At 40.1% G+C, this 72,089-nt stretch overlaps 1 protein-coding gene across 2 annotated transcripts; it reads left to right on the top strand.

Annotated features, from left to right (window-relative positions):
* Nucleotides 1-13,995: 13,995 nt before the first annotated feature.
* On the top strand, nucleotides 13,996-58,274 carry GTPBP4 (GTP binding protein 4). 2 transcript variants are annotated; one of them, XM_049881656.1, is made up of 17 exons: nucleotides 13,996-14,137; nucleotides 16,586-16,756; nucleotides 21,461-21,564; nucleotides 21,652-21,788; nucleotides 23,861-23,961; nucleotides 25,356-25,448; nucleotides 38,084-38,275; nucleotides 38,352-38,417; nucleotides 41,188-41,277; nucleotides 43,519-43,629; nucleotides 45,877-45,954; nucleotides 46,355-46,406; nucleotides 46,960-47,060; nucleotides 48,671-48,868; nucleotides 50,405-50,470; nucleotides 52,561-52,704; nucleotides 57,428-58,274. In XM_049881656.1, the coding sequence occupies exons 1-17, from the start codon at nucleotides 14,090-14,092 to the stop codon at nucleotides 57,578-57,580; spliced, it is 1,905 nt and encodes a 634-aa protein (XP_049737613.1). In that variant the 5' UTR covers nucleotides 13,996-14,089; the 3' UTR covers nucleotides 57,581-58,274. The 2 variants fall into 2 exon arrangements, with proteins under 2 accessions (XP_049737613.1, XP_049737614.1); XM_049881657.1 differs by lacking the exon at nucleotides 45,877-45,954.
* Nucleotides 58,275-72,089: the final 13,815 nt, after the last annotated feature.

Genomic DNA, 72,089 nt, shown 5'->3' with positions numbered 1-72,089 from the left:
TTTATGTTTGCTTACTGGGTTGTAGTTTCTTGTTTTGTTTTGTTTTGATATGCCCATATAGGGTGCTTGTGTGAGCTAGTTTGATTATTGGTACCTTTGATGGTCTAACACCCTATCATCAGGTAGTTTGAGTTGTTCGTAGGTATGTGAGCCCAGGAGTCCATTTACTTTTCTTGTATGGACTCAGCCCAGGTGTCCAGGTAGTCAGTCACCAAGTGTGCGGTACAGACTCTCTCCTACAATCCTAGATGGGCAGGGGTGGTTGGTTTAGGCACAAGTATCTGGCTGCAGTAGGGCATCATGTGCTGAACAAGGCATGGGGCTGACAGCTGCTCGAGTGTATGTGAGGAAAGTATGTCCCTGTTCCCTAGAGTGTGTAGGTGGGTGGGCTTTACAGCCAGACTATGGGTACCCAATGCTGTTGGCTGTAAGGACTGGGAGGTACACTTATTCATGGACCCCTGTTGTGGTTGGCTAGGTGTCATGGGTGGAACCAACAGTCCTCAGGCCCCTGATGTGGGTGGGTGAGGACCCTGTTTCATAGGCAGAGTGGTATCAAATGTCATGAACCTGTCTTTTCACCATATAGTTGGAACAGTGTGTAGTTAGACTTGAGGTATATACCCTGTTGTACTGTGCTAATGAAGTCCTATGCTTTTGAAATGGGCCCACACAAGCCTATACAGGGATGAAAGGCATTCAAAACATGTAGACCCCTTATGCCTGTGCCTAGGCAAAGGAATTGTTCTGCCCTGAGTTCCCAGCTTTGGGAAGCTGGCAGATTATTTTTTCCCTGTTTATTAATTTTTTTATCTCTCCAAGGCCAGAAGAATGGCTCTGGGCACATGATGGGTCCTACTTCTGTAGCGGGGGATGAGGCAATCTCTGAAGCCAGTTCAGATCTAGGTTACAGCAGGAAGGGGGCACATAAGTGGGAGTGCGGTTTTTCCAAAAGGGGTGTTTTTTGATTGGTGTAGTAGGTTAGACACATGTACTTATCTTTTGCTGACTGAGCACCGCTTTTCACTAATTCTGCAGGCATGAGTAGACTCTCCACTGCTCTGTCTCTCCCGATGTGGAAAATGCATCCTGTACACCACTGTTTGCCTCACTGCTAATGCCAGCTGATCCCAGCCTGCAGGGTGCTGGCTCCCACTGGGTCAGGTCTGGCTACTCCTTGCTGCTTCTGAACCATCTCTCCCTCCCCCCACCACTCAGTTAGATTCTTCAATTTGCCTTTGATGTTTAACCAACCCAGTGCCGTCGAGTCGATTCTGACTCATAGCGACCCTATAGGATGATGTTTAAAAAAAAAAAAAGTTTTTTTTTTTAGGGCTCCTATATTGCCACATATAATCCATTCACTCGTTTTTTGGGGCCTTTGTTGTAAGAGGGACCACAGGAAGCATCCTATTACTCTGCCATCTTGCCCCCCAACCACATTCCAATTATTAATGGATGTTGTAGCTGTTTCTTCTCATTTTGAGTCAAGCCACATCCACAAATGAAAGTCCCCAAAGCTTAACTCTACCCACATCATTAAGGTCTACTCCACTTTGAGGAGGCAGCTCTTTCCCAGTCATCTTTTGAGTGCCTTCCAACCTGAGGGGGATCATCTTCTGACACTACATCAGATGATGTTCAGCTGCTTTTTTTAAGGTTTCATCTGGCTAGTTTTTTTTTCAAAAGTAGATTGCCAGGTCCTTTTTCCTAGTCTGTCTTAGTCCAGAAGCTCAGCTGAAACATGTCCACTAAGGGTGACTTTGGTGGTATTTGAAATACTGATGGCAAAGCTTCTAGTATCACAGCAACACACAAACCACCACAGTACAACAAACTGACAGACACGTGGTGGATAGTGTACATACAGAATCCAAAAGACTCCTCAAGGAAACTACTGAAACTAATAGATTCAGGAGAGTAGCAGAATACAAGATAAATATACAAAAATCTGTTGGATTCCTATGCATCAATAAAGAGAATTACAAAAGGGAAATCAGGAAAGCAATACCATTAATAATAGCTCCTAAAAAATAAAGTACTTAGAAATAAATCTAACCAGGGACATAAAAGACCTATGCAAAGAAAACTACAAAACACTACTGCAAGAAACAAAAACAGAGGTACATAAATGGAAAAACATACCATGCTCATGGATAGGTGGACTCAACATTGTGAAAACGTCAGTTCTACCCAAAGCGATCTACAAATACAATGCAATCCTGATCCAAATACCAGCAGTAGTCTTTAACAAGATGGAAAACCTAATCACTAACTTAATATGGAAAGGAAAGAGGCCCCAGATAAGTAAAGCATTACTGAAGAAGAACAAAGTAGGAGGCCTCGCACTACCTGACCTCTGAACCTAGTATACAGCTCCAACCAACAACAACCAACACATTACTCTCGAGTTTGTTCATAGTGTCTTTGTAATCTAGTGCAGCTATAACAGAAATACCACAAGTGGATGGCTTTAACAAAGAGAAGTTTACTTTCTCACAGTAAAGTAGGCTAAAAGTCCACATTCAGGGTGTCAGCTCCGGGGGAAGCCTTTCTCTCTCTGTCAGCCTTCTCATCAATCTTCCCCCAGACTAGGAGCTTCTCTGCACAGGAACCCTGGGTCCAAAGGGCACACTCCGCTCCTGGCACTGCTCTCTCGGTGGTATGAGGTCCCCCTGTCTCTCTACTCACTCCTTTCTTTTATATCTCGAGAGATTTCCTCAAGACACAATCCAATCTTATAGACTGAGTCCTACCTCACTAACACAACTGCCGCCCATCCTCCCTCATCAACATCATAGACGGAGGTTTACAGTTTACAGGAAAATCACACAATACCAGGAATCATGGCCCAGCCAAACTGATACATACATTTTTGGGGGGACATAATTCAATCCATGAATCACAGTGACCCTATAGGCCATAACAGAATTCCTCCATAGAGTTTCCAAGGAGCAGCTGATAGATTCCAATCGCTGAGCTTTGGTTAGCAGCCAAGTTCTTAACCACTGTGCCACCAGGGTTCCACACAGCAAAAGTAGTCAAAACAGCCTGGTACTGGTACAACAACAGACACATTGACCACTGGAACAGAATCGAGAACCCAGATGTAAATCCATTCACTTATGGTTACCTGATATTTGACAAAGGCCCAAAATCCATTAAATGGGGGAAAAGACAGTCTTTTTAACAAATGGTGCTGGCAAAATTGGATGTCTATCTGTAAAAAAATGGAATAGGGCCCATATCTCACACCATACACAAAAGCCTATTCAAAATGCATCAAAGATGTGAATATAAAACCAAAAACTATAAAGATCAAGGAAGGAAAAATAAGGACAATGCTAGGGGCCCTAAGATGTGGCATAAGTAGGATACAAACCACAACTGACAATACACAAACAAGAAGATAAGCTAGATAACTGGGATCTTCTAAAAATTAAATAGTTATGCTCATTAAAAGGCTTTACCAAAAGAATAAAAAGAGAGCATACACACTGGGAAAAAATTTTTGACTATGACATAGCTCACAAAGTTCTAATCTCTAAAATCTATAGGAAAATCTAACACCTCTACAACAAAAAGACAACCCAATTAAAAATGAGCTAAGGATATAAGCAGACATTTCACCAATGGAGACATTCAGGTGGCTAACAGACACATTAGGAAATGCTCATGATTATTAGCCATTAGAGAAATGCAAATCGAAACTACAATGAGATACCATCTCACCCCGACACTACTAGCATGAATCTTGAAAACAGAAAATAACAAATGTTAGAGAGGGTACAGGGAGATTGGAATGCAGAATTTTGGAAAACGATATGGTGTTGTTTCCTTAAAAAGCTAGAAATAGAAATACCATATGATCCAGTAACCCCACTCCTAGGAAAGTGTCCTAGAGAAATAAGAGCCGTCAAAAGAATAGACATAAGCACACCCATGTTCACTGCAGCATTATTTACAATATTAAAAAGATGGAAACAACCTAAGTGCCCATCAACAGATGAATGGATAAACGAACTATGGTACATACTCACAATGTAATTCCATGCAACGATAAAGAACAATAATGAATCTGAGAAACATCTTACAACACAGATGAAACTGGAGGGCATTATGCTGAGTGAAATAAGTCAATCACAAAAGGACAAATACTGTATGAGACCACTATTATAAAAACTCATGAAAAGGCTTTCACACAGAAAGAAAGAACCTTTGATGGTTACAAGGGAGGGGAGGAGTGGGGAGGGAAAAACACTAAGTAGACAATAAATAGGTGGTAACTTTGTTGAAGGGTAAGACAGTACACAATACTGGGGAAGTCAGCACAACTTGACCAAGGCAAGATCACGGAAGTTTCATACACACATCCAAACTCCCTGAGGGAGTGGATAACTGGGTTAAGGGCTGGGGACCATGTTCTTGGGGAACATCTAGCTCAGTGGGCACAACACAGTTTATAAAGAAAGTGTTCTACATTCTACTTTGGTGAGTAGTGTCTGGAGTCTTAAAAGCTTGTGAGTGGCCATCTAAGATACTCTACTGGTCCCACCCTGTCTGGAGCAAGGGAGAATGAAGAAAACAAGGGAAAGATTAGCCCAAAGGACTAATGGACCACAACTACCACAGTCTCAAGCAGACTAAATCCAGCACAACTAGATGATGCCTGGCTACCACCACTGACTGCTCTGACAGGGATCACAATAGAGGGTCCCAGACAGAGCTGGAGAAAAATGTAGAACAAAATTCAAACTCACAAAAAAGACCAGACTTACTTGTCTGAGAGAAACTAGAGAAAACCTGAGAGTATGACCCCTGGACACCCTTTTAACTCAGTAATGAAGTCACTCCCAAGGTTCACCTTTCAGGCAAAGATTAGACAGGCCTATAAAACAACAACAGCACACATAGTTCAACCACGTTTACGAGACTAAATAGGCACACCAGCCTGGGGGCAAGGAAAAGAAGGCATGACAGGACAGGAAAACTGGACAAATGGAAATAGGGAGCCCAAGGTTGAGACGGGGAGAGTGTTGACATGTCATGGGGTTGGCAGCCAATATTACAAAACAAAATGTGTATTATTCCATGAGAAACTAATTTGCTCTGTAAACTTTCACCTAAAGTACAATAAAAAAAAGTTAAAAAAAAGAAATTTTACTTGTAGGTATTTAGAATGATTTGGAAACTGATCACATAAACATACAAAAATGGATTCCAAACCTTTAACTGTCACAAGTCTTCTCTAAGAAAAGAGATTGCAAGATTTTCATTAAGCCTAAAGGTCCTTCGGAGTACTGTAAAGTGGAATGTTTTTGACAGGGCGTTAATATAATAGCATATTTCACATATTGGTGTTGAAATTAACACATGGAAAACATTCTTTATCAAACAAGTGGTGACAGGAGCATGGTTGGTAGTTTATCAGTATAGGCAGAAATTGTCCTGCCTGTCTTTCATGTTCTAATAATAACAGCATGTTCTTACAGCAGGAATCCTACCCGTGTACACATACAATTAGTGGCTTAGTGAAAACTCATGTGCATTGGTATTATTTACAGCACATGTTCCCAAATCAATCTAATCCATCATGCACCTGCATACCTGAATATCAAAAAAGGTAATCATTTTTAAGGAGGTCAAGAACAAAGTCATTCTTGGAAAGCAGTGTAACCTGGAAAAGTGGTTTTGGTGCTCAAAACTCCTGGATTTAATTTCAACTTGCTCCACTGTTGTTAGGTGCCAGCTGTGTGTTACTGAGTAAGTCACTTAACCTCTCCAAAACCAGTTTTCTCATCTGTAAAGCAGAGATAATTATATCCATCTCATTGAGCTATTGGGAGAAGTAAAATAGCTATCTAGCATGAAGTTGAGGTTCTCTGCATTTCGATTATTATTTAAGGTTCAATGAGAATTTAATGAATAAGACAAAAATTTAGGGAACATTATTGTAAATAAGCATTAAATAAGTACATAAATAATATTCCCACTCATATAATCTTTTTGCACACTTACTATATATACAGGATGTGTGATAAGCACTGAAATTTATTAACTTATCTTCACATTAACTCCATTCTACTGGCATTATTATTATCCCTATGTGCAGGTTAAAAAACTGAGGCTTCTGGAAGTTGAGAAATTTGCCAAGATCACAAGGGGTGGCATTAGACCTCAAAAATGGAACCCACACTCTTAAACCACTCCATAGCTCTGGAGAGAATGTTAGGACTGCTACTTTTGAGGGTGACCCTAATATCAGCACTATCTTCTGTTTTGTTGTTGTTGGGTGCTGTCAAGTCAGTTCCAACTCACAGAGACCTTATAGGTTGGAGTAAAACCACCCCATAGGGTTTCCAAGGAGCAGCAAGTGGATTTGAACTGCTAACCTTTTGGTTAGCAGTCGAGCTCTTAACCACTACGCCAAGCCCAGGGTTATGATTTCTTCCTCTATAAAGTCAAGATAGTATCTGTCCCTTAGCTCTTTCTACATTTTTTAATTTTATTGTGGTAAAATACATACAACAAAAAGTTTGTCATTTTAATCATTTTTAAGCAAACAACTCAGTGACAATTACATTCATCATGTAGTGCTACCATCACCACTAGCCATTCCCAAAAGTTTTACATCACCCCAAACAGACACTCAGAACCCCTCTACAATAACTCCCATTCCAGGTCCCTTAGCTATGTTTTAAGATTCAATAAGATTTAAAAAATTCTGTAGACAGGTACTGTATAAAGTTAGTAATTACATTAAAAAAATTCATTTACTAAGTAATGCCATTAAGAGGAAATTCCCCTTGAGTTTCAGGTGTCATATATATTAAAGGAAAATCATGATGAGTAAATCTTTCACCCCTATATGATAAAGCTCTCTCTCTCTCTTTTTTTTTTTTTACAACCAATCATCTCAACAACTAAACAAACACATAATACATAGATACCAGTTGTGGGGGTCCAGCTTGCCTTGCCTAGAACCAACCATTGAGGCCTCATTGCATTCACACCAGGAGACATAGGTCAGAGTCTGGAATAAAAACAGACATGCATGGCATGAGTCTGGAGCAGTGCTAACAGGCAACTGGAGGCTAATGAAATGCCATCTAATCTGATCTGTGGGCTCCACGTCTGGCAGTTTTTATTTTAAAACAAAATGCGCTGGACAAAAAATGAAATGCGCTGGGTTGGCAGTGTAGTTTACTGACTGTAAGCTCATTTGAGTAGTTTGCCTCACAGGCATCTGGGAACGTTGCCCCAGACTCTCAAGGGGAGAGGATTCCAAGTGCAACAGTCCCAGGGGACCAACTCTGGGGGAGGCCTTGGCTGTCATTAAGGCAGAGGGCCAGAGATAGCTTTCTCCCCTGTGGTACACGCTGGGGTTCTCATCTATTTCAGGGTTGTGTGCCGGGGATTCTATAGTGTAGTGAGCTCAGTAGGGCTGCCTGAGTAGTACAGAAGTCAATGATCTAAATGTTTCAGCACCAACTGTACCAGGAACTTACTCCAGCCAGCTTTCAATCGAATTCTACAGTCATTTTTTAAAAAATAATTTTATTTATTTTGTTCTTGTTGTTGAAAATATACACAGCAAAACATACACCAATTCAACAGTTTCTACATGTTCAGTTTAGTGACACTGATTATATCCTTCAAGCTGTGCAACCATTCTCACCCTCTTTTTCTGAGTTGTTCTTCCTTTATTAACATAAACTTACCGGCTCCTGAGATTCCTATCTAGTCTTTTGAGTTGCTACTGTCAATTTGATCCATATAGATAGTTCCTAAAAAAGCATAAAGCTCAAGGCAGACCTTTTTTTTTTTTTTTTACTAGTTAAGCTAAACTATTGCAGGGGTTTTAAGAATGCTCAGGACAATATAACACCCTGTGAGGAATGGCAAGAAGTATGAGATGCAGTCCTTGCTCTCAAATAGTTGACTATCTCTTTGGAAAATAAGACAAAAACAAAAGGAATATCTAGATAAGAATACAAAGCAGCACACGATTTGTATTAAATGAGTGGACCAGAGCAGAATTCCTGTGGGGACTCAGAGAAACGGCAGATCAATGCATGCTCTACTGTCTTAACGCCTTCTAATATCTGACAGCTAGCCTAGGCGTAGATGACTAATCCCCACACAAAGCCTCCCTTTAAGCAAGAAATTCAGGCACAATCCCCTGGCACACAGTCTGCGGCAAGATGTACTTTTCATCAATCAGAGAACTACAGCAACGACAACAAAAAAAGGAAATAGAGAAGATCAATCTGACAGAATAAAAAGGTCTGAAAAACAAGCCCTTTTACCCTGAAGTGCTCTGACAGTCAGAAGTTACCAGAAAGAGTTGCACAGTACCCTCATGAGCACCCTTGCCTATAACAAAGGCTTATCTTTTTTCTGTCACAAAGGCACACACTCCTGGAGGAGTCCTGGTAACTGGGTACTTCCAGGATGTGGTCAAAGTCAGCCCAAGAACTGGAGCTCTGCCTTCGCTGCAAGTGCCTTTTTCCAACTCTCCTCAGAAAGGGTCCTGACAACTCGATTCCCCCAGAAGAGGAGACCCCACAGTGTGTTCATGACAGAGACAGCTTCCTGTTAGTGGTCTGGAATGCACATTCGCCACCAAGAAGCCACACACAGGAAAGGCAAAGGATGAGCAGAATAGGGAAGAAGGTTGGCTCTCGTCAGCATACAGGTGGTACAGGATACTTGGTATCTCAGCATTGATATTAGAGCTCTGGGCCCACAAGGACTCATGGTGCTTGTGTACTCATGGACATGTCTTTGTGGATGCACAATTTTAAAAATAGAGTTGGCAAGTGGTCTTGTTTTCCCATACCCCCTTTTTCAATTTCACAACCACAGATACAAATGAAAAGACGATATTTTCTATGTCTCTTTTTTCAAGTGATAGTTCTTATACCTTGAAAAGCTATCAAATAATTCAGATTCTGCATGACTAAGGGATGACTTGATGGTCACACGTAGGAACTAAGAATCCCCAATAAGAAATCTGGTGTTTAATATACGTTACGGCAATGCAGAGATCATTACTTTGTGCTGACCCAGCAAATGTGACTACAAAACTTTATTAACGATAGTTATTATCTTATGTCACACTTTATACCATATAATCTTGTTTAGCCACCATAAACAATCCTTTGGGAGTTGGCATTATTTCGTGAACTTTGCAAAAGAGGAAGCCAAGGCTCTGAGGAGTTAAGTTACTTACCTGTGTTCCTGTTGCTTGTAAGTTGCACAGCTGGAGGGTGAACTTGGGGCCTCTGCCTCTTCACCATGGTGCAGACTGTTTGCAGAGATTATTAAGTTTTAGGCAAATATTATTTCAAATTCTTGAGATTGTATGGTCTTACATGAATAATGGTTTTAGATAACATCAAACACCTGTCAGTTTTTCATTGCTAGGATTTGTAAAATCCTCTCACATTTATTCTCTGATATGAATGCTAATCTTCACCTGGAATGCCCTTCTTTGTTCTTTTTTGAGTGGTTCCTATTCTGTTCGAGATGAACAAGTAGACTTTACTGTGTAAAGCCAAGAAAATCACATATATTGACATTTTCCGTTGTTCTTATTATCATTAAAAAAATTCTGTCCCTTCCCCATTCTGTCTCTGAATGATCATATTTATGGGGCAGCTGAAGGTCAGCTGAAGAGTCTAGTCCTATTTGCCAAAGCCTGTATCACTTGGGGGAAGAAACAAGCCCTATAATCTTAGTTTGTATCTCTAGAATAGACAAATCACTACATCATAAAGCTGTTGGGAGTATTTTTGACATACTAAAAAGTAAAACACTTTGTAAACATTGAAGTGTTCTACAAATCTAAGATCTCATATGATTATTGTCTAAAGAGTTACAGAAAGGATGGTGTCCAGTCTGAAGTGACATTAAAATGAGTCATCCCCAGGACTGAACAAGTTTATTTAAATAATGAATTAAAAGGAGAAGGAGGAGGGAGTTGGCTGTATGAGAGTGAGAGAAATGCTGGTGACTGAAGAAAAGGCAGATAAGTATGAGGATAGCTTTGTTGATCTTAGAAATGGTGCACAAAACTACTGTATAGGTTAGCAAACAATTATAGACAAAGAATCCTAAGTATCCTGGATGCTTACTTATAGTGAAGCGCCACAGATTTCAGTAGGCATATCAATAAGGACACCAGAGGCATGTTTACTATCTTGCTGATGAACAAATATGGACAATACACTTAACACAACAGATAAGTGAATCACAATTCAAAATTATCTTAAATATTGGAATGCTGGGAATTTATGAGAGACACTTTCATGTGATGATGATAGGATTTGTTAAGAGGGTATGTTACCGAACCTGGGAAGGTGGGTGGGACTTGCCAATTATCTGGACACCGGTCTTTGAGAAAGTAACTGGGGTTAAGTTCCTCAGATCCTGTTCCCCAAGCTACAGAGAAACCGCTGCCATTGAGTCTATTCCTACAGTGACCTTATAGGACAGAACTGCCCCATAGGGTTTCCAAGGAGTGCCTGGTGGATTCAAACTTCCGACCATTTGGTTAGCAGCCATAGATCTTAACCACTATGCCACCTGGGTTTCCAAGGTATGGGGAAGCTAGCTTATAAGGGATTTGGGCAGCAAAATGGCCGCCATGCAGGCATACTAGACCAAACCAAACCCAGTGCCGTTGAGTCAATTCTGACTCATAGCAACCTTATAGGACAGAGTAGAATTGCCCCATAGAGTTTCCAAGGAGCACTGGTGGATTTGAACTGCTGACCCTTTGGTTAGCAGCCGTAGCACTTAACCACTATGCTGTCAGGGTTTTTGCAGGCATACTAGGGAGGGAAAATTCTAGAAGGCAGCCAGGAAACAGGAGGTGACATGGCTCTGACTGAAGCTCTTGCTTCAGAAAATAGTCCAGGTGATGATTTTCCTTCTGATTTGTTCCTCCTCTTGCTGCGTCCTCCATTGTGGTCAACTATCAGTCACGGCTGGCCCTTCTGTACATGTAGCGCAGGCCAAATCTGGCTTAGACTAGTTTAAGGACTAATGGAAATTTACTGGCATTCTTAGGGTCAGGTTACAGATAAATCCACCCAGCAGCTCCTTGGGAGAAAGATGTGGCAATCTGCTTCCATAAAGATTAGCCCTGGAAACCCTATGGGGCAGTTCTACTCTGTCCTATAGGGTTGCTATAAATCAGAATCAACTGGACAGCAGTGGCTTTGTTTTTGTTTTTTTTGTTGTTGTTACGAGGAACTGAGAAGCAGGAATCCAAGATGATTGAGAAGCAGTATACAGTACTAATGGTTAAAACAAGGATGCTGAGCCTGGCCACCTAGGTTCAAACCTGAGCTCTGCCACACATTAGCTGTATGACCATGGACTAGTTACTAGCTTTGCTGTGCCTTTCATTTCCCCATCCACTGCATAGGGTTGTCATAGTAATTAAATGAATTAAAATATGGTCAGCTGCTTTGAATAGCGCTTGGCACATAGTCAGCCATATATAAAGTTTAACATGAAATTTGACTGTAGATAACTGAGAGAGTGGTTGTGCAATTAATGGAAATTAGAGTAGTAAGTGTCCACATTGCTCCTCCCTTAACGCTTTCCTCAGTCTGACTGCAAAGGGTTGTGGCTCCCACCTGTTTGCTTCAGGTCTCCCAATCTTCCTGTGCAACTAGTTGCAGCCTTTTGCCTTAGATAAGGTTTTTACTTCCCTGCTTCTTCTCCTTTGAGTTTAACACTTCCTTTGGACTGTCTTCCTTTGGTTTACTGGCCTCACCCTTGTCACTGGAGGCTATAACCGTTGCTCACTTGTTATGTAACAACCTGGACCCAAGGTTGGCCAGGTCTCCAAGAGACCGAAGAAAGAGTCTAGAACCAGCAATCACGACATATGGTTTATTTGAGGAGCTTACTTAGAGGACAGTTGGTCCAGGGTGGCAGCTGGGCCAGTTTAGTGCTCCACAACTGTCTAGCAGGGGACACAAGCTTATATACCATTCCAGCTGGGACCAAGGCTTATTGTTTTTCCTCCCAAGTCCTTGGGCAGTCAGCGTTCCCAAGGACTTCTTGTCCAGGCCCAGATGTTTTTCTTCTTGTTGCTAAGGCGTTCCTCAGCTTTGGCTACCTGCCCAGTCACACCGCTCCCAGCCCTGTACCTTAGCCCAAGTCCATTCCGAGTTCATCCCCAGCATGCTTCGGGGAAGAGCAAAGCTGACTCCATTAGGAGAGGATGCATATAACGGGATAGCTTTACCCTGCACCACTGTTGCACACTCTAACCTGAAGACCAGCTTTGCTCTTAACTCCCATGCCCATTCCTGGAGTCTTGGGAATGTCAGGATCATGAATTTCCCTTGTGAACAGGACAGCGAGAATGGATTTAATTGTTAGGCAAGAGAAGACAATGATTTTAATTTTCTAGATATGCTGTTTGAGATATCTCAGATCACCCAGATGGAAGCATCTCACTGTTGGAAACGTAGGATGGGAGTTGAGCAAGAAATCAGGCTAAAGGTAACTATTTCATCAGTGTCACCCATATATACCATATATTTCACCCAGTGAAATCTATTATAACAAGTGAGCTCTCTAAGTGACCCCCTCTAGAAAGGAAGAGTAAAGGGTGGAGAACAAGCTTTTGAGGAATATCTAGTCAAGGAGAGGAGGTAAGAAAGTAAGTTAGCAAAGAAAACAGAATCATAGCTCTTAAGGAAGAACCAGAATAATATGGCCAACAACTGTGTTTGAGTATCAAGGCTGTAGGATAATGGGACATCTCCAACTCCTTTACTTTTTTTGATATGTTGTTTCATGCAAATGTATTCTGTTCTCCCATTAAAGGAGTTCTGCTTCCCTATTAAATGTTTTAATAAAATGTTAATAAACCTTTTGTCATCGAGTCGATTCCAACTCATAGTGACCCTAGAGCACAGAGTAGAACTGCCCCATAGGGTTTCGAAGGAGTGCCTGGTGGACTCCAACTGCCGCCCTTTCAGCCTTTCGGTTAGCAGCAGAACTCTTAACTACCACGCCACTAGGGTTTCCAAAATGTTACTGCTTTTAAAAAATTAAGACAGCAGTATACGCTGCTGAAAAAAAAAAAATTCCAACAATATGAAGTGTAGAAACCAAATGTACGTACACTCTATTTATAAACCTTAAAGCACTACGTATTTTATCCCGCTTTTCTTCTTCTCTTTGCATTTCTACCTCCCTCCTTCCCTCTCTTATTCACTGTGACCAAATAAAAAACAAACAAACAAACAAACCCGTTGCCATGGAGTGGATTTCGACCCAGAGCGACTCTATACGACAGAGTAGAACTGCCCCCAAAGAGTTTCCAAGGAGCACCTGATGGATTAGAACTGCTGACCCTTTGGTTAGCAGCTGTAGCACTTAACTACTACGCCATGACTAATAAAATGACTAATAAGCCTTAATAAATGGCTGGCGAATGACGAACTGGTCAATGAAAGAACAGCCCTTGTAAGGTTCAAGCCTTTTTAAAGTAAGGATCCGATCAGAGTGGGCAGGGCTTTGGGAGGGGCTCCTGTTCCCGGGATGACTGAACCCAGCAGCTTGCAGGGACCTTTCCGCACAGTTGGGCTAGATGCTGGGGAGACCGAGGGTGAGTAAACTCTACAGGTGAGCCCTGAACTGTGGGGGCCTCACACCACCCTGGATGTTATGCCGAGGCTGCCGGCCAGGGCATCTCGCGGCCACCTCAAATACCTTGAACGACTTCCTTCAACTACCGCAGGGATTTAATGTCTGTGGCCCTCTCCGCTTGCAACCCTGTCTCGGACCCCTCCCACCCATCTCGGAGATGATTTCCAGAGCAATGCAGCATGGCCTCCAAGCCCCGCGGGGGCGCGGTGCGAAAGGAAAGCGCGTAGGACAAGGACAGCGCCCAACGCCCGAGCCGCCACATGGCTACACCCTCCGGAAGTGACGCACCCTCCCCACACGTGGTCGCGTGCTTGACGGCGGAAGCCCCACCCCTCCCGACGGGCTGCCGTTTTCTCCTGAAGTTCTGTCCGCGTGAGTGTGGTAGTGTATATACCTCGGTGCAAAAATGGCGCATTACAACTTCAAGAAGATAATGGTGGTTCCGTCCGCCAAGGTAAACGGCTCGCCCGCTGCCATGGCGCCCCGATCTTTCTGTGGAAGGTCCTTCTGTCTTTGTCGGTTTTCTCTCTGGCCGGCTCGCTGGAGAGGAGTCGGTGCGGTGACACGTGCGCGGCAGGGCGAGGGGTGAGCGGGGCCCGGGGAGCCCGCGGTGAGACTCGGCCCGGTATTTCTGAGTCTGCGCCCCGCGGGCCCCTCGGGCCCCTCGGGATAAAGCTTGTTGACCCTGGACCGGCGGTGTCCGTCCTCTGGGAGGAGGCGGGACCTGTCGGCGACTTGGCTGGTTTCTTCTGTGCTTGGTGTTTGGAGAGGAGCTCACTTCTTTTCCGCTTGTCATCTCCCACAGCTAGGCCAGATTCTCTCGAGATTAGGGTCCCCCTCCGTTTTGGGGTCCCATTCACCTGGAAGAAACCGTTGTTAGTTGATTAGGTAGGGTGGCGTTAAGTGGTGTTTCAAATATTCGAGGAAGGAAACTCAAGCCATGGCCTACAACCGGACGAAATGGCCTTTTGATTGAGATTCAGCATAGTTTTCCCCTCTCAGTAAGTTTTGGACCGTTGCTCACATGGCTTATGGCTTTTTAAATTTTTAAATCATACTCTCACTACTGGATTTGGGAAACGCTTGTTTTTCCTGACGTAGCGGGGTAAACATGGCCAGGCTAAATTTGTTTAGTATTGGATTTAGTAAGAATGAGTCTAAAAAGCGTTGGGTATTGGTACTTTTCAAAAGTAGAGCTTTTGTGTAGTGAATGTTCAATATTATTTGTGATTTCATGGACGAAAGCGTTCACCGTGAAAGATTTGTTCCTTATGCGCATTGCTGAGTACCGCACATAAGGACAGATTTATAGGAGTTGCTGACGCTGTTAAACTGCAGTGTGAATATACACTCTTTTCCGGGTCACAGCAGCAGAGTTAGTTAGATTTGGAAAGCTTTGTTAAGAATAGTATTTTAGATTCACAACACAGTGAATTGTCTCATTATTTTTGTTTATAACTTTTTTTTGATAATTCATGGCAAATCTCTTGCTAGGTTGTGATACTTGAGTGTAGGGGTTACGTTTTGTTTGTATTTTAGAGTCATGTTATTTTCTCAGCGATCTCTCCAGTTTGTTAAATGAATTCTTCACCTCTTTGAAAGCATGTTAAGTGCACAGAGTTTTTGCTTATTAGGGAATAGAGCTCTTTGAATCATATGAATTTCGTTCAGATAATTGAGGTACGTAGAGAGCTTTAAAATATGTCAGTAGCACAGCATCTATCTTCTGTTATCTAGAGAACAGATGAGCATATTTATGTTTAAAGATGAGTGATAGTAATCCTTGGGTGGTTGGAATTAAGAAATAGCATTGGAAAATATGGAATAAAATTCATTATAGGAGCTATTTAGTGAGTATCTGTTGTGTGTCAGGTATTGTGGTTACAAAAATAAATAAGATGCAGTACCTACCTTTTTGAAAGTAGTTTTCTAGAGATATGTAAAAGTACTTATAACCATACTAGAAAGATGAAAATTGTTTTAATGAGGGAATATACACGAATTTGGAAGAATAGAAGAGTGCAGTTAGTTATGGTGGGTGAGAAAGTCATAGAAAACTTTTATGAAGTAGGTAACTTTTGAACTAGCCCTTTAAAGGATCAGGTGACCCTACTAGGTGGAGAAGGTTGTAGAGAAAATCTTATACATAGACACAGTTGTATGTCCCTCACAGTACTTATTATTGTAATTGCCTCACTGGACCCTGAGTTACTTACTTAAGGGAAGGTCTGTGTTTCATTATTTCGTCTTTAGCACCCAAGTGTCCTTGTCATCCCTTGTAGTAAACCATCGGTATTGTTGAATCAATGGAAGTGTTCAGTGAAAAATGAAGTTATTATGTATGGCTAGATACATGGGGTTTAGGAAGAGAAAAGAGAGGAAGCATGGGGACAGAGTCCTTATTGCAGAAACGTAGGAATTGATTACACTGAGGACTTGACGTAAAAATCTTTTATATTCTTAAATAGCTACCATGCGTATTCTTAGGACTGGAATCTTCAGAAATCAGAAACTGAGTTTTAGTTTTACTCGTTTTATATACTTTCAAAGTCAAAGATAGGCATATTAGAACTAGAACTGTAGGATTTTTTTTTTCCTATTTATGCTTGAACTGTTTGACTAAGTTTCAAAGCGTCTTAGGTATTTGGAAGTTAAAATAACATCAAGAAAGTATGGGATAAAATTAATTTCAATAGCCATTTGGTAAGTGTTTCTTAAGGGCCAAAAACTAGATATGAAGATATATAAAGTTATATATAAAACATTAAAGATTTAGTTAGTAGTAAATGTTCGTTGTTTAATATATATGGTATTGCTCATTATTAGTCTTTTAAAATTTGAAGTAAGTGCATGAAAAGTACATGTTTTTGGTACAACTATGTCTTATTTTCTTTAATTGCAGGACTTTATTGATCTGACATTATCAAAGACTCAACGGAAGACTCCAACAGTTATTCATAAACATTACCAGATTCATCGCATTAGGCATTTTTACATGAGGAAAGTCAAATTTACCCAACAGAATTACCATGACAGACTCTCTCAGATTTTGACAGATTTCCCCAAACTGGATGTAAGTGCCTCTGGGGGAAATTTTTAAAAATGTACGGTTATCTGTGTGTGCTACAACAAATGTGGTTTTGCAAAACCTACAGATAATCAGTGTTTAACCGGTTTTGTCTACTCATTTGAGAGAAAGTGACAGAAACAAGGTGTAACAGACTTGCCAAAGTAGGTGTTAAAGCTAAGAACGGGATCCAGGCTTTTTGATTTCTTGTTTTTTTATCCCAACCAAGTCCCAGGCCCAAGGCTGTCTTCTCAAGCTTTCTTTACAACTTCCAGACTTGAAGGAACCAACTCAAGTTATTTGAAAGCTATGGATTATAAATTCAGAAGCTTAGAATCCTGTCAGCTCACTAGCCTTTAAGCTTCTGCTCGTCTGGGGTTTATCTTCTTTTCCATCTTTCTGAGGCTGCTTTTTCCTGTGTCTCAACTTGAGTCAGTTATCTAAGGTTTGTGATCTTTTTGCTTGTCATCAGCAAATGATGGTCAGCTCAGCACTGACTGTTTTCTTCACGTGGGGAGCTTTGATTTCTGTATTAAGCCCCCCCCCCCAAAAAAAGCAGAACTCAATGTATATTAACTATGCTACATATTACAGTTTGCTCTTTATTTAGCCTTAGAAAAACAAGAGGAGAAACTCTTTGGCAAAGTCTATCAACAAAGTTTTAAAAGACCCCTGTGTTGTGATCACATGGTTGCAAGGTTCTTAGGGGTTGTGAAATATGATGGCATCAACAATATGTTGTTGAGCCTAAATTTGCCATTACCCTATAATGGACTCTGAAGGTAGGTAAAGGCATAGAGAAATATTTTTTCTTTAAATATTTAAAAAGATAATAAAGACTTGTTTGAAAATGAACTGTTTTAAAAAGTTTTTAAACTTTCATAAAGTGTTTAAAAAGTAAAAATTCTTACTAGAGGGTAGTCACTTTATATCCGTATCTGGAGCTTGACACAGTGTCCTTGATAGATGCTTCTTGAATGAATGCATAATTTCTTGGGGGAAGGCAGGTACTGGGAAATACCTGGGGATGATGAAGGAGGTGAGAAGGAGATTAAGAACATAAACAGTGAATTCGGTATTAGAAAACACTTGATCTTAGAAAAAAAAAAAAAAGGTTCTTATATCTGTAAGAAGTTTCGTTTTTTTCATCCTTGGTATTCTTTTTTATATATTAGAGGTGAGAGAATTCGAATTATGAACATTCTATTTGTTTTGTTTTTAAACTAGAGTTAATCATCTGAGAACAGTTGCAGAGTAGAGAGTTAGATTGTGGTATCATTCACTGAATGACCGTTATGTGTCAGGAACTGTTCTAGGCAGAAGGAATGCAGCAGTGAACAAAAAGGCCCGATTCTTGTTCTAATGCTGAATACAGATAGTAAACAGGAAAATACATAGTGTATTGGTGAGAAAAATCAAACAGTAAGGGGAATAGGGAGTGCCAGTACAGTAGAATTATTGTTTCTTTGATCAGGTGACCCTGGAGCAGAGACCTGAAAGAAGTGAGACTGCTTCTGTGGCTATCTGGGGAAAGAGCGCTATATGCAAAGAAGAAGCTAGTGCAAAAGTCGTGAGGTCAAGAGTATGATATCTTTGAGGAATAAGGAGACCCAGGATTCTGAGGCATAGTATGTGAGAGATAAAATACTAGGAGATGGGTTCAGAAAGGTAGTGGGGTGAGGCAAATTTTGTAGGACTTTGAGTTTTATTCTTAAGGAAGCCATTAGAGGGTTTGGAGCATAACAGCGACCTGACATGCTTTAAGTTACCTTTTTAAAGGATGACTGGCTGCAGTGTTTTGAGTAGACTGTAGGAGGATAGACATTAGAAGGTGAATACATTAAACTTGGTGAGAGATTGTGATAGTGGTGAAGGTTTTTAGAAATGGTTGACTTCAGGATATCATTTGAAGGTAGAGCTGACAGGATTAGCTTATAGATGTGGGATGTGAGAGAAAGAAGAACGGAGAAAGATTTCGAGGTTTTGGACCTTCGCACCTAGGACAGTGGAGTTGCCAGGTACCAAGGTGGGGAAGGCTGAAGGAGGAGCAGGTTTGAGGAGGAGAAATAAAAAATTTGGTTTGTGCATGTTAATTGCGACATGTGTATAAGACATCCAGATAGAAATGCCAGATAATCTGAAGCTCAAGAAAGAGATCTGGCTTGGAGACATTAATGTGGAAATAAATAAGATGTAGATATTAAAAAATTTATATGAGGAAGTGAGCATAGAAGGAAAATTGCTTTGTGTAATTCTACGCTGAGTGGGAATGTGAGAAGAAACCAGCAAAGGAGTTTGAGAAGTGGTCAGTTAAGCAGGAGGGTCACGTAGATTAGAGTCCTGGAAGCCAGTTGAATAAAATGTTTTAAGAAGGATAGAGGGACTACCTTTCCAGTGCTGCTTAGAGAACTAGTAAGATAAAACATGAGAATTGGTAATCGGGAAGGTCTTTGGTGATTTTTTTCTTTTAAATGTTACTGTGTTTTAGGTGAAAATTTAGAGCACAGATTAGTTTTTCATTCAAGAATGTTATACAGAAATCGTTTTGTGACCTTAAGCTGCAGTCCCTACAATGTGTCAGCACTCTCCTTTCACTTTCCACAACCCACTTTCCCTGGGTTCTTAGTGTCCGTTCATCCAGTTTTCCGGTCCCTTCTGCCTTCGTGTCTTTGTTTTTGGGCAGGTGTTGCCCATTTGGTCTCGTATGCTTGATTGAACTCAGAAGCACATGTATAGGGCTGTCTAATCTTTGGCTGAGAGGTGGACTTTGGGAGTGGCTTCAGTTCTGAGTTAGCAGGGTGTTGTGAGGGTTCATCCAGTCTCTGTCAGACTGGTAAGTCTGATCTTTTTTTGCGAATTTGAATTTTGCTCTACATTTTCTCCCGCTGCTAGAGACCCTCTATTGTGATCCTTGTCAGAGCAGTCGGTGGTGGTAGCCGGGCACCATTAGTTCTGGGCTCTTGCTGGTGGAGGGTGTGGTTCATGTGGTCCATTAGTCCTTAGGACTTATATTTCCCTCATATCTTTTGGCTTTCTTCTGTACCCTTTGCTCTGAAAGTACTGGCTGGGACCAATAGATTTATATTAGGTGGCCACTCACAAGCTTTTAAGATCCCAGATGAAACTCACCAAAGTAGGATGTAGAACATTTTCTTTATGAACTGTGTTATGCCAGTTGACGTCGATATCCCCCGAGGTTATGGTCCTCAGCCCTCAGCCCCAGTAACTTGGTCCTTCAAGGTGTTTGGATGTGTCTGGGAAGCTTCTGGAAACACTGGTGGCATAGTGGTTAAGAGTTTGGTTGCTAATCGAAAGGTTGGCAATTCGAAGCTATCAGGTGTTCCTTGGAAACCCTATGGGGCAGTTCTGCTCTGTCCTGTAGGGTCGCTATGAGTCGGAATCGACTCCATGGCAATGGGTCTGGTTTTGTTTTGGTTTAGGAAGCTTCTGTGACTTTGCCGTGTTCAAGTTGTGCTAACCTCCCTTTTACTGTGTGTTGTCTTTCCCTTCACCAGTTAACACGCCTGCCATCTAGTTGGTGATTTCCCATCCCCACACCTCCCCTTGCCATCAAAGATTGTTTTTTTTCTGCGTGTAGACCTTTTCTTGGGTTTTTATAATAGAGGCCTTATATAATATTTATCCTTTGTAGATTGATTGATTTCACTCAGCATAACGCCCTCCAGATTCATTCATGTTGTGAGATGTTTTGAGGATTCATCATTGTTCTTTATCGTTGCATAGTATTCCATTGTGTGTATGTACCATAATTTGTTTATCCATCCATCTGTTGATGGGCGCTTAGGTTGTTTCCATCTTTTTGCTATTGTGAACAATGCTACAATGAACTTGGGTGTGTGTATGCCTGTGTGATGGCTCTTGAGTCGCTAGGATATATTCCTAGGAGTTGGATTACTGGATCCTGTGGTATTTCTAGATTTCTAACTTTTCAAGGAGACATCATACTGTTTTCCATAGTAGTTGTACCATTTTACATTCCTACCAGTAGTGCATAAAAGTTCTGGTCTCCCTGCAACCTCTCCAATGTTTGTCATTTTCTGTTTTTTTTTTTTTTAATTTGTGCCTGTAATGTCAGGGTGAGATGGTATCTCACTATAGTTTTGATTCGCATTTCTCTAATGGCTGTTAATCATGAGCATTTCCTCGTGTGTCTGCCAGCTGTCTAAATGTCTTTGGTGAAGTGTCCATATTTTTGCCCGTTTTTAAATCAGATTGGTCATTGATGATTTTGATAAGATTTTATGATGGAGTTGCAGAGACAAAATTTTAATTGGAGTTGGCTTAGGAGAGTGGGAGGGAGAAAAAAAGACAGTGTGGATAGCCCTTTTCATAAAACTTGCCAAGAAAGGGAGCGAAGAAGTGCAGCAGTAATTAGAAGAAGAATGAGTTAAAAAGATTTTTAAATTTTTTTTAAATTTGAGAAATGACATGTTTATAGGCTGGTGAGAATCACTGGGTAGAGATGGAAGAATTAAAAATGGAAAAAGAGAGAGCAGGATTCCCGGAACTAAGTTCTTGAGTAGTAAAGGGTGGGATCTAGTGCGTAAGTCCTGGTAACCAAGAGAATGAGGACTGGGGACAGGGGGAAAGGTGGGCCATATTTTCTTAGGAAATTACTCTTCACGTATTATTTACATACAGGGATGAGGAACTGTTGGGCCAGAATGACAGCTTTGTTTTTTATTATAGGATATCCATCCATTTTATGCTGATTTGATGAATATTCTATATGACAAGGATCATTACAAGTTGGCTCTAGGACAAATAAATATTGCCAAAAACTTAGTGGACAAGTAAGGCATTTTCTTAATATAGTATCTTTTAAGTAATTGTTGAAAGTGAAAAAAAAAAAAAACCAAGTATTTTTTAATTTTTTTAAGTGTTGCTAAAGATTATGTGCGACTTATGAAATACGGAGATTCCCTGTACCGCTGCAAACAGCTGAAACGTGCTGCCCTCGGGCGAATGTGTACTATTATCAAAAGACAGAAACAGAGCTTGGAGTACTTGGAACAAGGTATTTGTTATTCATGAGCAAAAATGGGCTTTTAGTATCTTTTGGTAAGATAGTTGATCTTTGCTTAGAAATTTTTTTTTTTTCGTTTAAAATATTTTATTGTAAAATACAACATAAAATTTGCCATTTTAACCATTTTTAAATAAAAATATACAATTTAATTTGGCAGTTCCTCAAATGTACAATTCGTTGAGACTAATCACATTCACAATGTTGAACAGCTATCACCACTATCCATTTTCAAAACTTTTTCGTTACCGCAAACAAAAACTCTGTACCTATCAAGCAGTAACACCCCATTCTCTTCTCTCCCAGCTCCTAGTAACCCTACTTTCTACAAATGTGCCTATTCTCGATTTTACATGAGTGGGACCATACAATATTTGATTTTTTGTGTCTGGCTTATTTCACTTAGCCCTGTGTTTTCAAGGTTCATCCATGTCGTAGCATATATCAGAACTTCGTTTCTTTTTACGGCTGAGTAATATTCCATTGGTACCACATTTTTTTAATCTGTTCAGGGCACTTGGGCTATTTCCACCTTTTGGTTACTGTGATGAATGCTGTATATACATATCTGTCCCTATTTTCAGTCCTTTTGTGTATATACCTAGGAGTGGAGGAAAACTTTTTTTTTGAAATGTTCATTTTTGTTATTTGTTGCTTTAGGGATATGTTGTTTTAGAGATGTTGAAATCATTTTTTCCCAGTGTTCTTATTCTAATAGGCTAGTTTTTATTGAAAAAGTAATTAGCACTTATAATGCTTACAAATTAATAGCAGTATTGAGAAAAATGGAAACCTGGTGGTGTGGTTAAGAGCTTGGCTGCTAACAAAAAGGTTGGCAGTTAAAACCCACCATCTGCTCCTTGGAAACCCTATAGGACAGTTCTGTTCTGACCTGTAGGGTCACTATGAGTCGGAATCAACTTGAGTGCAATGGGTTTTCAGGTTTTATTGAGAAAAATTGTGCTTTTCATATTTATTAGGTAAGTCATAGATATTGTAAATTATGAGAAAATACCAAAATATATAAAATGATTGATAGTTCCACTTATTATTTGATTTTATTTTCTTTAAAAAATGATGTGTTAGGATCGAGCTGCTTTGCTTCTGTAGAGCAAATATGGGGTCACTATGAGTTGGAATCAACTCCACAGCAGTGGTTCTTATTATTTTTTACTTTATTTAATAGGACAGTTTCTGAATTAAAGTAGTAGGATTTGTAACAACAAAGAAAAACAACACAGTCAGAAAGTGGGCACGGGGCATGAATAGACGTTTCTTCAAAGAAGATATTCAAATAGCCAATAAGTACGTGAAAAGATGCCGCACGTCATAGTCATCAGGGGGTGCAAATCAAAAGCACAGCGATACCACTTCGTATCCACTGGGATGGAAAATAACAAGTGTTGGTGAGGATGTGGAGAAATTGGAACCTTGTCCGTTGCTGGTGGGAATGTAAAGCAGTGTAGCTGCTGTAGAAAACAGTTTGGCAGTTCCTCAAAAAGTTAAACAGAATTACCATTTGACCCTGCATTTCCACTCCTTTGTATATACCCAAAAGACGCTAAAGCAAGGACTCACATATGTTTGTACACCAGTATTGCAGCATTATTCAGAAGGCCTACCTTTGACCTATCAAATCAGAATACTGGGTTGGCAGGTACTAGGAAAAAAAACCCTGGGGTTGCATTGATTAAGTGCTTGGCTGCTAACCAGATGGTTGGTGGTTCAAACCCACCAGCAGCTCTGCTGGAGAAACAAACCACCTGATCTGCTCCTGTAAAGATTTCAACCTAGGAAGCGCTATGGGGCATTCCTGCTCTGTCCTACAGGGTCACTGTGTGTTGGAATCTACTCGATGCCACAGAACAACAATAAGGGCTTAGTAATATGATTTCCTTGGTACAGCCAGATTTGAGAAACACTATTCTGATGGGGTGAGAGTTAATATAACCATGGGCCTGGGGTATAATTAAGTCAAAAGAAAAATTTCAAGCAAATCTTACACTTTAATTCTCTAAAGTTTTCTTACAAAATTAAACACATTTACTTTAAATTTTTTGTAGTACGTCAGCATTTATCCCGTTTGCCAACCATTGATCCAAATACCAGAACTCTGCTATTGTGTGGGTACCCAAATGTTGGAAAATCCAGCTTCATCAATAAGGTTGGTCTTTTTTTTTTTTTAATTATAAAGCTGATGATCTGATTATTTTAGGTGAAAGTGCTACTGTATTCTGGGTGTTAGGGATTTAGGTGACTTTGGTAGTATTTTTAGCCAACTGTGTTATCCTAGTCTACAGCAGTATTAAACTCCTGAAAATACTTGATTTCCTCCTAGACAGGATTGGCTCTTTGAACCTAGATTTATATTGCGGTTACAGAAACCATTTTATTTTTCTTTTATTTGATTCTTGTATACGTCATATACGTTTCTAAGGCATTTAAGGTATTTAAATAAATTTTTGTTACAAAATGGAGAGCTTTTCAAAGGATGTGTTATCTCAGCATATTCTGGGAATGGCATGGCCCGAGGAGTTATCCATTACATTATACTTACCGAATTGGATTTTCCCAGTCTCTAAAGATGTTTCTTGGTTGTCACCTTCGTTGCTGTATCAGCTTTCACATAGACTATTGAGTCTGCTGTAGCGGTAAGCTGCTGAGTCGCTGGTTACCTCAGGGAGTTTATTAATTGTGGAGAAATTGGAACCCAATCCATAAATTCAGCAATTTAGTGCTTCAGGACAATTTAGCAGAGCCGAAGGGACCTGAAAAGAATAGATAGAGATTTAAAATGTGGGCTTATAACCAACTTAAGTGCAGGTGCCAAAAAAAATGTTAAATGTGTTACGGCTTACTTGGTGCCAAGAAGACTTGTTTTTAGACAGATTTATGGGTTTTTATGTATCCAAGAGTTGCCATGACGTGGTGACAAGCCAAAAGTCTGCAGTGTCAGTCTTTTTAAACACATTTTCAAGTAATGTTTAAGCATACTGTGGACCTACCATGGCAGGATAGTGCTCTGTGATCTAATATGGTAGCCACTGGCTGCTGTGGGTTTTTAAATTTTAATTAATTAAAGTTAAAATAAATAATTCAGTTCCTCAGTCCCACTAACAGCATATCAGAGTTCATTAGCAACATGTAGCTAGTGGAGACTGTTTTGGACAGTGCAGATATGGGACATCTTCATAGAAAATTCTATCTGACATTGCTGTGATACTGGGATACAAACTGGGAGAACTAGGAGAGAAGAGATTTGGGGCTTCAGTTAAATAATGGATACCCTCCAAATGCTGAGCTCTCCCTGGGCTTTCTACTGTCTGATTCAGGTTCTTCCTCTTTGGGACAGGTGGTGTGAGGGAAACAGAGCTAATCTACCTAGAAAAGTTTGGTAACTCCTTTGTATGCAGTTTAATTGTACAAGGCCTCTTTTGTTCAGTTGTTCTTTCTACCAAAACAAAAAGCAAGTCTTGATAACACATAGGTGTTTGTGAGGGAAACAAAAAGTGTAAAACGTCTTGTGATTGTTGAAATTTTTGATTGTTCTGTTTTAAGGTGACAAGAGCTGATGTGGATGTTCAGCCCTATGCCTTTACGACTAAGTCATTGTTTGTCGGGCACATGGATTATAAGTATCTTCGTTGGCAGGTAGGTGAGAGTTCTTATCTTTAAAGATGGAACAAATGCCTTTTTTTTTTTAATTAGTAGAATTCCTTTTGATGATGTCTGAAGCCATCTGTCTGTTTAATACTGTGCTTAGTATAGTGTCAACTGTGAGCTCTATCCTCTAGAGAGGGTTCTACAGAGATGGGGAAAATGTTTTTGGAGTCACCAAGAACTTGAAATTTTTCTCTCTGAAGAAAACTTATCTGAGCTTCAGGATTACATAAAGGCAATTCTCTTTTCTCTGATGTCATTTGAGGGGAGCAGCAAGCTAACAGCATGGCTTTCTGTGTTACGCTGGTTATGGTGCCTTTTTTTACTGAAAGGAAGAACTCTGTCATCGTTCATACTATTAGAAATAGCACACACTATTTAAATACATGAAGCAATCTGTTTTCACAATGGAATTTTAGTTTTGTAAATTAGGAATTAAGTCTTATTTGTTGTTGAGGATTTACATAGCAAAATGTACACCAATTGAACAATTTCTTCATGTACCATTTAGTCATATTGGTTATATTCTTCCAGTTGTGCAGCCATTCTCACTCTCCTTTTCTGAGTAGTTCCTTCCCCGTTAATGTAAACTCACTACCCCCTAAGGGTCCCGTCTAATCTTTTCACTTGTTGTTAGCGATTTTATCCCGTTTAAATAGTTTATAGTTTTTAAAAGAGCATAATGCTCAAAGCAGACACTTTTTACTCGTTAAGCAAAAGTATTGTTTGATTTTAGGGCTTCAGAGGATATTTTTGAGTTAAGGTTTAAAGATACTCTCAGGGCGGTAGTTCCGGTGGTTCATCCAGCCTCCATGGCTCCAGAAAGTCTGGAGTCCACGAGAATTTGAAACTCTGTGTTTTCCCCTTTTAATCAGGATTCTTCTGCGGAAAATTTGATCAAAATGTTCGGTAATGGTAGCTAGGCACCATCCAGTTCTTCAGGTCTCATGGCAAAGGAGGCGGTTGTTCATGAAGGCCATTAGCCCCACATGCCATTTCCTCTTCCTATTCCTGACTCTCCTTTCTTTGTTGATCAAGGAGAAGGGAGACCAATTGTTGAGCCTTTGATGGCTGCTTGCAGGCTTTTAAGACCCCAGGCACTATTCAGTGAACTCGGAGGTAGAACAGAAGCACTAAACACATCATTAAGCTAATTAACTGGTATGGCCCATAAAACCATGACCCTAAAGGTCCAAACCAAGGAACCAAATCCCATGAAGTTTTTTGTTGTACATAAGCAGCCTCAGCAGCTATTTCTTTTTTTTTTTTTTTTTTTTGTCATTGTCATTGAAAATGTATCTATCACACAACTTTTGCCAATTCAGGTTTTTATAGTGGTATAGCAATTACGGTAATTGACTGTACAGTTCCACCCTGAGTGTGATTTTTCCATCACCATAAACCAACAGTCAGTACTTCATAAGCCATAACCCCCCCTTTCCCCTTCCCTCCCACCCCTGGTAACCACTAACAAACTTTGGTCTCTATACAGTTGCCTTTTCTTGGGAGTGGCTTCAGTTAACAAGGTGTCTGGGGGGCCATAGTCTCAGGTGTTCCTCCAGTCTCTGTCAGACCAGTAAGTCTGGTCTTTTTTCTTTGGTAAACTTGAATTTTGTTCTACATTTTTTCCTTACTCTGTTGGGGACCCTCTGTGGTGATCACTGTCAGAGTGGTCGGGTACCATCTAGTTGCTCTGGGCTCAGGCTGGTAGAAGCTGTGATTGATGTGGTTCATTTGCCTTTTGGACTAATATTTTCCTTGTGTCTTTGATTTTCTTCATTCTCGTTTGCTTCGGACAAATGGGAACAATACATGTATTTTAGATGGCCACTTGCAAGCTTTTAAGACCCAGATGCTACTCACTAAAGCAGGATGTAAAACATTTTCTTTATGAACTATGTTATGCCATTTGACCTAGATGTCCCCAAAGGTCATGTTCCCCAGCCCTCAGACCCAGTATCTCAGTCCCTTCAGAGTGTTTGGCAAATTTTGCTGAAGATTATTCGAAAGCAGTTACAGCAGTACGTCGACAAGGAACTGCCAGAAATTCAAGCCAGATTCAGAAAAGAGTGTGGAACAAGGGACATCACTGCTAATGTCAGATGGATCTTGGCTGAAAGCAGAGACTACCAGAAGGATGTTTACCTGTGTTTTATTGACTGTGCAAAGGCATTTGATTGTGTGGATCATAACAAATTATGGATAACATTGCAAAGAATGGGAATTCCAGAACATTAAATTGCATTCATGAGGAATCTATACATAGACTAAGGGGCAGACTTTCAAACAGAACAAGGGGATACTGCGTGGTTTAAATCAGGAGAGGTGTGCATCAGGGTTGTATGCTTTCACCATACTTACTCAGTCTGTACACTGAGCAAATAATCCAAGAAGCTGGACTGTATATAAACATGGCATCAGGATTAAGATTGATTAACAGCCTGTCCTATGCAAATGACACAACCTTGCTTGCTGAAAGTGAAGAGGACTTCATGCAATTACTGATGAAGCTCAAAGATTACAGCCTTCAGTATGGATTATACCTCAACCTGAAGAAAATAGAAATTCTCACAACTGGACCAGTAAGCAACATCATGATGAACGGATGATGTCTTGGAAGAAGTACACCCAGAATGCTCCTCAGAAGTGGTGATGGTGAGACTTGGTCTCACATTGTTTGGATGTGTATCAGGAGGGACCAGTTCCTGGAGAAGGATGTCTTGCTTTGTAAAGTAGAGGGTCAGCAAAAGAGAAGAAGCCCCTTCGTGAGAAGGATTGACACAGTGGCTACAACAATGGGCTCAAGCATAGCAACGATTATGAGGATGGTGCAGGACTGGGCAATGTTTTGTTCTGTTGTACACGAGGTGGTTATGTGTTAGAACTGACTGGATAGCACCTAACCTAACAACAACAGGAAGCTTATATGACGTTGCCTTGGTCAAGTTGTGCTGACTTCCCCAATATTGTATGTTACCGTTCCCTTTTCCAAAGTTAACACTTGTCTGCCATCTAGTGATTTTCCCTCTTCACTCTTTCACTCCCTTATAACCATCAAAAGATTGTGTTTTTCTGTGTGATCTCATACAGTGTTTGTCCTTTGGTGATTGACTTATTACATTCAGCATAATGTTTTCCAGATTCATCTGCATTGTGAGATATTTCCAGATTCATCATCGTTCTTTATCTTTGTGTAGTAGTCCATTGTGTGTATGTACTGTAATTTGTTTATCCATTCACCTGTTGATGGGCACTTAGGTTGTTTCCATATTGTCGCTGATGCGAATAATACTGCAGTGAACATGGATGTGCGTATGTCTGTTCGTGTGATGGCTGTTACATCTCTAGGATATATTCCTAGGAGTGGAATTACTTAATTGTATGGTGTTTCTATTTCCAGCTTTTTAAGGAGATGGCATATTGTTTTCCATAGTGGTTGTACCATTTTACGTTCCCACCAGCAGTGCATACGAGTTCCAATCTACCTGCAGCCTTTCCAACATTTGTTATTATTATTTTTTTTTGATTAGTGCCAGTAATGGGGTGAGAGGGTATCCCATAGCAGGTTTGATTTACATTTCTCTCATGACTGATGATTGGGAGTATTACCGCATGTGTCTATTAGCTGCCCGAATGTGTTCTTTGGTGAAGTTTCTGTTCATCTCCTTTGCCCATTTTTTAATTGGATTATTTGTCTTTTCGTTGCTGAGGTGTTCAAGCATTCATAGATTTAAGAGATTATACCCTTGACGGATGTATCGTAGCCAAAAATTTTTTCTCAATATGTAGGTTCTCTTTTTACTGTTTTGGTGAAGTCTTTTGATGAAAATAAGTGTTTAAGTTTTAAGATTTCCGTGTTACTTATTTTACCTTCTGGTGTTTGTGCATTATTAGTTAGGGTTTGCGTACTATTTATGCCATGTATTAAGGCCCCTAGTGTTGTTCCTTTTTTTTTTTTGTTCCATGATCTTTATAGTTTTTGGTTTTACATTTGTGTCTTTGATACATTTTGAGTTAGTTTTTGTGTATGATGTGAGGTATGGGTCCTGTTTCATTTTTTTACAGAGAGACATCCAGTTTTGCCAGCATCGTTTGTTAAAAAGATCTCATAGTGGTTTTGATTTGCATCTGTTTGATGGCAGATGACGCTGAGCATCTCTTTATGTGCCTGGTGGCCATTTGAATGTCCCCTTCAGTGAAACGATCTTTTCATATCCTTTGCCCATTTTATGACTAAGTTGTCTTTTCATTGTTAAGTTGTCAAAGCTTTATATACATTTTGGTTATTAGATTCTTGTCAGATATATGGTTTCTGAAGACATTCTTCCAGTTGGTAGCTTGTCTTTTTTTTTGTAGGCCCTTTTGATGAACAGAATTTTTTTTCTTTTTTCATTGTGCTTAAGTGAAAGTTTACAATTCAAGTCAGTTTCTCATACAGAAACTTAAACGAACGTTGCTATATGACCGTAGTTGCTCTCCCGGTGATGTGACAGCACACTCCTCCTCTCCATCCTGTATTTCCCATGTCCATTCAACCAGCTCCTGTCCCCCTCTGTCTTCTCATCTCCCCTCCAGACAGGAGCTTCCCACATAGTCTCATGTATCTACTTGACCTAAGAAGCACACTCCTCACCAGAATCATTTTATGTCTTATAGTCCAGTCTGATCTTTGAAGAATTGGCTTCGGGAATGGTTTTAGTTTTGGGCTTACAGAGAGTCCAGGGCCATGTCCTCTGGGGTCCCTCCAGTCTCACTCAGACTGTTAAGTCTGGCCTTTTTACTAGAATTTGAGTTCTGCATCCCACTTTCTCCTCCTCCATCAGGGATTTTCTGTTTGTGTTCCCTGTCAGGGGAGTCATTGGTGGTAACCAGGCACCATCTAGGTCTTCCAGTCTCAGGCTGATGCAGCCTCTGGTTTACGTGGCCCTTTCTGTCTCTTGGGCTCGTATTTTCCATGTGTCTTTGGTGTTCTTCATTCTCCTTTGCTCTGAGTAGGTAGAGACCAATTGATGCATCTTAGATGGCCACTTGCTAGCTTTTAAGACCCCAGATGCCACTCACCAAAGTGGGATACAGAACATCTTCTTAATGCTTTGTTACGTCAGTTGACCTAGATGTCCCCTGAAACCATGGTGCCCAGACCCCCGCATCTGCTGCTCTGTCCCTTGAAGTGTATGGTGTATTCAGGAAACTTCTTAGCTTTTGGTTTAGTCCAGTTGTGCTGACTACCCCTGTATTGTGTGTTGTCCTTGCCTTCACCTAAAACAATTCTGGTCTATTATCTACTTAGTGAATACCCCCCTTTCTCTCTCCCCATCCTTGTAACCATCAAAGAATGTTTTCTTCTGTGTTTAAAGCTTTTCATGAGTTCTTGTAATAGTGGTCTCACACAACAATATTTGTCCTTTTGTGACTGACTAATTTCACCCAGCATAATACCTACCAGATTTATCCATGTCATGAGATGGTTCACAGATTATTGTTGTTCTTTGTCGCATAGTCTTCCATCGTGTGAATATACTGTAATTTGTTTATCCATTCATCTGTTGATGGGAACCTTGGTTGTTTCCATCTTTTTGCTATTTTGAACAATGCTGCAGTGAACATGGGTGTGCAGATATCTAATCGTTTGAGGGCTCTTATTTCTGTTAGATATATTCCAAGGAGTGGAATTGCTGGATCATATGGTAGTTCTGTTTCTAGCTTTCTAAGGAAGTGCCAAATCGATTTCCAAAGTGGTTGTACCATTTTGCATTTCCACCAGCAGCGTGTAAGTGTTCTAGTCTATCCACAACCTCTCCAACTTTTATTATTTTGTGTTTTTTGGATTAATGCTGACTTTGTTGGGGTAAGATAGTATATCTCATTGTAGCTTTGATTTGCATTTCTGTAATGGCTAATGACTGAGCATTTCCTCATGTATCTGTTAGCCACCTGAATGTCTTCTTTTGTGAAGTGTCTGTTCATATCCTTTGCCCATATTTTAACTGTGTTATTTGTCTTTTTGTTGTTGAGGTTTTATAGTATCTTGTAGATTTTAGAGATTGGACACTGATCGGATTTAGCGTAGTCAAAAATTTTTATGAGCCTGTAGGTTGTCCTTTACTCTTTTGGCGAAGTCTTTGGATGAGCATGTTTGATTTTTAGGAACACATAGTTATCTAGCTTCTCTTCTGGTGTTTGTGTATTGTTAGTAATGTTTTATATACTGTTTATGCCCTGTATTAGGGCTCCTAGCGTTGTCCCTATTTTTTCATCCATGATCTTTATCATTTTAGATCATATATTTAGGTCTTTGATCCATTTTGAGTTTTTGTGCATGATGTGAGGGTCTTGTTTCATTTTTTTCCAGACGAATATCCAGTTATTCCAGAACCATTTGTTAAAGAGACTGTCTTTTCCCCATTTAACTGACTTTGGGCCTTTGTCACGTATCAGCCGCTCATAAGTGGATGAATTTATGTCTGCATTCTCAATTCTGTTGCAATGGTCTATGTATCTGTTGTACCAGTACCAGGCTGTCTTGACTACTGTGGTGGTATAATAGGTTCTAAAATCAGGTAATGTGAGGCCTCCCACTTTGTTATTTTTCAGTAATGCTTTAGTTATGTGGGGCCTCTTCCCTTTCCACATGAAGTTGGTGATTTGTTTCTCCAACTCATTAAAAAATGCTGTTGGAATTTGGATCGGGATTGCATTATATCTGTAGATCACTCTGGGTAGAATAGACTTTTTCACAATGTTGTGTCTTCCTATCCATGAGCGAGTTATAAAACTTGTTTTTCCACTTAACGTATGTCTCTTTTGGTTTCTTGCAGTAGTGTCTTGTAGTTTTCTTTTATACCTCTGGTTAGATTTATTCCTAAGTATTTTATCTTTTTGGGAGCTATTGTAAATGGTATTGATTTGGTGATTTCCTCTTCGAAGCTTGGTTTTTTGGTGAGAGGAATCCAACTGATTTTTGTATGTTTATCTTGTGTACTTTGCTGAAATCTTCTGTTAGTTCCAGTAGTTCTATGTAGCTTCTTTGGGGTTTCTGTGTAAAAGATCATGTCATCTGCAAATAGACATACTTTTACTTCTTCCTTAGTAGTTTGTATGCCCTTTATTTCTTTTTCTAGCCTAATTACTCTGGCCAGGACCTCCAGCACAGTGTTGAATAAGAGTGGTGATAAAGGGCATCCTTGTCTGGTTCCCAGTCTCAAGGAGAATGCTTTCAGACTCTCTCCGTTTCGGATGATGTTGGCTGTTGGCTTTGTATAAATGTCTTTTATTATGTTGAATTTCCTTTCTATTCCTATTTTTTTTTGTGTGAGTTTTTATCATGAATGAGTGTTGGACTTTGTCAAATGCCTTTTCTACATCAATTGATAAGATCACGTGGTTCTTGTTTTATTTATGTAATGGATTACATTCATTGTTTTTCTGATGTTAAACCATCCCTGCATACTTGGTATGAATCCCACTTGGTCATGGTGAATTCTTTTTTTGATAAATGTTGTTGAATTGTGTTGTCCGGAATTTTGTTGAGGATTTTCACAAATAAGTTCATGAGGGATATTGGTGTATGATTTTCTTTTTGTGTGGTATCTTTACCTGAATTTGGTTTCAGGGTTATGCCTGCTTCATCGAATGATTTTGGGGGTATTCCATCCTTTTTTGTGCTCTGAAAATTTTGTAGAATTTTCCAGTAAAGCCTTCAGAGCCAGGGCTTTTTTTTTGTTGGGAGTTTTTTAATTACCTTTTCAATCTCTTCTTTTGTTATAGGTTTATTTAGTTGTTCCACCTCTGTTTGTATTAGTTTAGGTAGGTAGTGCGTTTCTAGAATTTTGTCCATTTCTTCTAGGCTTTCAAATTTGTTGGAGTACATAATAGTATTCTGCTATGATTCTTTTAATTCCAGTTGGGTCTGTTGTGATAGCGCCCATCTCATTTCTTTTTCCGATTACTTGCTTCCTTTCCTGTTTTCCTTTCTTCAGTTTGGCTGTTGTTTTATCGATTTTATTGATCTTTTCCGAGAACCAGGTTTTGGTCTTGCTAAAACTCAGTTTTTCTATTCCTTGTTTCATTTAATTCTGCTCTAATTTTCATTATTTGCTTTCTTCTGGCACCGGAAGGCTTCTTTTGCTGCTCTCTTTCTATTTGTTTGAGTTGTAGGGATAATTCTTTGAATTGGGGCCTTTGTTCTTTGTGGATGTCTGCATTTATTGCTATAAATTGACCTCTGAGCGTACCTTTACTGCTTTATGGACAGAAAAGATGTTTTATAATATTTTGATGTTTGGATTCTGTTAAGGTTGGCTTTATGGCCTAATATGTGGTCTGTTCTGGAGAATGTTTCATATGAGTTGGAAAAGAAAGTATACTTGGCTGCTGTTGGGTGGAGTGTTCTGTATATGTCTGTAAGGTCAGGTTGGTTGATCATGGCATTTAGATTTTCCGTGTCTTCACTGAGCTTCTTTCTGGATGTTCTGTCCTTCACCCAATGTGGTGTGTTGAAGTCTCCTACTATTATTGTGGAGATGTCTCTCTTTTCAGTGCTGTTAGTTTCTTTTATGTATTTTGAAGCCCTGTCGTTAGGTAGATAAATATTTCTATGGGTATATCCTCCTTGTGTATTGACCCTTTAATCATTGTATATTATCCTTATCCTTTGTGGTAGATTTTACTTCAAAGTCTGTTTCGTCAGAAATTAACATTGCCACTCCTGCTCTTTTTTGATTATTTGCTTGATATATTTTTTTCCATTCTTTAAGTTTATTTTGTTTGTGTCTTTGTTTCCAAGGTGTGTCTATTGAGGCAGCATATTGACGGGTCATTTTTTTTCCACTTAATTTTCTGTGCTGAGTTGTTATTCTTTATATATTGTCCTTTCCTGTTTTTCATTGTATTTTTTTGTATTTGCTGAGTATGTTTTTCTTGTTTTTTATTTTGATATATAGGATTGTTAGTTTCCTTTGTGGTTACCTTAATGTTTACCTGTTTTTCTAAGTTGAAACCAATCTTTTGCTTCTTTATATCACCTTAACTTCCTCTCCATATTTAAGATCTATGATTACATTTTTTAGTCTCTCTTTTTTGTTTTATGTTATCTTTTACATAATGATGTCTCTATTGCCCTGTTTCGCGTGTTTTATCTTTGACTTATTTTCGTGATTTCCCTATCTGCATTAATATCTGGTTGCTCTGTCCTATGTCCTAGTCTTGGGTTGTTACCTGATGTTATTGATTTTCTAACCAGAGGATTCCCTTTAGTATTTTTTGTAATTTTGGTTTGGTTTTTGCAAATTCCCTCAATTTCTGTTTATCTGGAAATGTCCTAATTTCACCTTTATATTTGAGAGACAGTTTTGCTGGGTATATGCTTCTTGGCTGGCAGTTTTTTTCCTTCAAGACTTTATATATGTCAACCTCTTGCCTTCTTGCCTGCATGGCTTCTGCTGAGTAGTCTGAGCTTAGTTTTATTGACTCTTTTTTGTAGGTGACTTTTTGTTTATTCCTAGCTGCTCTTAAAATTATCTATCTTTGGTTTTGGCATGTTTGATTATCCTATGTCTTGGTGACTTTCTTTTGAAATTATATTGTGTGGGGTTTGATGAGCATCTTGGATAGATATCTTCTCATCTTTCACGATATCAGGGAAGGTTTCTGCCAAGAAATCTTCCATTCTCTTTGTATTTTCTGTTATCCCCCCCGTTCTGGTACTTCAGTCACTCGTAGGTTATTCCACTTGATAGTCACACAGAATCCTTTGGGTTTCTTCATTGTTTTTAATTATTTTATCAGATTTTTTTCTCAGATATGTTGGTGTCAAGTGCTTTATCTTCAGTCTCACTAATTCTGACTTCCATTGCCTCAGCTTTTCTACGACTTTCTGTTGAGTTGTTTAATTCTGAAATTTTATTAATCTTCTGGATTTCTGTTTGCTGTCTCTCTATGGAATGTTGCAGCCTGTTACATTTGTCATTATGCTGTTCTGTAATCTTCTTCATTTCCATTAATGCTACTATGTCTGTGTGTTCCTCGGCTTGTTCTGTGTTTTGCTTGATCTCCTTCCTGATCTCTTGAAGAGTTCTGTATATTAATCTTTTGTATTCTACCTCTGCTAATTCCAGGAAGTTCTCTGTATCCAGAAGATTTCTTGATTCCTTGTTTTGGGAGCTTTCTGAAGCCATCATGGTCTGCCTCTCTGTGTGATTTGGTATTGACTTTTGAGTGTGAACCATCTATAAGTTATTGTATTTATTTTATGTTTGCTTACGGTGTCCTAGCTTCTTGTTTTGATACGCCCAAATAGGCTGTTCAACTGAGCTAGTTTGATTATTGGTGTCTTTGAAGCTGCAGTGTCCTGTCACCAGGTGGTTAGAGCTGTTTCTAAGTGTACGAGCCCAGGAGTCCATTAACTTTTCTTATACAGATTCAGCTCAGGTGTCCAGGTAGTGGGTCACCATGTGTGTAGTGCAGGCACTTGCCTACAGTCTTAGATGGGCAGGGGTGATTGGTGTAGGCACAGGCATCTGGCTGCTGTAGGGTATCATGAGCTGAGCAAGGCAGGAGGCTGACTGCTGTCCCTGAGTGTGTGGGAGGAAACCATGTCCCTTTTTCCTGGAGCACATGGGTGGGTGAGTTTCATACCCGGACTCTGGGCACCAAATACTGTTGGCTTTAAGGACTGGGAGGTACTGTCTTAGTTATCTTATGCTGCTATAACAAATTCTACAAGTGGATGGCTTTAACAAAGAGAAACTTATTTCCTCGCGGTAAAGTAGGCTAAAAGTCCAAATTCAGGGTGTCAGCTGCAGGGGAAAGCTTTCTCTCTCTGTCGGCCTTCTCACAATCTTCCCCTGGACTAGGAGCTTCTCTGTGCGGGAACCCCAGGTCCAAAGGACACACTCTGCTCCTCTCTTGGTGGCATGAGGTCCCCCTGTCTCTCTGCTTGCTTCTGTCTTTTATGTCTCAAGAGATTGCCTCAAGACATAATGCAATCCTGCCTGTAGGTTGAGTCCTGCCTCACTAACACAACTGCCGCCCATCCTCCCTCATTAACATCATAACCTACCCACTAACCCACTGCTGTCCAGTCGATTCTGACTCATAGTGACTCTATAGGACAGAGTAGAACTGCACCATAGAGTTTCCAAGGGGCACCTGGCAGATTCAAACTGCTGACCGCTTGGTTAGCAGCCGTAGCACTTAACCACTACGCCACCAGGGTTTCCCCCTTAACATCATAGAGGCAGGATTTACAACATAAGGAAAATCACACACACCAGGAATTATGGCCCAGCCCAATTGATACATACATTTTTGAGGGGACATAACTCAATCCATGACAGGTATTACTTATCCTTGGTGCCCTCTTGTGGGTGGATAGGTGTTATGGGTGGAGCCATTAGTCCTCAAACTGCTGATGTGGGTAGGTGAGGACTCTGCTTAATAGGCAAAGCAGTGTTAAAGGTCATGAACCTGCCTCCACCGTATAGCTGAAACAGTTGAGTTTAGGCTTCACGTATATCCCCTGTTGTACTGTGCTAATGAGGGCCTATGCTGTCAAAATGGGCCCACATAGGTCTGTGCAGGGGTGAAAGGCATTCAAAGTCTGTGGACCACTTAAGCCTGTGCCTGGGCAAAGGAGCTGTTTGTTTCTGCCCTGAGTTCCCAGCTTAGGGTAGCTGGCAGATTATTTTTTCCCGTTTGTTAATTTTTCTTCTCCAAAGCTGGGTGAATGGCTCAGGGTGTGTGACAGGTCCTACTTCCGGCCCAGGGAAAGCGCTATCAGTGAAGCCAGTTTAGGATCCCATGCAGAGGGGGGCGGGGTCAGGTATACGAGAGTTTTTCCCAAAGGGGTGTTTTTTGGTCTGTGCAGTGTATTAGATGCATGTACTTACTTTTGCCGAGAGTGCTGCTTTTCACTCATTCTGGAGGCGTGAGTGGACTATCCGCCCCCTGGTCACTACTCCCGATGTGGAAAACATATCCCGAATGCCACTGCTAGCTTCACCATGCTCGTGCCAACGGATCCGGCCTGCGGGGTGCTGGTTCTCGCCGGGTCAGGTCTGGCAACTCCTCCCTGCTTTTCAGCTCACTCTCTTTTGCCCTGCCACTCAGTCTGATTCCTCAACTTTGTCTTTAATGTTCAGGGCTCCTAGATTGTCATATATAATCAACCCACCTGTTTTTTCAGGTCTTTGTTGTAAGAGTTGCCACAGGAAGCGTCTGACTACTCTGCTATCTTGGCGCTGCCTCGATGAACGAAATTTTTAATTTAAGAGGTCCCTTTCTTGTTTTTTGTTGTTTGTGCTTTGCACAAACAACAAAAAACAAGTAATTCTTAAAACCTGGTGGTGTGTGAAATATTGCAGGTTTTGAATTTTACGATGTTACTAATGAAAAGAGGAATGATTTCTGTTAAGGTCATTAGCTAGTTTTTTAATGAGCTCTGCAGGATTCCTTTACTGCCTTTTTAAAAATTATTTTAAGAATTTGTACTTTTCTCTCATTCCTGTGTTTGTTTTATCATATTTAATTTGGGTGACCTTATTTTGTCAGGTTTGATTTGGGTATGTGAATACTTCCTGGATGTTTGTAAATAAGTACGCTTTGGAATGATGAAGTGTGGTTTTTAGGTTGTGGATACTCCAGGGATTTTGGACCACCCTCTGGAGGATCGGAACACCATTGAGATGCAGGCCATCACAGCGCTGGCCCACCTTCGTGCTGCTGTTCTGTACGTGATGGATCTGTCTGAGCAGTGCGGCCATGGATTGAAGGAGCAGCTTGAACTCTTCCAAAACATCAGGCCTCTGTTTCTCAATAAGGTGAGCATGATAAACCAGTGTTTTAGTTTAAAACCTGCAGTGTGAAGATAATAATTTTATTTTTCTTCCTTGCTAGCCACTTATTGTTGTAGCAAACAAATGTGATGTGAAGAAAATAGCTGAACTTTCTGAAGATGATCAGGTAAATCACCTAAACATTTTTTAACAGCTTCAATGTTGCTTACCTGGTAGTTCCAGATCTCATTTTTAGTCAAAAGCATAGAAGGAATTTTAGCAATACTAATCCATTTTTTAATTTTACATTAATATAATGGCTTCAGTGGTTGAGTGACATGACCATTATAAAAACTTAGTGACAAACTAAAACTAAAGTATGGGTTTCCTGATTCCTCCTCTATCCTTGGGTCTATGGGGAAAAAAAAAGTCCATGGGTTTAATGTTTGATGTAGTCAACCTTTGGTAAATACATTTACTTTACGTTAAGAAGGACTCTTATCTTAGAATGATGCCTTTTAGAAAGCAGAATACCTTAAGATACACTTTATTTCTTTCTTGCTTAAAGATCTTGTGTACTAGAGGAACATTTTCTAAAGTTTATAGTAGGATGTTCATAAGTGTTACTTGATAAAAGAAGTTCTTGGCTAAATACGTTTGGGAAATCATTGACTCAACAAAGGAAAACGAGCTTCTGTAAATTATTGTAATAGACGACTTTTCAGAACACTTGAATATGCAATATTTACTATAAATTTCCAAGGGGAAGATAATATAACTGGCATCTGTAGTCCTTCCAAAGAGGTGTGGTTCAGGATGACATAGCCCTGCATTACAAGACTGGTTGTTAGAGTCCTGGACCAGCAGCAGCACTCCCACCTGTCCAGTTGTTAGAAATGCACGTTCTCAACCCCGACCCCAGACCTCCTGAATCAGAAACCCACCGGTCTGTGGTTAAAGAAGCCCTCCAGGTGATTCTGATGTATACTGATGAGAAGCACTTCAGTAAATAATGTATTAGATCCAGCCATTTCTCCCAGAATATACTTCATTCACACAAAGTGTAACGCCTTCAGATAGAAGGAGCGTTCTGCCCTTTTCTCAGTGTCTCTTTCTTGTTCTATTTGAAAATATAACATTTCTTAAGAATTACATTTTTTTACAACAGCCGTACTGGTTTCTTTAAAGAGCTATAATGTATTGTTTAAATTACTAATTTTATAAACATGGACCTCAGAGAATTGTCTTAAAAAAACTCAGTTATCTGCTGTGTGATTTCAGTTTTCAGGCTAAAATGAATTAGAGGGTTGTAAGAGGGAAGAGAAGGTCCCTGGGTGGTGCCAACAGTTTGTACTTGTCCACTAATGCAAAGGTTGGCAGTTGAAACCCACCCAGCGACACCCCACAAGAAAGGCGTGGCGGTCTGCTTCTGTAAAAAATGACAGCCGAGAAAGCCCTGTGGAGCAGCAGGTAACACATAAGGTTGCCATGAATCAGAATCGACTTGACAGCAGTGGACATACACGCACAGAGAGGGGAGAGCAGGTAGACCGGAAGGGTTTAAGGAGTGCAGTACTTAAATGCCCACATGTTGAGGTCAGGTGTGTTCAAGTCCCAGCTTTACCACTTTCTGGCTGTATGATAGGGAAGTTTGTTAACCTTTATGAATCTTAATTTCTTCATCCAAAAATAGAGGTAATACCTGTATCCCAGGGTTGTTGGGAAGATTTAATGAATTTGGAAGACAGATAGGTAATGGTAGCTATTATGATATTACTAAGGAGCCCTGGTGGTGCAGTGATTAAGTGCTCAGCTGCTAACCGAAAGGTTGGCTGTTCAAACCCACCCAGTTGGCTCCATGGGAGAAGGACCTGGCTTTCATCTTCCATAAAGTTTACAGCCAAGAAAACCCTATGGGACAGTTGTGCTCTGTCACGTGGCATTGCTATGAGTTGGACTTGACAGCATCTAATGACAACATCACAGAATTGCTATATAGTAAATAACCAGTAGTGCTTCTTACTTCATCAGAAGGAGCCCTGGTGGTGCAGAGATTAAGCACTTGGCTGACAACTGAAAGGTCAGCTGTTCGTACCCACCAGCTGCTCCATGGGAAGAAGATGTGACAGTCTGCTTCCGTAAAGATTACAGCCTTGGAAGCCCTATGGGGCAGTTCTGCTCTGTCCTGTTGGGTTCCTATGAGTTGGAATTGACTTGACAGCATTGGGCAACTTCCTCAAAGCAGTGCTGCAAAGTAGATTATTAACCCCTTGTGCATATGCTGAATGTTTAACATTGTGTACAGGGAGGTTCAGTGACTGTCTCAGGCTCACATGCTAGTAAGAATCATCAGAAGTGGTACCGAAACCCAGGTTTCCTGTAAGGCGTGTCCTCTTTCCATTAAAAAAAGAGGAGGAAATTTCTAAACTGGCAAGTTTAGACCGTGTAATAATGGAAATATATCTTGTTCAGGAGTATCTTAAAGAAGTATGATAGGATTGGTCACACTGCATCAAATTGATAGTCAAATTTAGAGTTAGATATAAAACTCATTTGATGGAGAAGCGTAAAAATGAAGTCTCTTACAGACTTAGTAATTTATAAGTGCTAGATTCAGAAACATTTATATTGTTTTCTAACAGCACGGTATTAAAAACACTGTAGACAATTGATAACTTTAATTTTACCTAGAAGTCTCTTTGTTGGAGGATGAGGTCTTAACAGAATGTTTTAGAGAGCCTTGGAATTTGCTTGCGATAGTCTGGTGTTTGATCCTCCCAGTGATTTGTATTTTCTTAGTCCTGGAAGAATATAGGAAAAAAAATAACTTTTTAGGAGATTTCTGTTCTTTAAAAGAGTTTAAAACAAACCACAGGTATTGAACGATAAACATTTGCAACATTAATTTGAGTAACAGTGAATAAGTAATGCATTTCTCAATTCCTTTGTATTCCCAGAAAATATTTGTAGATTTGCAGACCGAAGGATTTCCTGTAATAGAGACCAGCACCCTGACTGAGGAAGGTGTTACTCAGGTTAAAACAGAGGTCAGTGCTTCCTTAAAATCAGAGATCGGTGCTTTTACTGTCTTTCTCTTGATTTAGAGGTCAGCCACGGGAAACAGTTTTCTGTCTAGGTGTTGGTAATACTCTGAGGACTCACCCAGCTAGACTCAGGAAGAGTGCACTGGTTAGTAAGGTAGCATTAAACCCCTTCACCTGAACACTAGGACTTCTCATCCCTGGTTGAGTGATGGGAATTTGAAGAGATAGTTTATGTTAAGGATTGAATTTTGTCTCCCCAAAATGTGTTGTAATTCCTTATCCTAGTGGTTAAGAGCTCAGCTGCTAACCAGGAGGTTGGCAGTTCAAATCCACCAGCTGCTCCTTGGAAACCCTATGGGGCAGTTCTACTCTGTCCTATAGGGTCACTATGAGTGGAAATGGACTCCACGGCAATGGGTTTGGTGTGGTTTTGTTTTTATACTTGTGGATGTAATCCCATTTGGGAATAGAGCTTTATTATGTTGAGGCCATATCAGTATAGGGTGTTTCTTAAGGGCATCACCTTTGATGTATAAACCAAGCTGGTTAAGCAGAGAGCTAGAAGCAGAGATGGGAGAGGATAGACGCCATGCCACACGGAGATTACCAAGGAGCCAAGGAATAAGCACCTTGCCCCAGAGCCAACAGAGAGAAAGCCTTCCTCTAGAGCCAGCACCCTGATTCAGACTTCTGGCCTCCTAAACTGTGAGACAATACATTTCTATTTGTTAAAGCCGGGCATTTGCGGTAGTTTTGTTAAAGCAGTACGAGATAACTAAAAAACCAAACCCATTGCCATCAAGTCAATTCCGACTCATAGCAACCGTATAGGACAGGGTAGAACTGCCCCGTAGAGTTTCCAAGAAGCGCCTGGTGGATTTGAACAGCCGACCCTTTGGGTAGCAGCTGTAGCACTTAACCACTACGCCACCGGGGTTTCCTGGATAACTAAGGCAGTTGGTAATTCCAGCCATAGATCGTTTTAACTTAAAGTAACTATATGCCTTGTCTCTTGGCCTACTAATATTTCCATAGGGGCTACTTTGAAAAGTGCGTTTATGGAACCCGTTACAGAAGTAGAAGGAAAAAAAAAATGTATGAAAAGCAGGAACAGCTTGGGAGAGGCAGTTTTCATGTTAGATTTCACATGCTTTTTTTTCTTTATGTTATTTTTTTCCTGAAAATAATAATTAAAAAAAAAAATATGATGCTGTTGATTTACTCAGGGATTAGTTTCTCAAGTTGGAAGCATGAGGTGGAAAATGACATAGTTAATATTTTTTATACTCCTTCAGGAAGGACAGATAGAGGTCATTGGAAGTCTTGGAGAGGATCACTAATGTTGGGAGGAAGGTTCAGAGTGGGGTGTGGGAGGAGGTTAAAGATAAACCTTGCCAGTGTTTTCAGAATTTGCCCAAGATTAGCTCTCAGCCTGAAATGAGAAGAGGAAGCTGCTTCCTTTCTATATGTGCGTGGTGTGCTACAGTGTTAGTTACATAGACTTTTGGGGTAGTACCTGAGAACTTAGCTTCCGTATGTGTTACGGGTTGGATTGTGTCCTCCAAAAATGTGTCAGCTTGGCTAGGCCATGATTCCCAGTATTGTGTGGTTGTGCACCATTTTGTGATCTGATATGATTATCCTGTGTGTTGCACATCCTAACCTCTATGATGTCAATGAAGCAGGATTAGAGGCAGTTATGTTAATGAGGCAGAACTCAGTGGACAGGATTAAGTTGAATCTTGAGTCAGTCTGTTTTGAGATATAAAAGAGAAGTGAGTAGAGAGACATGGGGACCTCATACCACCAAGAAAGTAGAGCCAGGGGGACACGTCCTTTGGAACGGGTTCCCTGTGCTGTGAAGCTCCTAGTCCAGGGGAAGATTGATGACGAGGACCTTCCCCCGGAGCCGACAGAAAGGAAAGCCTTCCCCTGAAGCTGGCACCCTGAATTCAGACTTCTAGGCTTCTAGACTGAGACAGAATACATTTCTGTTTATTAAAGCCATCCACTTGTGGTATTTCTGTTATAGGAGCATTTTTTTAGATAACTAAAACAATATGTTAAATATTGCTGAGGGAAATGAGTAGCAAGTCCTAAGAATGTAGATGTACACAAATAAACCTTTGAGCCATAATCTGCCGGTTAGCAGGGACTCTGATTCTTGAGTCTTCTCTGGGTTTAACAGGTGGCTGTTGTGCTATGTCTTTGTGACTTTATGTCCTTTCTTTTATAAATTACTAGGCTTGTGATAGGCTTTTGGCTCATCGAGTTGAAACCAAAATGAAAGGAAATAAAGTGAATGAGGTGCTGAACAGATTGCATTTAGCTGTACCCAACAAAAGAGATGATAAGGTAAGATCGCCTTTTCAGAATGCATTTGAAATATGATCATTATGTTGCTGATACAAACTCAGTAGATGCTGCTTGTATGCTTTTTTTCCCAGGGGTTATAGATACAGTTAAACACACATGGATTTTATAAGTGGCATTGAGTTTCTCATTTGTATTTTATGTGTGTAAATGTTAAAGAGTTGAACATGCGAACAAGAGTATAAAGCACCAAGTTAAAAACCTCCTCCTCATTTTACCAGAGGCAATTGCTGTTAATACCATCTTGTTTATCCTTCCAGAAAAATTTTTGGTAGATAGCTGCTGTTGAGTTGACTGACTCATGGCAACCTTTTGTGCAAGGAATGAATAAGAAACCCACAATCTTCGGCATGTTTGAGCCCATTGCTGCAGCTGTTGTGCCAATCCATCTCACTGAGGGTCTCCCTCGCCCCTGTTGGCTCTCTGCTTCAAACATGATGTCCTCCTTTAGCGATCGATGCCTCTTAATGATATGTCCAAAGCAAACGAGTTGGACAGTGTTCTGCTCTGATCCATAAGGCTAATTTTTGGACATAGGTTGTCAGGCCTTTCTTCCTAGTCTTATCTTGGTCTGAAAACCTGTGTACCATGGTGACCCTGTTGGTATTTGAAATAGCAGTAGCATAGATTCCAGCATCATGGCAGCGCAGAAACCACCACACTAAGCATGACAAACGGACAGGTGGTGGTTTTAGGTATATAAGCATATTAAAAACATGTGTTTTAAACACAAGTGGAAGTGTATTACATTCCCTTAAGATTTTCATTTTATCTTACGAATGTCACATACGTGTATTTGTATTAACACAGGAAGCTCCAACTCGTTCATTTTCTTTTATGTTGTATGTACATATTGCAGTCAAGCAGTCCTCTATCATCTCTAATTTCTTGCCATTGCAAACAGCAGGAGTGCACATCTTTATACATATGTCTGTTTTGTACAAAGACGTTTATATCTGCAGAGTTTTGCACATGTATCTCTTGAGTATATTTTAACCATTGGAATAGATGAGCCGCAAGGTACGTGCATTGAAAATATTATTGTCCTCCAAAATGCCTTTGTCATTTATACTCTGCCAATAGTTTGGGAACATGTTTCCCTACAGCACCTACCACTTAGGTATTAGCTTCTGTCACTCTAGTAGTTTATGATGGGTTTATTGTTGTCGTGTATTTCTTAAATGATTAGTGCCGGTGAGCATTTTTTATATGCTTACTGGCCTTTTAATTGCCTTAGGCTGTTTGTCTTTTATTCTTTGATCTGTCAGTTGTATACTGAGATCAGACCTTTGTTGTATATACACTGAAAATTTTCTCTTTTTGCCACTTGACATTTGGTTTTGAGGATCTTTTTTACCCCAAAGAAATTACACATTTAAAAATTATTAATATTTCTTTTATGGATACTGGATTTTTTTTTGTCATGCATAGAAAGGCCTATCATTCATTCCATGAATATTCTAAAAAAAGAATCTTTGTGCTTTTTCCTATACTTCTGTGGTTTAAGGAGCCCTGGTGGTGCAGTGGTTAAGTGCACTATTGTTCACTGAAAGGCTGGCGGTTGGAACCTACCAGCCGCTCGGTGAACGAAAGATGTGGCAGTCTGCTTCCATAAAGATTTACAGCCTTGAAAACCTTCTGGGGCAGGTCTCCTCTGTCCTTACAGGTCACTATGAGTCAGAATCAACTCCATGGCAATGAGTTTGGTTGGGTTTTTTTCATGGTTTAATTTTTATTGTACCTCTCTATTAAATAGAAGTCTTTGCTGTGTCTTGAATTTTTGTAATGTGGGGAGGTGGTGGAGGTGATTAGCCAGCTCTGTTTTCAAATGGCTAGCCATTTACCTCAGATCTCATTATGGAATAGTTAATGCATCTTTCCACCAAATTCTCATAGGTAGTTGGGTTTATGTCTCAGTTTCTCTCTTCCAGTGATCTCCTGTTGTTTTTCCTCTACTATTTTTCTTTTTCCATAATTTTCTAGGTAATCTTGGTGTTCAGTTTTTCTCACTGCACTTTAGAATCTGCTCGTGGACTTTCCCTGACATTCTTGCCTAAATTACCCTGCAGCCCAGTCCATTGGCCCAAATAATCTGTGATATTTTGACCAGTCTGGGTCTCCTTTTCTAACCCTAACAGATGTAGAATTGGCTTGTAGTCTTTAATTAAAATTTTTTTTTTCTCATTCAATAAGGTGTTTTACATAATATTTTCAATAACACCTTCTTAGGAGAGGCCTCCTTTCATCCCGGCAGGAGTAGTGGCACGTAAGAAGAGAATGGAGATTGAGGAGCCTAAGAAGAAAAGGGTAGGCCACTTTAACTCTTAACCTGACTTGGACGTGGAAAGAAAGGCAGATGCCTGTAAGCATCACTAGTAACGGAGTGTTAGGGTCACAAAGCATGTGTCCTGTCAAGAGCCTCCTAGATGCCCGCACTGTTAGGTCCTGGGAACATAGCAGTGAAAGACTGCCAAAGTCCCTGCTCTTTGGGAATTTGCGTTTTAGTTAACGGGAAATAGCAGTGAGCAAAATGTATAAGTAAGATACATAGTACGTCAGATGATAAAAACCAAACAGCTTTCCTACCAGAAACAAGAGTTGAATCCACAGGATATTGAAAGGATTGGATGTTAGATTGGAAGAGGAGGGTGCATAGCATTTCTAAACCTGAAAGGTAAAATGAAGCTGCTTTTTTTCTCCATTGCAGGAACGAGATATTGAGCTGGAAATGGGAGATGATTATATTTTGGATCTTCAGAGTAAGTGCTGTAGAGAACAGAGTGTAATCATTACCTGAAAATGCCAGTTTGCACATGAAGTGTTTCTGAATAGTGAAAGAAATTTAATAAGGAAAAGTCTTCCAGCATATCTGTTAATTTTTAATTTCTTAAAGGTTAAGCATTACATACAGATAGGGCTCTGTGAGGTTTTTTTCTCCTTCCAGGTAATTTTCTGTCCTTTCAGGATGAGTGGATTGTTCTTCTAGCCTTCACAGCAGAGAGAGGTTGAAGCAGATTGATATTGTTATTTGTTGCTTATACCTTTTGCTTTCCTTGAGGTGTTTTTTTTCTTTTTTTTTTTTTAATGTTTGTTTTTATTCTCTGGACACTTGGCCCTGAGATATTGAAATAACCTTGGGCAGTGTTTAGAGTAATTGTTAATCATAGTGTTTTCCTTCTGTCGTGTTGAATACAAGTGCTCTGTTATGTTTGTAGAGAGATGTGACTTGGTATAACAGCACTCATTTGGGCACATCATGGTTGAAGATACTAATACTATAAACTTCACCTTTTTGTTTGTTTTTAACTTTAGAGTACTGGGACTTAATGAATTCATCCGAAAAATATGATAAGATACCAGAGATCTGGGAAGGCCATAATGTAGCTGATTACATTGATCCTGACATCATGAGGGTCAGTGACACCTTTTATATTGTGTGATTTTTTTTTTTCCCCCTTTTTATATGATCACTGGAAGATACAAGCATAAGTCCTGGCTCACCTGTATCTGTTCCCTTGGTTCTTTATCTGCATCCTCCCTGAAACCTACCAATCATTGATGCTGAGTGTTACTGGAGGAAGTCACACAACTTTTCAGACTGGGGCCATTGCACGGGAATTTTCCTGTCTCAGCAGGGCCCTCCACATAGCTCTGTTAATCCTGTTGCTTGCTTATATTCTTTCATTAAGGCTACTGAAGGCTTTTTCCACTTTTTCTCCAACCTCCTACCATGCTTCCCTCTTCCAGACTCGTCAGGTAACCTCACTATGCAGAGAAAATGGAGTCCACGGGGTGTGAATTCTCTGATCACCCCCTTTTTCTGCCCACACCCCCACTGATGTGCTGATGTGGTCAAGAGGTTTCCCTTCTCCTGGTGCAGATTCATTCCTCTGCTTGTCCTCGTGTTCTCATCAGCTCTGTCTATAGGATTTTGCTCTGTTGCTGCTGTCTTACTAAGATTTCAGTTCCTCTCTCCCTGCTTGCATTTTCTTAGCACATAAATGTCTGCACATTTTCATACCTTATTAAAAAACAAAATTTTTCTTTAACTGTGTATTCTCTTTTAGCTGTTAATTCTCTCAAATTGTTTGATAACATACTTCATAAAATATTAGCTGTCTGCATTTCCTCCTTTTTCTACTATTCAGTTCCCAAATGCCCTCAATTTATAATTTCAGTCTTATTTCCTCTACAAGTTCTTCATACCCTACATTTCAAATTCAATTTCTGTTCTAGAAATTGATCTGGGTAAGAGCATCATGGTGTATTTAGGTACCAGAGTAATAAACATTGTTAGGCCTCCTTTACTCCCTTCTGTTCTTGTTTATTCCACTTCTGAAATATCCTTGTTCCTGATGTCTGATTTTTATACGCACTGTCTTTGTCTTGATTGGTCTTCGATTTTTTTTTTTTAACTGTATAGACACAGATTATATTGGGATGACATTATATTAGATAATTGAGGTACTGTAGTATAAGATTGTAGTATATATAGTTTTAATTCTTTTAGAATCTGAGGTTATTTCCTGTTGTTATTTATCTGTTGGGAGCTCTGAGGAATGAGGAACGTGATGCCTGGGCATTTTAAACCTTAATGTTTACAGTGGAAACCCTGGTGGCATAGTGGTTAAGTGCAGTTCGAATTTACCAGGTGCCCCTTGGAAACTCTGTGGGGCAGTTCTACTCTGTCCTATAGGGTCACTATGAGTCGGAATTGACCTGACGGCAGTAGCATTCTTTTTTTTTTTTTTAATGTTTATGGTAACTGTTTTTAAAGAAAAAGAAATGGCACAGACCAATTCACAACATGCTGTCAGTATTTGTGTGGTCTTCATTTTCTTCACAAAGTCCATTTTCTTTAAGATAACAGCTCCAGCACATAGTGTGAGGCCTAAATGTCGTTCTGAACCATGATACTCATTGTGTCCTCAAAGATTTAGGGAAAACGTAGTTCCTATATAAACATTGCTACAGCTATTTGAGTTTTTCATTTCTAATTTGTGTAATTAACTCTTTTTAAAAGAAATTACAAGAGCTAGAAAAAGAAGAAGAACTAAGAACAGCTGCTGGAGAGTATGACAGTGACTCTGAAAGTGAAGATGAGGAAATAATGGAAATTCAACAGTTGGCCAAACAAATCAGAGAAAAAAAGAAATTGAAAATTCTTCAATCAAAAGAAAAGAATACACAGGGACCCAGAATGCCTCGAACTGCTAAGAAGGCAAGTTTTTGTGTCTTTTCAAAGAGACGTGACACATTTCTTTGCATGTCGGATTCCTGTGTAATCATTGCCAAACAAAACTTTTGAGTCCATCTGTGGCCCTAAGATTTTAGGTACTTTGTTTTGTTGGTATATTGATTAGCAAGATTGATTCTTAAACCTGATGTAAACATTTGCATATAGTACTTTGTGTAAAAATCTGTTTTTATTTTTCTTGGGAAAATAGCCAAAAGGATTGCTGGATAATAAGTGTATACATTTAACTTTATAAGACACTGTCAAACTTTTTCTCAAGGGTCTTTACCATTTTGCATTCCACGAGCCAGAGATTCTGGTTGCCCCAGGTCCTCCAGTTCCTTGGTATTGATGGTCATTTTAAGTATGGTTTTAACTTTCATTCCTCTAATGAATAATGATTATCATTGTTTTATGTACTTATTTGCCTCAGTGTATCTTCTTTGGTAAAGTGTTCAAATCTTTTGCCTATTTTTTAAATTGGATTTTTAGTATTCTAAAATTACATATTGTAGATAAAAGTTATTTTTTATCAGATATCCTTTTCCCAAATAATTTTCCTAGTCAGACTTTCCTTTTCTTTATGTTGTCTGTTAAAAAATCAAAATATTTTTATTTTGATGAGGTCCAATTTATAAAAATTCTCTTTTGTAGTTTATGCTTTTTGTGTCCTGGTTAAGAAACCTTTGCCTCCCAAATATGCGTTTGGGCATTTTTATCTCATATTCCATATTCTTGTTGGGGTGACAGGTGGTTCTGTGTTTGCCACCCCTGTGACCAGGGCAGGGTCCTGAACTACCCGGAATGGGGAGCTAAGAGAGGAGCAATTGCCCTGAAGAAAGATGAAGACAGCGGTGCTGGGCAGCCAAGATATAAGGGGAAAGGAAAGGAAATAACTTGAAATTATAGAAACCTCTCCGTGGATATTCGTATATTTGAAAATACTGTTTCCATATGGGAAGGAACCATGGTGGCACAAACAGTTAAGCACTTGGCTGTTAACCAAAACGTTGGCAGTTCAAACCCACCCAGCAGCTCCATGGGAGAAAACCCTATGGGGCAAATCAACTTGATGACACCTAGTAACAACGTATTCACACGATGGCAAATGACAGGTTATGAACAGACTGGGACGTTTTTGTTTTCCTCTTAGGTGTGCTCAGTAAGTGTTCGGGCTAAGGTGTTAGAGCTGTGGAGTCTGTTTTGGGGCACATGTCTTAACCCCTTAGCTCTGGTATTGTCATCCCTACAATGGAGAGAGTAACTCCAGGCTTGTTGTGAAGAGCAGATGGACATGAGTATACTCCGTATCTTACACATAACAATTGCTCTGTTAGCTTTCATGTGCCCTAATGCATCGGTTTGAACTTTCCAAAAACATGAAAGTGAGTCCAAGTAAAAAAATAACAGTTTCTAAGACAAACTGTCCTATATTATCATAGAAGTATATTTTCCTTTGAAATTTTTTCTAACATTCTACCAAACTAATTTTGCTTAAAGTGTTTTTTCTTTCCTTTTCAGGTTCAGCGAAAAGTTTTGGAGAATGAGATGCGAAATCTTGGTGTTAACATGGACAATAAAGACAATGTAAGTGTGTAGGGATGGTTTTAGACATGTATGTAGTTGGGTGCCGCTTTGTTAATAAAGAAAGATGGGTTCTTAGAAATCTGGAAATAGTCATATAAATATTTCTAATAAAATTCATATTAAAAAACACAAGGAAAGGAATTAGATCTTTTGATATTTCTAATGAAGAGATTTATTGGTATGGGATCTTGAGTTGAAATAGGTGATGAGCAACTCATTACATAAGATTTAATGCCTTAAATATATTATGCTGTTGGTGCAAAAGGATGGAATTTTCAAAACTCAGTTCTTGTTATTGTTCACAATTTGTGAAAATATTTAAGAAGACTTTGCATATTCCAAAGTCTTCAGTTACCAAGATAAATCATCCATAAGGGTGCAGAAGGTTTCCCTTTCTTCTACTTTAATTTTCTATTTTAGTTAATGTTGCTGTAATGTGTAAGAACATCTCAGTGCTCTTTCTTTGTAAAAATGTTTTGTTGATGTTTTATTATATATGTATATTGTTTCCCATGTCCCTGTTAATGGGAACGAAAACCGTGGTGACGTAGCGGTTAGGAGTTACATCTGCTAACCAAAAGGTTGGCAGTTTGAATCCACCAGGCGCTCCTTGGAAATTCTGTGGGGCAGTTCTACTCTATCTTAGAGGGTTGCTAAGAGTTGGAATAGACTCAGGCAACAGGTTTGGTTTTGGTTTTGGTTTTTGTTACTGGAACATTTGGAAAATTGTATTTATGCTCATACCCTGCACATATTTAAAAAAAAAAAAAAACTCATTGCCATTGAGTCAATCCTGACTCACAGCTACCCTATAAAAAAAATAGGACAGAGTAAAATTGTCCCATAGGGTTTCCAAGCAGTGGCTGGTTGGATTTGAACTACCGACCTTTTGGTTAGCAGCCGAACATTTAACCAGTGTACCACCAGGGCTCCACCTGCACATATTACGTTGATTTTTTTTTTTTTTTTTCCCATTTTCATTATGATATACACAGTTTTTCATTTTAGGGTAAATTTATAAAATTTAACACTTTTAATTGAGTAAAAAAAATAACGTCTTTATTTTGGGACTTTTAGACTTGAAATTTAAAAATTCATTTATTTGCTATCTTATAGAATTTAAGATGGCTTGTAAGAAGTATGCCAGAGAATTTAAAAATTAGCACCAGCGAGAAAATATAAACTAGAATAGAATGTCAAAGAGAACAAATAGCTGAATTTATGTTGTACTACATAATTTCTATATTTGAACTGAGTTTAATTTTAAGCTTTCTTGGTGACTAAAGTTACATAGTACTTTCACTGAGTTTAGTTATCAAATAAATAGGAGGTAGGAGGTATTACCAGGTCTCAGCATGAGGGACTTAGGCTGTAAATAGTTCAAACTGTGTTCCTGTGACCCTAAAGACTGGAAGGCATCTCCATATCTGCTGTTAAGAATATGTACATTTTTACATATAAGAATTTTTCATACTCGGTTATTTCCAGAAAACAGATTATCAGAAGTGGGATTACCAAACTCAGAGCATGACATTGTATCAGATTTCTTTCCAAAAGGATCAGGTTAATTGTATTTTAATCAGCAATTTGTGAAAGTACCCATTTTCCTGCATCTTTGTTTGCATGGAGTTATTTTAATGTACATATATATAGCTTTTGATTTTTTATTGTTTATAAGTGTTTTGCTTACTGCCTGCTTATTTTTTGGAATAGATTTATCATCCTTATTTTACAGATAAGGTAACTGGGGATAAGCAAGATTAAGAAATTTTTGTTTGGAATATAAATTTTGATGCAAATTTAATGATTTAATATAACGAAAATTTTTTAAATGGGTAAAATTTAAAAAGGAGTTAAAATCAGCTTTGTAACATAAAGCAGCTTGTGTTCAGTGAAAAGGAATGTTTGACCGGTAGTTAACCAGAAATTAATTATGTATATTTTAAAACTCTTTACTTATCTGATAACGGTTCTAAAAATTCCTCACCATCCCTCCCGTTGGTAAAGTCTTTTTTGTTTTTAGCACTAAATCTGGAAGCAAGGCTGAGGCCCTGAAGCTCTAGACTTACTCTGTCCTTCATGATTTTCAGGCCCACTATGCAGTCCAGGCAAGAAGATCGCGGAGTATTACTAGGAAAAGAAAGCGGGAAGATTCTGCTCCACCCTCTTCTTTGGCCCGGAGTCGCAGTTGCTCTCGAACACCACGTGATGTTTCTGGTCTTCGGGATGTCAAGGTTAGTGTCTGTAAGAAGTGATAGTAATAATAATAAACCCTCTATTTTTTCTTTCTTAAATTTAAAACAGCTTGGGGGCAATGTCTGACCTCCTCAACCCCACAAGGCTGACTCCCATGAGGTGGGAGCCAGACAGGCCTCTTGTCTCCTCCATCTTTACTAATTCTGACACCAACCATCCCCTCACTCAGCACTCTCTACTTCTCTGCTGAGTTCGATAATTCGTTGCAAGGGCCGCACAGAACTCACAGACTATTCTCACAATTATGGGATTTATTAGGGAAGTAAGTTAAAATTCAGGCTCTGGAACACTCAAGATACAGTTTTTCTATCAGGACAGCCTCTTCCTGGCCCTCAGCCTCTCCCAGAGGCACTCGGCTATCTCTATGCTGCTGGGTCTTTCCTGCCACCACTTCTCACCATCTTTAGGGTTACAGCTTGCTCTCTCTCTTGGTCTCCTGCTTCCAGGGCTTTTCAGTGCAAGGATCCCGGGTCCAAAGGACGTGTTCTCCCCTCCTGGCTTTTCTTCCTTGGTGGTGGTAGAATCCTCCTCTCTGCTCTGGAATTGGCACTCTTTTAAGGCAAAACTGACCAGTTCTCTTTGTGGGCCACAATTACCCTATCACGCAGTCTCACCCAGTCACCTGGGTGGGAGTTAGAAGACCACGGCTAAAAAGATGACGCAAAAGTAATCAGTCGCACCCAACTTACACGAAGGGATCAGGGCAAACGCCAGCATTTGTCATTTGGAGCAGGCCGGAACTTACAGGCAGAGAGGTTATCAGGTGCACTTGTTCCCCCATTTTCTTGGCATCCTTTAGAGGTGTGCTTGAGCCAGGACCCAGTTGGGTGCTCCATGGACCTGTGCACAGCACGTGGGCTGTTCGTTTTTGGAGGAGTGAACAGATGAGTGGCCTTATAACACAGGGATAAATACAGCTGGGCACTTCAGGCCATGGGCCCTAAGTTCCAACAACCCCATCGCCTAGGAACCAGCCCAGGCCGAGCCCTTCCGGTCAGCTCTTTTGAGACAGTCCTGCTTGTCTTCCCATTATTGTGGGATATCTTTCTCTTCAAATAGTTTGAGTTACTATCATATAGTCATTTGTAGTGTCTTTTGGGAGAGAACCTTCGGGTATACAGGCATACCTCGGAGATATTGTGGCTTTGGTTCCAGATCCCCACAATAAAACAATTCTCAATAAAGCGAGTCACACAAATTTTTTGGTTTCCTAGTGCATATAAAAGTTACGTTTACACTGTAGTCTTTTAAGTGTACAATAGCATTATGTCTAAAAAACAATGTGCCTACCTTAATTGAAAAATACAGCTAAAAATGCTGACAATCATCTGAGCCTCCAGTGAGTCGTAACCTTTTGCGGGTGGAGGGTCTTAGCTCAGTGTTGATGGCTGCTGACTGATCAGGGTGGTGGTTGCTGAAGGTTGGGGTGGCTGTGACGATTTCTTACTGTAAGACAACGATGAAGTTTGCCTCATTGTTCGACTCTTCCATTCATGAAAGATCTCTCTGTAGCATTCGATGTTGTTTGATTGCGTTTTACCCATGGTAGAACTTCTTTCAAAACTGAGGTCAGTCCTCTCAAACCCTGCTGCTGCTTTATCAATGAAGTTTATGTAATATTCTAAATCATTTGTTGTCAACAGTGTTCACAGCGTCTTCACTAGGAGTGGATCCATTTCAAGAAACTACTTGCTTTGTTCATTCATAAGAAGTGACTTCTCATCCATTAAAGTTTTGTCATAAGATTGCAGCAGTTCAGGCTCCACTTCTAATTCTAGTTCTCTTGCTGTTTCCACCACATGTGCAGTTAGTTCCTCCACTGAAGTCTTGAACCTTCAAAGTCATTCATGAGAGTTGGAATTAGCTTCTAACATGTCGATATTTTGACCTCCTCACATGAATCATGAGTGTTCTTAATGGCACCTAGAATGGTGAATCCTTTCCAGAATGTTTCAATTTACTATGCCCATGTTCATCAGAGGAGTCACTATCTATGTGTGGCAGCTATAGCCACACATAGATAAACCTGAAAGTCTAAATTGCTCCTTGACCTATGGGCTGCAGAGTGGGTATTGTGTTAGCACACATGAAAACATTAATCTTCTACATCTCCATCGGAGCTCTTAGGTGCATTGTCAATGAGCAGTAATACCTTGAAAGGAATCTTTTTTTCTGAGCAGTAGGTCTCAACAGTGGGCTTAAAATATTCAGCAAACCATTGTTGTAAACAGATGTGCCGCCATCCAGGCTTTCTTGTTCCATTTGTAGAGCACAAACCAAACCAAACCATTTGCCATTGAACTGATTCTGACTCATAGCAACCCTACAGGACAGAGTAGAACTGCCCCATATTATTTCCAAGTAGCGGCTGGTGGATTCGAACTGCTGACTTTTTGGTTAGCAGCCATAGCTCTTAACCAGTATGCCACCAGGGCAAATTTAGCATAATTTTTAAGGGCTGTAGGATTTTCAGAATAGTAAATGAGCATTGGCTTCAACTTAAAGTCACCAGCTACATTAGTGTCTGACAAGAGAGTCAGCCCGTTCTTTGAAGCTTAAACGAAAGGCTGTTTTGTCTATACTGAAAGTCTGTTGTTTAATGTAGTCCCCTTCAGTTATCTCGGCTAGGTCTTCTGGGTAACTTGCTGTAACTTCTACGTTAGCACTTGCGGCTTCACCTTGCACCTTTATGTTATGGAGATAGCTTCTTTCTTTAACCCTCATGAACCAACTTCCGCTAGCTTCAAACTTTTCTTCTGTAGCTTCCTCACTTCTCTCAGCCTTCATAGAATTAAAGAAATTAGGGCCTTGCTCTGGATTTGACTTAAGGGAATGCTGTGGCTGGTTTAACCTTCTATCTGGACCACTAAAATTTTATCCATATTGGCAATAAGGCTGTTTTGCTTTCTTAACCATTTGTGTGTTCACTGGAGTAGCACTTCTAATTTCCTTCAAGAACTTTGCTTTGCATTCACAACTTGGCTGTTTGGCACAAGAGGTGTAGCTTTTGGCTTATTTCACATTTCGACATGCCTCCCTCACTAAGCTTAATCATTTCTAGCTTTTAAAGTGAGAAACATGTGACTCTTCCTTTCACTTGTAGGGTTGTTGATTGGCCTAATTTACTATTGTCCTTGTCTTAGGTATCTAATGCTGCTGTAACAGAAATACCACAAGTGGATGGCTTTAAGAAACAGAAATTTATTCTCTCACAGTCTAGGAGGCTAGAAGTCCAAATTCAGGGCGTCAGCTCCAGGGGAGGGCTTTCTCTCTCTTTTGGCTCTGGCTGAATGTCCTTGTCATCAACCTTCCCCCGAGTCTAGGAGCTTCTCAGCACAGGGACCCCAAGTCCAAAGGATGTGCTCTGGTCCCAGCTCTTAATGGTGGTAATGAGGTCCCTCTCCTCTCTGCCTGCTTCTGTTTTATATCTCAAAAGAAAATTCACTCAATACAACTTAATCCTGTAGATTGTGTTCTGTCTCAACACAACTCCCTCTGATCCTGCCTCATTAACATCACGGAGATTAGGATTTATAACACATAAGATCACAGATTGGAGGACAACCATGCAGTACTGGGAATCATAACCTAGCCAAGTAGGCTCACATTATTGGGGTGACAGTTCAGTCTATAACAGTCGTGTCTTGGAATAGGAGGCCCAAGGAGAGGGAGAGAGATGGGGGAACCGCTGGTTGGAGCAGTCAGCACACACATTTATCAATGAAATTTGCCATCTTATATAGGTGTAGTTGTGGTGCCCCAGAACAATTACCGTAGTAACATCAGAGATCACTGATCACAGATCATCATAAACAGTTATAATAAAAATGAAGAAGTTTGAAATATTGCGACAATTACCAAAATGTGACACAGAGACACAAAGTTTGCACGTGCTGTTGGAAAAATGGCACTGTTAGACTGGCTTGATGCAGGGTTGCCACAAACCTTCAATTCGTAAGAAAACACATATCTGTGAAGCACATTAAAGTCTCTTTTGGCATAACTTCCTTTTATTAAAAAACACCTGGTAGTTTCAGCATTTTGAAAATTCAGGTACATGGGAAAGTCTACATATAAACTAGGAAGGATTTTTTTTTTTTAATGGGAATTAGACTGAAAAGGGCATATAATGGAAAGACCACTGGACTTGAAGGGGAGGAGAGGAATTTTCTTCTGTGCCTGTGATATTCTAGGCATTTAAGCATATTAGTTAATCTTCACAACAACCTCAAGAGGGTATAAGTATCATTATCCCCATTTATAAGAAAAGATTGACTTGCCTGAAGGCATGGCCTGTCTAACTTTGAAGCTTAAGCTTTCCATTTTATACCATTTCTATCTAGAAGTCTGTATTTAATATTGGCTTTGCCACTTGTTAATCAGATGTGAGTAGTAAATTTTCATGGGCCTGAGTCTCAGTTTCTTAGTTTGGGTAAGAGAGATTTAGAACAGATGTATTTTAATCTTCCAGGTCTAAAATGCATCTAGTCTTTCTAAGTATAAAACCTGTCCTAGATAAAATTTTCACGTAGTCTTCATATGCTCTGAGGGACAACAGCAGTGAACCAAGACTATCAGGGTCTCTTTTTTCATAGAACAGATTAGTGGTATTAAGACAGATTGTTACCAAAAAATTATAATACGCAGTGGAAATTTGTGTTTCAGTAGCTTAAGTATTTTATGTTTCTACCTCCTTTGCAGATGGTGAAAAAAGCCAAGACTATGATGAAGAAGGCTCAGAAGAAGATGAATCGCTTGGGGAAGAAAGGGGAGGCAGATAGACACGTATTTGATATGAAGCCCAAACACTTACTCTCTGGAAAGAGGAAATCTGGTAAAAAGGACAGGAGATAAGTGTCCTTTTTGATTGAAACTGTTTGGCTGAACTATGGGGTTTTTTTCTTTGTTGTGTTTTATTGGTGTGTGTGTGTGTGTGTGTGCACTAAAATATACAAAACATGAAAGTTACCATCTTAACCACTTTTTGAGTGTATGAGTGATGTTAAGCACGTACATGCTTTTTTTGTTTGATTCGGTTTGCTTTTGTATTTCATTAAGTTGGAGTAAAGAATATAAACTAAAAATAACTAAATCACTGCTTTGCTGAAAATCATGGTTATCCTTTAACTATACAGATGTGAGAAATTTTTGTTATACCACAATATTACAAATATTTTGAATGCATTTAATGGAATTTTTCTTGCTTCAGAGTCACACTATTGCAAAGGCCTATTGATGTAGCTGTGTTGTTTTTGATGGAGAAAAACCTTATTCTCTTCTGCAGAGGAAACCTGTTTTCCCCACACACATTGTCCTTTTTTTACTGGAAAACATCTCCACTTGTGGACTTGGGGAGATGGCTACCAGGGTCCATGCTCTGTAGACATGGGAGGGAGTGGGTGGTGATGAGTATTTTGGAACCACAGAGCTTCAAATGTGCTCTTAAATTATTTTCTGTTGCTTTTGTACAATACATCATTGTAAATCTGTCTTCACCTAATTTATCCCAAATAAATTTATATCAGGAAGTAGTTTTGTTTTAATGTTGTCATCTTTTACATAACGATGTCTCTGTTTCCTTATGTTTAGTGTCTTAGCCTTGATATATTTTAGTAATTTCTTTGTCTGGGTTGATATCTGGTTGCTCTGTCTTGTGTTCTAGTTTCGGGTTGTTATCTGATGTTACTGATTTTCTGACTGGAGGACTCCCTGTAGTATTGTAATTTTGGTTTGGTTTTTGCGAATTCCCTAGACTTCTGTTTATCTGGAAATGTCCTAATTTTGCCATCATATTTGAGAGACAGTTTTGCTGGATATATGATTCTTGGCTGGCAGTTTTTTTCTTCAAGCCTTTATGTATGTCATCCCATTGCCTTCTTGCCTGCGTAGTTTCTGCTGTGTAGTACGAGTTTAGTCTTGTTGACTGTCCTTTGTAGGTGACTTTTCATTTATCCCTAGCTGCTCTTAAAATTCTCTCTTTATCTTTGGCTTTGACAAGTTTGATGATAATATGTCTTGGTGACTTTCTTTTGGGATCTACCTTGTATGGGGTTGAGTGAACATCTTGGATAGATACCTTCTCATCTTTAATGATATCAGGGAAGTTTTCTACCAGCAAATCTTCAAGAATTCTCCCCGTATTTTCTGCTCTGCCCCACCCCTGTTCTTCTATTCCAGTCACTCATAGGTTATTTCTCTTAGAGTCCCACATCATTTTTAGGTTTTCTTCATTTTTTAAAAGTTCTTTTATCTGATTTTTTCTTCAGATACATTGGTGTCAAGTACTTTATCTTCAGTCTCACTAATTCTGACTTCTCTTGCCTCAGTTCTACTCTTACACTTTCCACTGAGCTAATTCTGAAATTTTATTGTTAATCTTTTGGATTTCTGCTTGCTGTCTCTGTAAGGATTTTTGTAGCCTGTTAAATTTGTCATTATGCTCTAATCTTCTTAAGTTCCTTTATAGCGTTGTCTTTTTGTGCTCCTTGGCTTGTTCTTCGTTTTGCCTGATCTCCTTCCTGATCTCTTGAAGCATTCTGTATATTAGTCTGTTGTATTCTACCTCTAGTAATTCCAGGAAGTTCTCTTCATCTGGAAGATTTTTTGAATCTTTGTTTTGGGAGCTTGCTAAAGCCATCATGGTCTGCCTCTTTATGTGATTTGATATTGACTGTTTTCTCTGAGCCATCAATAAGTTATTATATTTATTTTATGTTTGCTTACTGTGTCCTAGCTTCTTGTTTTATTTTGATATGTCCAAGTAGGGTTCTTGTGTGAGCTAGTTTGATTATTAGTGCATTCGAAGCTCTGATGTCCTGTCACCAGGTGGTTAAAGCTGTTACTAGGTATGTGAGCCCAGAAGTCCATTTACTTGTATTAATTCAGCTCAAGTGTCCAGGTAGTCGGTCACCAAGTATGTGGTGCAGGCTTTCACCTGCAGTCCTTGGCCTGCAGGGATGATTGGTGTAGGCGTAGGTATCTGACCACAGTAGGGGGTCATGTGCTTAGCAAGGCAGGGGCTGACAGTTGCCCTTGAGTGTCTGGGCGGAAAGCATGTCCCTGTTCCCTAGGGCTTGTAGATGGGTGGGGTTTGCAGCTGGACTATGGGGACTGAATGCTGTTGGCTCTAAGGATTGGGAGGCACCACTTATTCATGGACCCCTGTCATGGGTGGCTACGTGGCATGGATGAAGCCACCAGTCCTCAGGCCCCTGATGTGGGTAGGTGAGGACCCTGCTTAATAGGCACAGCAGTGCCAAATGTCATGAACTTGTCATAGCTGTTGAAATGGGCCCATACAGGCTTCTACAGGGGTGAAAGGCATTGAAAGACCGTGGACCCCTTATGCCTATGCCTAGGCAAAGGGGCTAAGTCTGCTCTGAGTTCCCTGCTTAGGGGAGTTGGCAGATTATTTTTTCCTGTTTTGTTAATTTGTTCCTCTCCAAGGCCAGGAGAATGGCTCAGGGCATGTGGCAGGTCCTACTTTCAGCCCAGGAGACACAGCAGTCTCTGAAGCTGGCTGGAACCCAGTGCTGAGCAGGAAGGGGGCAGATAAAAGGGAGAGAAGTTTTTCCCAAAGGGGTGTTTTTTGCTCTGCATGGTAGGCTAGATGTACATACTCACCTTTTGCCGATTAAGTGTCTCTTTTCACTGATTTTGGAGGCGTGAGTGGACTCTACACCACTCAGTGTTGCCTGATATGGAAACCACGTCCCTGATGCCACTGCTTGCCTCACTGCACTCGCGCCAGCGGATCCGGCCTGCAGTGTGCCGGTTCCCCCCGGGTGATGTCTGGCAGCTCCTCACTGCTTCTGAACCATCTCTCCCTCCCTCTGCCCCTCAGTTGGATTCCTCAACTTTGCCTTTGATGTTTAGGGCTCCTAGATTGTCATATATAATTGCTTCACTTGTTTTTTCGGGTCTTTGTTGTAAGAGGGACCATCATCTTGGCCCTACCTCTCAGGAAGTGGTTTTGATTTACTTTTATTTTTCTGGTTTATTTACAAATCACTTCTGATTTGGGTAAATGGAAAGGAAAAAAATAAATGACATTTCTTTTTTGTTTTCAAAACATAAAGAACTTTATCTGGAATTAAATTTTGCTTAAGGCGTACAGCAATTAAGTGTGAGCGTCTCCTGCTTACTTTTTCATGGGTGAAAGTTGCGTGTGTTCAGTAAAACAGACAAGACACTCTCTCCCCCAAAGTGCCTCTTAGGAAGCTATTTTCTATTATTTTAAAATTTGAAGAATTGTGAGGTACATATCAACTCAAACTTATAAGCAGATTCCTGAAATGTATCTGAAACAGTAATACGTAACTATCATGTTAGACTATTAAATATTTAAAACATCATTTTGTGAACACAAAACAACCCAGTGTTAAGTTGCTTTGTATGCGGTGACCTGAAACTGGCATGCATCTCTTAGCCAGTCCCCTTTGCTGATACTGGTGCACTTGTAAAATACACTTGACATACTTCTGTTGTATTGGAAATATAATTTTTGTACACAGACGTGTTTAAGATGTTGCATTACAATTGTGGGACATAAAGCAAGATTTTCATGTGCTGAAAAGGGTTATTTAAAAGATACTCAGACCCCAAGAGGTGTTCTTGGAAAACGTTAACCAGAGAAATGGTCTTCAGGGTATCTTGCAGTTGTTGAATGATTTAATAAAATTCTGTTTAATGTCGATGTCTTAGGAGAGGCCCAGGTGGGTTGTTGGCACCAGGGAGAGAAGCAAAGCAAATACAAAGGTAATTTAAGACTTCCAAAGTAAGGTGTTTTAGGAGGGCACCATCAACAAGGAATGAAATACATAAAGTACTTGACTCCCAGATGAAAACATTTATTTAATTTGATATTTAATGATGTCCCTTTGGAGGAAGAATGGGTTTTTTTTAGTTCTCATGATTTATACTGCAGCCAGTTATAAAGCATATTTATAGGTTCTGGAATAGGAATGGGTATTAATCCAACAGGGTGAGCCTCATAGTTTACAAAACCAGGCTGAGTGAGCCATGCAAGGCATTTTTTACACCATAGGCAAGACCCAGTCTTCAGACTTCTGCCAGAGCTGAAATGACTCTCAGGCAATCACTGCTCTGTCCACTGCTCCCAGTGCCCAGAAACCTGGCAACTTGGTGTTCTGGCTGGGCATAAGTCTTAGGAAATTTTGCTACATGGTAAACTTATCATTATTCTTGGACAGCAGCTGAGATATAAATAGCTCTATACCTTCATCCTTTGGAAACCCTGGTGGTACAGTGGTTAAGTGCTGCAGCTGCTAACCAAAAGGTCAGCAGTTCAAATCCACCAGGTGCTCCTTGGAAACTCTATGAGGCAGTTCTACTCAGTCCTGTAGGGTCACTATGAGTTGGAATTGATTTCGACGGCAGTGGTTTTTTTTTTTAATAGCTTCATCCCAGTACCTCTCTGTGATTTCTTTTTCTACTGTCTTTTACTCCTCAGAATTCCAGTGTTCTCTTTAGAACCGTCACTGCATGATAAACAATTTCCCCTGCATCCTTAACCTCAAGGAAAACCTTTCGTGTGATAACTATTTCAACAAATCTTTCAATTTCTTCTGTAGTTACAATTCTTTCAGGCTTTCTCCTACCTCTAGTGCCAAAGCTGTTAATCAGATTTTCTCCAAAAGAACCCATTTTGTGGAACTGTTCATATCCATTAGCTTAGAGTTTTGGATGCTGTTAGAGTTTTTTGGAAAGGCTCTGTTCTAGTTGCTGGCACAGTGACCCTTTACCCATAAATATTTCAGTGTATATTTCCTAAAAACAAGTACATTTTCTAACATAACCATACTACAATTACTGAAATCAGGAAATCAACATGGATATAGCAGTGTTGTCTAATCTACTGACTATTCAGATTTTGGAAATTGAAATAAAGACCCTAAGGTCCTGTAGGATATGAAATCCTCAAAGAAGAATCAATTTTCATCTGATTTTTATTCATTCTCAGGGAAATGACCTAATTTAGTTACTGATACATAGCAAAGAATTTAATAAGTATTGAAATAAAAGTGGTTTTGTCAGTCAAGAATTAATCAGAAAATCGATGAATTAAAATAACTCTTTTCCAAGCTTTCTGATTATTCAAGTTTTTATTACATTTTTCATAAGGAAGATCGAATTACAGATTTTGTGAAATGGCTACTAAACATTTTAATGGATGTAACTACAATAAGATTCCAATAAAAAGTTTCACCTCTCACTCTACCTTGAAGGAAATTCCACAATTTAATTTTTTAATTATTTTATATTTGTACACCCTCAGGCAAATATTTCTTCTTGTAAGGCAGTACTACCTAATGTAAAAACAATAGAAGCAATAATATTTAACTCACTGGATGGTAAGATATTTTCCTGAGATTTATGTAACCAATTAAAACTTTTTTTTTCCTCATGTGTCATTGTATAGTGCATATATCTAAAGGAGGAAATTCTTCAAGGACAAATGTTCAACACAGGGCAGAGAGGTCACATAAGGAACACTGTAGCCTCCAGCTACATCTGGACAGAGCGGTTGTCGGGTCACCAGGGAAACTCCCCCGTTAGGGTCTGGTTGGGAAGCAAGCATCATGTACAGGACTCACGTACAGGCATATAGAGTCCCTCTTTGCCATCACCCCTCCTGAACAGCTGTGTCCCAGGGAAGCTCTTCTCTCCTGTGTCTGGCCTTTCCCCTTAACTTCAGAGGAGAGAATACCAGGGAGAGGTTTAGGAGCAGGTTTTTTTTAACATAAATTTTTTTTTGCAAGATTTTGCAGGCTTAGTTCAAGTGAGACAGCTCACCCCAAAACCTCAGAGACTCCAAAAGGGAAAAGCTGAGGGATACTGAAGCCACCAGAAGGAAGGCTTTCTCAACTGTTCACCCAGTTGAGAAAAGCAGTTGAAAATTTAAGGCGTGGTGGAAAATAAGAGAGCACTTAGGTAAAACTATAAAGTAGAATCTTAAGCTAAATGTGAGTAATTAATGGAATTTCAAAACTATCCTTACTGCAGTTGAGCAGTCACAACAGGCATGTTATTTTAACTGGAAATAGATACAGATGCCTTGTGGTTCCACCACATGTCTGTCAGTTTGTCATACCGTGGTGGCTTGCGTGTTGCTGTGTTACTGGAAGCTTTGCTAGTGGTATTTCAAACAGCAGCAGGGTTACCCTTGGTAGACAGGATTCAGCAGAGCTTCTAGACTAAGACAGACTAGGAAGAAGGACCTGGCAGTCTACTGAAAAAAACGGCCAGTGAAAACCTGAATACCAGCGGAAATTTGCCTGATAATAGTGCCAGAAGGTGAGCCCCTAAGGTCAGAAATCACTCAAAAGACAACTGGGGAAGAGCTGCCTGCTCAAAGTAGAGTTGAACTTAATGATGTTGATGGAGTCAACCTTTTGGGACCTTCATTGGCTGATGTGGCATGACTCAACATGAGAGGAGACAGCTGCAAACATCCATTTATAATAATTAGAACATGGAATGGTACAAAGTATGAATTTAGGAAAACTGGAAGTCATCAGAAATGAATGCATAAACATTGATATCCTAGGCATTAGTGAAAGGAAATAGACTGGTATTGGCCATTTTGAATCAGGCAATCATATGTTCTACTATGCTGGGAATGACTAATTGAAGAGAATGGAATCAGATACATCGTCAAAAAGGACATTTCAAGATCTGTCCTAAGCTACAACACTGTCAGTGATAGGATAATATCCATATGCCTACAAGGAAGACCAGTTAATATGACTATTAATCAAATTTATGAACCAACCACTAATGTGAAAGATGAGGAAATTGAATATTTTTACCAACTCCTGCAGTCTGAAATGGATCAAGTATGCAATCAAGATGCATCAGTAATTACTGGTGATTGGAATGTGAAAGTTAGAAACAAAGAAGGATCTGTGGTTGGAAAATACAGCCTTGGTGATAGAAACGATGCTGGAGATTGCGTGATAGAATTTTGCAAGACTAATGACTTCTTCATTGCAAATACCTTTCTTCAATAACATAAATGGCTACTCTTCACATGGACCTCAGTGGATGGAGAACAGAGAAATTAAATCAACTACACTTGAGGAGACAATAGTAAAGCTCAATATTACCAGTCAGAACAAGGCCAGGGACCAGCTGGGGAACAGACCATCAATTGCTCATATGCAAGTTCAAGTTGACACTGAAGAAAATTAGAACAAGTCTACAAGAGCCAAAGTACGACCTTAAGTATATCCCACCTGTATTTAGAGACCATCTCAGGAGTAGATTTGACACATCGAGCACTGAAGACTAGATGTGTTGTGGAAGGACATCATACGTGAAGAAAGCAAAAGGTCATTTAAAAAGGAGAAAAAGAAAAGACATAAATGGTTGTCAGAAGAGGCTCAGAAACTTGCTCTTGAATGTCGAGTAGCTAAAGAAGTAAAAGAACTGAAGATTTCAAAGGGTGGCTCGAGAAGACAAAGTATTATGACATGTGCAAAGACCTAGAGTTAGAAAATGAAAAGAGAAGAACACGACATTTTTCAAGTTGAAAGAACTGAACAAAAAATTCAAGCCTTGAGTTGAAATTTTGAAGGATTCTGTGGGCAAAATATTGAATGACACGGGAAGCATCAAAAGCAGATGGAAGGAATACAGAGTCACTGTACCAAAAAGAACTGGTTGATGTTCAACCATTTCAGGAGGGTAGCCTATAACAAAAAACCGATGGTATTGTAGGAAGAAGTCCAAGCTCCATTGAAGCCATTGATGAAAAACAAGGCTCCAGGAATTGACAGAATACCAATGGTAATGTTTCAGCAAACTGAAAGCACTGGAGGTGCTCACTCACCCATGCCAAGAAATTTGAAAGAGAGCTACCTGGCCAGCCAACTGGAAGAGATCCATATTTGCGCCTATATCAAAGAAAGGTGATCCAACAGAATGGGTCAGTTATCAAACAATATCAATATACATGCAGGTAAAATTTTGCTAAAGATCATTCAGAAGCGGTTGCAGCAGAACATCAACAGGAAACTGCCAGAAATTCAAGCTGGTTTCAGAAGAGGACGTGGAACCAGGGATATCACTGGTGATGTCAGATGTATCCTGGCTGAAAGCAGAGAGTACCAAAAAGGTGCATATCTGTGTTCTGTTGACTATGCAAAGGTATTCAACCCTGTGGATCATACCTAATTATGGATATCACTGAAAGAATGGGAATTCCAGAACACTTAATTGTGCTCGTGCAGAACCTGTACATAAACCAAGAGGCAGTTGTTTAAACAGAGCAAGGGAATACTGCATGGTTTAAAATCAAGAAAGGTGTGTGTCATGGTTGCATCCTTTCATCATACTTACTGTATGCTGAGCAAATAATCTGAGAAGCTGATATATGAAGAAAAATATGGTATCGGGATTGGGGGAAGACTCATTAACAACCTTCAATATGCAGTTGACACAACCTTGCTTGCTGAAAGCGAAGAGGACTTGAAGCACTTACCGATAAAGATCAAAGACTACAGCCTTCAGTATGGATTATACCTCAACATAAAACAAAAATCCTCACAGCTGGACCAATAAGCAACGTCATGATAAATGGAGCAAACATTGACGTTGTCAAGAATTTCATTTTACTTGGATCCACAATCAATGCCCATGGAAGCAGTAGTCAGGAAATCAAAAGATGTATTGCATTGGGCAAATCTACTGCGAAAGACCTCTTTAAAGTGTTCAAAAGGAAAGATAACACTTTAAGGTCTAAAGTGCACGTGACCCAAGCCATAGTATTTTCAATTGGCTCCTATCTATGCAAAAACTGGACAATGAATGTGAATGTGGATCTAGGGAAGACCAAAGAAGAATTGATGCTTTTGTATTGTGGTGTTGGAGAAGAATATTGAATATAACCGTTCACTGTCAGAAGAACAAACTAGCCTGTCTGGAAAGAAATACAGCCAGAATGTTCTTTGGAAGCAAGAATGGCTAGACTTAGTCTCACGTATTTTCAATATGTTATCAGGAGAGACCAGTCCCTGGAGAAAGACATCATGCTTGGTAGAGGGTCAGCGAAAACAAGGCAGAGCCTTAACGAGATGAACTGACAACAGTGCTTGCAACAATGGGCTCAAACATAAGGATTACAAGGATGGCGCAGGACCGGGCAGTGTTTTGTTTAGCTGTACATAGGGTTGCTGTGAGTCAAAACCAGCTTGACAACACCTAAGAACAACAGTCTTGTGGTTTGGAATGGAAACCTTACTTTGAACATTATTTTCCCACATATTTTTCCAGTCTTTGTGTTTTGTCAGGCTCAACATGTGGAGAGACGTCATGTAAATGATGCCACCAGTTGAACAGAAATCTTCTGCAATGGTTCTAAACACAGGGTGACCCTCTCCTCGCCCCAGCAGCTTTTTTCCAAGAGCTCCCCCAGCTCCTCCCTGCTTATGTATCTGTAACCTTTGAGCTCCTTGGGATCTGGATTCACATAAGGTGTTACCTCACAGAGGGTAACTGATTTCATTTTCTCCCCAGATTTCATCTGATTGAGTCTTCTGGTAAATTTGATTCATAAAAATTGTGTCCGTTGTGGAAATCTGTGACAGAAATTAATTCAATTAGGGAGAAAGATTTAAAAAGCATTTCCCCCCCCAAAAAATACTGTATTTTTTGCAAATAATGTACCCATGTAAATAGCGTGCTCACACATGTAAATAGCACGCCTAAGAAAATCATGCCAAAGGGGTTGTGTGGTTGACAAAATATGTATAATGTGCACATTATTTGTGTAAAAATATGGTATTCAGTACTGTGCTGTTTTTAGTGACCCCATGTGTGCAGAGTAGAACTGCTCCGTAGGGTTTTCTTGGCTGTTATTGGAAGCAGATGTGTTACTGTGTGACACATGAATCCCCGTGAGTTGGAATCGACTCCACACGAACAACAACTATAGAAGTCATAGTTTTTGGCCTTGATACTTCCATTTTGTTGTGTACACAATGAAAATTATATGGACACAGAACATGAGAAATGGTATAACAAATTGAGGAGCAAAGCTCTGTGGAGCATTGTCTTGGTTATCTAGTGCTGCTGTAACAAATACCACAAGTAGATGGCTTTAACAAACAAATTTATTCTCTCACAGATTAAGAGGCTAGAAGTCCGATTTCAGGACACCAGCTCCAGGGGAAGATTTTTTCTGTCAGCTGTGGGGGAGGGTCCTCGTCCCCTGGTTTAGGAACTTCTCAGCACAGGAACGTCCTTGTGCTCTGGTTTAGGGCCCTGGGTCCAAAGAACGTGCTTTGCTCCTGGCTCTTCTTGCTTGGTGTAATGCGGATCTTCTCCTCTCTGCTTGCTTCTCTCTTTTATATCTCAAAAGGTATTGACTTAAGATACAACTTAATCCTGTAGATTATGTCTTGCCTCATTAACATAACTGTCTCTAATCCTGCCTTCTTGACGTCTTAGATGTTAGGATTTTCAACACGGGAAAATTACATCAGATCACAAAATGGAGGATGACCACACAATACTGGGAATCATGGCCTAGCCAAGTTAACACACATTTTCGGGGGAGACGGTTCAATCCGTAACAAGCATTTACACACTGATTTCCTAGAAGAGTGTCGTTAGTATAGCCTGTGTTTTCACAGATGATCGTGTGAGTCAGACTGGCTGCTGTTCAACAAGGAAGCTATGTTTATTTTAGAAGTAAATGCCCTATTAACTCAGCATCCACTCCCTATTTAATAACATCTAGTCGAAACATATTTTCATGTGATAACAAGTAGGTAATTGAAATTCACAAACATTTCTAAAAGCTCATTTCAGTCCCAGAGTTATATCTGTCTTCTTAGACTTTTCATCAGGATTAAGTGTCTGGACAAACTTTTATAAATGTTAGTAAACTTTTATGCAAAGAATAAGCAGCAAGTGGCCCTTGCACTGTTTCATTCAAAATACTCAAGACACTCTCCTGACTCCACTGGCATCTTGTTCTTCCAGTTTCCATGAGTTGTATAATGGATGACTAGAACAACTGAAAAAAAATGTATAAAGCACCTAGTTCTAGTGTGAATTCCTTTTTGTTAAATGGAGTAACTTTCTTCTTAGGCAATTCTCAGAAGATGTAATAGAATTAATTTTGAAGTGGTTGACTTTTCAACATCTTATCATTAGTTCATCTTCTTAGTTCTTGGCCACAGTATTCACATTAAACTGTCAATTCCTTAGAACTACAAAGTCCTTAGTATCTTTTATTGTCCCCAAATCTGCATTTCTAAAACAAATGAATTCCCAAAAGCCCTTGTAAAAATTGTAAAATGCCTGTAATTTAACTTCTTTCCGTTGTCTGATAATTATGGTTTTGCTTTCCAAAAACAAAGTTGTACATGGGTTTGCTAACTAGTCAAGTCTTCAGATGTCCTAAACGAAAAGCAAGTTTGAAGCCAATAGCTTATTCGATAAACTCCAATGAATAGACTTACGTGGAAAAGTGTATTTTTTGTCTGATGTCTCCTGTACCAAGATTTGGTCATTCAGGCCGAGCCAACACAGTGCTGTAGACAGAAGCACCATGCCGTCCATCTGCAGTGAAGACCCGAAAAAATGAAGTAAACAGATACAAACATCAATCCTGACACCCTGAGAATTAAATGAAAGGATAAAGAACTCAGTCAAGCACTGAATAGAATAAGAAACTGACAAAAGAACAGAGAATGAGGAGAGCTGCGGAGTGGAGGTCCCCTACCAGATAAAGCAGCACAGATTTGCCATCTTGGACTAAAGCCACCAAGGAATGCAAACAAGTTCAGAAGGCAACTTCACAGAGCTCGCAACAGGAGACAGAGCACCCAGTAACCAGGGATACACACTTTCCCACCCCCCACCTTTCTTCCCTCTATACAACCTCTGCTGCTTTCCAAAGGGGCCAAGGTTGCTTGGCCAGAAAGACACTGACTCTAAGCTGCCTGGATCTACTCCGCCCCCACCTGCTGCCTCCTTCAGCACCATTTTTTTTTGTTGTTATTTATTTTAATTTTTTTTACTTTTTTGGTTGCTTCTTTGTCTCTCCCTTCCTTTCCTTTTTCCTGCACAGCCAGCCCCATGTACCATCCACTCCCCTTCTTGATGGGCTGTGCCACACCGCTAGGCTAGACAGCCACCAGCACATGGCCTCCTTTGGTCTAAGCTGCCGCCACCGGTAGGCTCCCTCTGTCATGTTTTTCTGCTTTCTTCTCTCTCCCTTCTTTTCCTGTCTCCTGCCAACCTAGCCTTGTGCGCCTCTCACGCCCCTTCTTGAAGGGCCGTGCTGCACCACTCAGCAAGAGAGTCACTGGAACACAGCCTCCCCATGTCTGCTCCACTGTCACTGACCGGCTCCCTCAGTGCCATTTTTTTGTTTTGTTTTTTATGTTGTTTCATTCCTCTCTCCCCTTCCTTACCTTTCCCTCACGCAACTAGTCCTGTGCACCTATCCTGTTCTCGGCAGGCTGTGCTGTACCACTGAGCTAGACAGCCTCTGGCACACCGCCTCCATGGGCCTGCACCACCCCCCCAGGCCAGCTCAGTGCCACATTTTTTATTTTTCTGCTTGTCAGTTTTCTTTCTTCCTCCCACCTAGGCCCTGTGCTGCCTCTGTACCTTCCTGACGGGCAGCGCTGTGCCACCAGTGAGAGAACATCAGCTTACTGCCACCCATAATGGCCAGCTCTCCAAGCACCCTATTTATTTTTGTTGTGGTGGTGGTTTTTGTTTCTTCTCTTTCACTTCTTTCCTTTCCTTTGTCCTGACACCTAGCCCTATGCACCGCTCACATGCCTTCTCAACAGACTGAGCCACACCACTCAGCTAGAGAGACACCAGCACATGGTCTTGCCGCATCTGCCCCACTGCCACCCACGGAATCCTACCACACCATCATTTTATTTACTTTTTCTTTTTTCATTCATTTATTTTGCTTTTTTTTGCTTCTGTTTGTCTTCTTTCTCTCACCCACATAGCACTGCACATCACATCCTCTCGCTTCCCCACTGCCTATCTAAATCGAACACTGAGCGCTGCACCAGAATGGCACCAGCACAGCTCCCCAGCCCCCCAGATCCTGCCCTGCACTGTCCCCCAGCCCTGCTTCGTCAGATACCAGTATCAATATCAAAATGTGAAAACACAGAACATGGTGGCTCTAAAATGCAACCAAAATAAAACAGCAGATGACCTTCTGGTAGAAGAAAAGACACTGGAACTACCAGGTAAGAAATTCGAAACTCTAATATTCAGGGCTCTCCAAGAGATTAGGAAAGAGATGAAGGAAAATACAGACAAAAATAAGGAAAAAATAGACAAAATCATGGAAAATACAGACAAAACCAGAAAACACAGAAAAAGCAATGGGAGAATTCAGAAAAATGATTCAGGAACGAAATATCAAACAACTAGAAATAATATAAAAGCAATTAGAAATCCAAGAGATAAACAACATGACATGAGAAGGCGACATGGCTAACGCAGCACAAACACATCGTCTTAGACCCACCGGCCACGAAGAGTGATGGACAGTGAGTGTGAAAAGGCAACTTCACGGAGCTCCCAGCAGGAGACAGGACTTGCTAAGCAGCATACACACTCCCCTCTGTGTGGCCTCCGTCACTCTCTGGTGGGCTGCGGTACTTGGCCGGAGAGATGCTGGCTCTTTGCCACTTGGATATGCCCTGCCCCACCAGCTGGTTCCCTCAGTGCATTTTTTTTTTTTAATTAACTTTTATTAAGCTTCAAGTGAACATTTACAAATCCAATCAGTCTGTCACATATAAGTGTACATACATCTTACTCCGTACTCCCACTTGCTCTCCCCCTATTGAGTCAGCCCTTTCAGTCTCTCCTTTCGTGACAATTTTGCCAGCTTCCCTCTCTCTCTATCCTCCCATCCCCCCTCCAGACAAGAGTTGCCAACACACTCTCAAGTGACCACCTGATACAATTAGCTCACTTCATCAGCATCTCTCTCCCACCCGCTGACCAGTCCCTTTCATGTCTGATGAATTGTCTTCGGGGATGGTTCCCGTCCTGTGCCAGCAGAAGGTCTGGGGAGCATGGCCGCCGGGATTCCTCTAGTCTCAGTCAGACCATTAAGTATGGTCTTTTCATGAGAATTTAGGGTCTGCATCCCATTGATCTCCCGCTCCCTCAGGGGTCCTCTGCTGTGCTCCCTGTCAGGGCAGTCATCGATTGTGGCCGGGCACCAACTAGTTCTTCTGGTCTCAGGATGATGTAGGTCTCTGGTTCATGTGGCCCTTTCTGTCTCTTGGGCTCTTAGTTGTCGTGCGACCTTGGTGTTCTTCATTTTCCTTTGCTCCAGGTG

The sequence above is a fragment of the Elephas maximus genome, chromosome 4, assembly GCF_024166365.1.
Source record: "Elephas maximus indicus isolate mEleMax1 chromosome 4, mEleMax1 primary haplotype, whole genome shotgun sequence".
Lineage (NCBI taxonomy): Eukaryota > Metazoa > Chordata > Mammalia > Proboscidea > Elephantidae > Elephas > Elephas maximus.
The sequence above is the reverse complement of the archived record's forward strand: the minus strand, read 5'-3'. Positions and strand labels throughout refer to the sequence as shown.

Bases quoted from the DNA above. Each gene is read 5' to 3' on its own strand.
- GTPBP4 (XM_049881656.1), top strand. From the start codon at position 14,090: ATGGCGCATTACAACTTCAAGAAGATAATGGTGGTTCCGTCCGCCAAG. The intron at 16,757-21,460 runs GTAAGTGCCTCT...TTTTTATTATAG, and splicing joins CAGATTTCCCCAAACTGGAT to GATATCCATCCATTTTATGC. The intron at 21,565-21,651 runs GTAAGGCATTTT...AATTTTTTTAAG, and splicing joins GCCAAAAACTTAGTGGACAA to TGTTGCTAAAGATTATGTGC.